The 72,089-nt window shown below is 44.4% G+C and overlaps 2 protein-coding genes and 1 long non-coding RNA gene across 10 annotated transcripts; all 3 read right to left on the bottom strand.

Moving 5' to 3' along the window:
* Positions 1 to 48,046: 48,046 nt before the first annotated feature.
* LOC123120777 (ribulose bisphosphate carboxylase small subunit, chloroplastic 3) lies at positions 48,047 to 49,018 on the bottom strand. Its single transcript, NM_001426787.1, has 2 exons — positions 48,823 to 49,018; positions 48,047 to 48,697 (listed from the first exon to the last, which is right to left on the bottom strand). Exons 1-2 carry the CDS (start codon positions 48,967 to 48,969, stop codon positions 48,317 to 48,319), a joined length of 528 nt encoding a protein of 175 aa, NP_001413716.1. The 5' UTR covers positions 48,970 to 49,018; the 3' UTR covers positions 48,047 to 48,316.
* A 2,500-nt stretch (positions 49,019 to 51,518) lies between these two features.
* LOC123120776 (uncharacterized) lies at positions 51,519 to 58,370 on the bottom strand. 8 transcript variants are annotated; one of them, XR_006459560.1, is made up of 6 exons: positions 57,851 to 58,370; positions 53,585 to 56,161; positions 53,057 to 53,278; positions 52,780 to 52,923; positions 51,962 to 52,016; positions 51,519 to 51,820 (listed from the first exon to the last, which is right to left on the bottom strand). It is a non-coding gene; the product is annotated as an uncharacterized lncRNA (long non-coding RNA). The 8 variants fall into 8 exon arrangements; XR_006459563.1 differs by lacking the exon at positions 57,851 to 58,370 and having other exon boundaries at positions 53,585 to 54,006; positions 54,990 to 56,203; XR_006459567.1 differs by lacking the exon at positions 57,851 to 58,370 and having other exon boundaries at positions 53,585 to 54,006; positions 55,546 to 56,203.
* Positions 58,371 to 58,804: 434 nt separating this feature from the next.
* Positions 58,805 to 68,771, bottom strand: LOC123120775 (uncharacterized protein At1g32220, chloroplastic). The gene is made up of 10 exons (XM_044540763.1): positions 68,603 to 68,771; positions 68,214 to 68,352; positions 67,325 to 67,413; positions 65,945 to 66,000; positions 65,808 to 65,863; positions 64,811 to 64,904; positions 63,676 to 63,755; positions 62,729 to 62,771; positions 62,251 to 62,342; positions 58,805 to 59,216 (listed from the first exon to the last, which is right to left on the bottom strand). Exons 1-10 carry the CDS (start codon positions 68,662 to 68,664, stop codon positions 59,043 to 59,045), a joined length of 885 nt encoding a protein of 294 aa, XP_044396698.1. The 5' UTR covers positions 68,665 to 68,771; the 3' UTR covers positions 58,805 to 59,042.
* Between the last annotated feature and the right edge of the window lie 3,318 nt (positions 68,772 to 72,089).

Raw genomic sequence — 72,089 nt, 5'->3', positions numbered from 1 at the left:
TCTAATTGATCATCTGGACAAAATTGCACAAGTTGAAGAACAAGATAACTTGATCAAAGTGCCCCAAAACCCTCTCTGTCCAAATCCAAGTTTGAACAACTTTACATTGCCAACTGTCTCCTTTTGATCCGAAATATTGTGGACATGCTCTAATCCCCAAACGATGACACTACACCAAGTGGTGCATCAAGGAGAAAAGATTTGCATAACTAAATCTTGGAAAAACCATTTCTATGGATTTCTTGGGTTTGCCAAAGTTACATGGGCAACTTTCTTCATTTGACCTCAAAATTGGTGGGCACTACTAATTTGTGATGCCACTCAATCCTGTTAAATATCATGGCAAGGGGAATCATTTTACTAGCTCAAACCACCATCAAACACCTTCTGACACAATTTTGTGATCAACATTTGGGGCACCAAACGGATTCTCCTTGAGCCACAATTTTTACCACAGCATGTCCTAGTACCCCTCTAGCACTGGCAAAAGTTGCATGACTTCAACTCAATTATTTGGGGTTGAGAACCTCATTTTTCCTCTCTGTCCAGCAACTTTCTCTCTTTCTGCTCCCCTCGCTCTTTATTTGACCTTTCTGGCTCTCGAACGTCACCCCAGGCTTTAGTCCATCACCCAGCACACTCCAGATGCAAGTGGACATGGCAGAGCACGCAAAACGCGCTCATGCCGGCCAAAAGCCTGCTCTGGGACGCGCTATAGTGGTGGCCGAGCCTTGCCACCGCGCTCCCGTCCACCTAGGGTCGCACGAGCGCGCTAGTCGATGCGCCTCAGCGTCCGCATCACGCCAGCAGGCCGCCCACTTGCCCCCGCACCCTCCTCTCGCCCCTGCGGCGCGTGCCCGAGCGCCGCCCGCGCCCGCCAGTCGCTGCCCGCGTCCCTAGCCCGCCTCACGCTCGCTCCCCTCTCCCTCTCTCTTTCCCTGGTCATGGACCACCCCTAGGAAGGCCCCCGACTCCAAGCCGAGCCTTCCCGTGGCATCCAGCGACAGCTACGACCTCGCCAGTGCACGAGCCCATGGTGCACCTCGCCCCTTTCATAAAGCCACCCATGAGCCCCCTCTCTACTCCTTTCGCTCTCTATCCCTCCCGTGCACCCCCTGGACTGACCCACTCCCCTCCTCGTGCCCTCCATAACTCTCCATGGTCGGAGAACCACCGTCGGCACTGGGCTAAATTCAGGCTATCCCGAGCCTCTCGTCTGTAACACCCTGGGAATCATGCTACAGTAACCCCCTGTGATTAAGCTAATCATGTGCTAAACAGGGCTAGATCACATTTGAACCACACCCTTGTCAAGCTCCTAGTTCAAACTTCAAATATAATTAAAGTGGAAAATAAAAGTTTTCAAAAATTCAAACAGAAATGTTCAGTGGGTTCTAAATAATACACTGGTAATTATGGTGGAGAAAACACATTTTTATAAAATGTCTAAATACTTTTAAATGAAATAAAACAGAAAAGGAAATAAACAAAAAAGAGAAAACAGAAAACAAAACAGAAAAAGAAAGCAAAAGGAAAAAGGCCCGCTCCCCCCCCACTGGAACCGCGGCCCAAACCCCCCCGGCCCAAGCTGGGCCGCCACCCGCAGCCGCGCCCCGGCCCAGCCCACCCCCCCGCCCCGCGTCCCCTTCCTGTTCCCCCGACCGGGTCGGAACAGGGGAGCGTCGCCGCCGAACCCCCTCGCCGGCGGTGAACCCCGCGAGAGGATAAGGGCGCCAGCGGCCCCGCTCCCTCGGGCCTCTCTCCCACTCACCCCGCTCGCTCCCTCGGCCTCTGCGCCTCTCCCCCGGGTCCGCGCCGCTCCCCTCTTCCCCACGCCCGACGCGCTCGCCGCCGTTCACCTTGTTCACGTGGCCACCGTGCCCCACTCGCCTCCTCGCCGTGTCGTACGACGTCGCCGCCCTCGACTACACCCCCTCCGCCTCTCCGTCGAAGCTCAGAGCCACTGCAACCGCCTCCCCGAGCTCGCCTTCAACCTCGGACGCCGGCGACCCCCTTCTTCCCCGGCGACGACCTGCTGCTACTAAGCCACCCACGGGCCTTTCTTGCGCCGCGCGGTGAGCTCCTCTACCTCCTCCCCCTCTCCGCTAGCTCGCTCGCGCTCCGTAGCGGCTCCCCCACGAGCGCCCGAACGCGCTGCCGCCTGCGCTCGTCGCCGGCGTGCCTCCGGTGACCAAATGGCCACGGGCCAGCGCCCGTTGCCTTCGCCTCCTAACGCACGACCCACCTAGCCTCTCCGTTCGCTCGCTAGCATGCTGCGTCGCCCTTTCCTCTGGCGTCCGACTCCGGTCGTCCGCCGACGAGCTCGCCGCGCTCGATTCCGGTCACCCCTGCCGCCACAACCACCACCGTTGGACGCGGCGCAGCCGTAGCTTTCGAATGCGACCGAAAACTCCCTGAACGGTGCCCTGTACGTGGATTCCGGCGAGGTCCCGAGCGCCTCCGCCGTGTTTTCGGTCGCCGGCGTTGCTCCGGCGCCGGCCACCGACGTGGCACACCTGGGGGCCACCCCCTGGGTCACTGCCAGTGGGCCCCCTGGTCACCTGTTGACCAGTTGACCTGGTCAACTGGGCTGACTGGGCGGCCCCAGCCACTGACGTGCGGGCCCCGCCCCTTAAAATAAATAATTAAAATGATTTTATAATTAAAAGTAATTAGTTTAACTAATTAGTCACTGACATGTGGGGCCCATCCCTCTAATTATACTGTTAGTTTAGTTTAACTAAATGTTAGACTAACAGAGGCTGACATGTGGGTCCCACTGGACCCACCTGTCTGGTTTGACTGGTCAGCCGACCAGTTGACCTGCTGACGTCAGCATTACCTCATGCTGACGTCATAATTCATTTTTCTGAATATAAATAATTCCAGAAATTCAAATAAACTTTGAAAATTCATATCTTTTAAACCGTAACTCGGATGAAAATGTTTTCTATATGAAAGTTGCTCAGAACGACGAGACGAATCTGAATACGCAGTCCGTTCGTCCACCACACCTCCCTAACCTATCGAACTAGCAACTTTCCCCCTCCGGTCCGTCTGTCCGAAAACGCGAAACATCGGGAATACCTCCCGGATGTTCCCCCCCTTCACCGGTACCACCTACTGTCGCGTTAGGACACCCCTAGCACCGCTCATTGACATGTCACGCATCGTCATGCTTATGTTTGCTTTGTATTTACTGTTTCTTCCCCCTCTTCTCTCCGGTAGACTACGAGACCGACACTGCTGCTGCCCAGTTCGACTACGGAGTCGACGACCCCTCCTACTTGCCAGAGCAACCAGGCAAGCCCCCCCCCTTGATCACCAGATATCGCCTACTCTACTCTCTACTACTTGCATTAGAGTAGTGTAGCATGTTACTACTTTCGATATCCTATTCTGATGCATAGCCTATCCTTGCTACTACTGTTGTTACCTTTACCTGCAATCCTACATGCTTAGTCTAGGATGCTAGATTTCCATCAGTGGCCCTACATTCTTGTCCGTCTGCTGTGCTATACTATCGGGCCGTGATCACCTGGGCGGTGAACACGGGCATATACTTATATACTATATACATGACACATGTGATGATTAAAGTCGGGTCGGCTCGTAGGAGTACCCGCAAGTGGATCTTTGTGGCGGAGCGACAGGGCAGGTTGAGACCGCCTAGGTGAGAGGTGGGCCTGGCCCTGGTCGGCGTTTGCGGATACTTAACACGCTTAACGAGATCTTGGTATTTGATCTGAGTCTGGCCATTTGGTCTATACGCACTAACCATCTACGTGGGAGTAGTTATGGGTATCCCGACGTCGTGGTATCAGCCGAAGCTCTTTTGACGTCAGCGACTGAGTGGCGCGCGCCGGATTGGACTGGAACGCCACTAGGCTAGGTCTGCTTCCGGCCGCGTACGCAACGTGCAGGTGTGCATAGGGCGATGGGCCCAGACCCCTGCGCGCATAGGGTTTAGACCGGCGTGCTGACCTCTCTGTTGAGCTTAGGTGGGGCTGCGACGTGTTGATCTTACGAGGCCGGGCATGACCCAGAAAGTGTGTCCGGCCAATTGGGATCGAGCGTGTTGGGTTATGTGGTGCACCCCTGCAGGGAAGTTTATCTATTCGAATAGCCGTGTCCCTCGGTAAAAGGACGACCCGGAGTTGTACCTTGAGCTTATGACAACTAGAACTGGATACTGAGTAAAATACACCCTTCCAAGTGCCAGATACAACCCGGTGATCGCTCTCTAACAGGGCGACGAGGAGGGGATTGCCGGGTAGGATTATGCTATGCGATGCTACTTGGAGGACTTCAATCTACTCTCTTCTACATGCTGCAAGATGGAGATGTCCAGAAGCTTAGTCTTCGACAGGACTAGCTATCCCCCTCTTATTCCGGCATTCTGCAGTTCAGTCCACTGATATGCCTCTTTACTCATGTACCCATGCATATGTAGGGTAGTTCCTTGCTTGCGAGTACTTTGGATGAGTACTCACGGTTGCTTCTCTCCCTCTTTTTCCCCCTTTCCTTTCTATCTGGTTGTCGCAATCAGACGTTGGAGCCCAGGAGCCAGACGCCACCGTCGACGACGACTCCCACGGCACTGGAGGTGCCTACTACTACGTGCAGGCCGCTGACGACGACCAGGAGTAGTTAGGAGGTCCCAGGCAGGAGGCCTTGCCTTTTCGATCGTTGCTACTTTTGTGCTAGCCTTCTTAAGGCAAACTTGTTTAACTTATGTCTGTACTCAGATATTGTTGCTTCCGCTGACTCGTCTATGATCGAGCACTTGTATTCGAGCCCTCGAGGCCCCTGGCTTGTATTATGATGCTTGTATGACTTATTTATGTTTTAGAGTTGTGTTGTGATATCTTCCCGTGAGTCCCTGATCTTGGTCGTACACATTTGCGTGCATGATTAGTGTACGGTCAAATCGGGGGCGTCACAAGTTGGTATCAGAGCCGACTGCCTGTAGGAACCCCCCTTCCACACTCCTTGGCCGAAGTCGAGTCTAGTCATTGCAAAACTTTTACTAACATGACTGTGCGGCTTACGGGCCCACGTCGCCATTGGGTGGTACTAGGATCTTTTACTCCTCGACCTTTACTCTGGGACTCTGAACTCTCTTCTACTCGGGTTAAACGAATTTACTAACTCTAACACTAGGATCCCGTGACCGCGTTCACCCCTAAGATGGATAAGCCATAGTTGTTTCTTAGAATAGTATTTTGAACAATTCACACACTGTCATTTGACTCCTTTGAAACGTCTTTGCTTTCAGATGGAAACCACGAGGCAGGTTGTTCGCCACACGATGGCCATTGGTGCCTCGGGATCACCTGCGGTGCTAGCTGAGATGATGACCTATCTGGGTTATCGCTGGCACCCTGAGTACACCGTCTACGAGGAGTACCAGGACTTTAACCAGGAGCAGTACCGTGCCATCGTCCACCTCTACTCTCGGGAGTATGACTCCACTACTGTGCTGCACACCGCACATGGTGTTGGTGTGACCATCGATATGGCTGTCCACGATGCAGCCTATGCTGCTCTGACACGTCTTCGTGGAGAGTATCGGGAGTTGGACACCTCCCCTTTCAGGCACATTGCTACCGCCTCTGATGTTGGTGCAGAGGGATACTATACTGCTGCCTACTCCACTGTCACCCGAGAGCCCTTCTACCATCAGCACCTGGTTCTGCATGCTGATGGGCTGGATCGAGCTAACCGAGCTCTTCGCCACGAGATGTACACCACCCGTCAGCACCTTTACCGTGCTCTGACGCTGCTGCACCCCTTTGTCCGGTCTGGACAGGTACCGCGTTCTGCGATCTACCCAGCCAGGACCGTGATGCCCCACGGTGTCGGTTGGCCAGAGGTGGGAGGCTACTCTCCCGCACTTGGTCCTCTTATACCACCTGAGCGTCGGACTCTACACCTGAGAATCCGCGGGCCCCAGTCTGCTGACGTGGAGGACTATCCGTTACCTCACTACCAGCTGCCGGGCTACGATTACCTCCACAGTACCTCTTGGGACTGATGTAGGCTTGTTTGTAGTGTTAAAGGCATTCGCCGCGAGCCTGTGTGCCGCCTATGATGTTTTAGTCTATGTACTGAACCCTGTGTACTGAACTCTATGCATGACCCCTTTTGTAAGCTATGCCGACTACTGAGTAGTAGCTATCGTGCTCCTTTCATTATGCATGTTCCATCATGAATGATTCTTGTCATTGCAAATTTTCTAAATGCTGAACTACCCCTGTTATATATTAGCAGGATGGTTAGACCAGGTGGTCGTGGTCGTGGTGGCGATGCCCCACCACCACCTGAGTACATGGCTGGTATGATCCAACAGTTTGAACTGAACCGCCAATTCATGGAAAATATGATGGCTCAGTTTCCTCGCCCCAATATGAACCAGCAGCCAGCCCAAGTGACTCTTCAAGATTTCATACGCCTCAACCCAACCATCTACCGCAGCTCAACTCAGCCTTTGGATGCTGATGACTGGCTCCGTGACATCACCTATGAGATGGAGTCTGCTGATGTAGCCCCTGCCAGCTATGTCAATTTTGCTTCCTTCTTCTTGAAGGGACCCGCAGCTCAATGGTGGGACAGCCACAGGCGTACTCTGCCAGCTGGAACAATCATCACCTGGCCAGACTTCCAAGCTGCTTTTCGTGCCCGCTTCATTCCTCAGGGAGTCATGGACCGGAAGAAGCGTGAGTTCCGCAACCTCACCCAAGGCAACAAAACTGTCGAAGCTTATCAGCGGGAGTTTCTGGACTTGTCCCGCTATGCTGAAGAAGACATTGCAACTGATGCACGCAGACAGGAGAAGTTCCGTGATGGCCTTCAAGCTGACATCAAGCTTGCACTTCTAGTGCATGACTTTGCTGATTTCGCCACCTTGGTGAACAAGGCCATCAATGTCGAAACTGGTCTGCAGGAATACCAGAGCTCTAACAGGCGCAACCGTGACACGGGCTCATCTTCGGGCCCGCCCTCACAGAAGCGTAAGATATGGATCCCGAACAGCAGGTATCGTCCAAATGCTTCTGCCCCAAAGCAGACCTATGCTGCACCTCGCCTGCCTACACCACCGTCCAGGCAGTCAAGGCTTCCAGCTCCACCATCCCAAGCTCCTGTTCCCACTCCGAATAATGGCTTGTGCTTCAGGTGTGGTCAGCCAGGGCACCGTGCTAAAGAATGCAACCAGAACCAGAATCAACTGGCCCTTCCAGCAACTGGCCGTGGTAACAATCAGCCCCGCAACAACAATGCTAAGTCTTATGGTCGTGCTCATGCCAACCACGTTGATCTCAACGAAGCTCAAGACCAGCCTGCTACTGTGATGGGTACACTCCTCGTAAATTCAGTACCAGCATCCGTTTTATTTGATACAGGTGCATCGCATTCATTCATGTCAGAAGATTTTGCATACAAGCACGACGTTAAATGTGAGGAGATGAACACCTCTGTATTGGTCAAAACCCCCGTGGGACAGTGTCAAACCTCCTTGGTTGGCATCGATGTCCCCGTGGAAATCGAAGGGCTGGAATTCTATGCCTCTCCCATTATCCTGAAGACGTCTAACATCGACCTCATCTTGGGTATGGATTGGTTGAAAACGCATACTGCTTCTATAGTTTGCGCCACTAAGACCGTCCATCTGCTACACCCTTCAGATGAAATAGTTGCTTACCAAGCTCATCTGGTGCAAAATGCCGAGGCAAGGCTCTATGCATTGAATGCATTGAACGCTGCACCACTCGAGGGCATTGAAAACATTCCCGTCGTGCGTGAATTCCTCGACGTCTTCCCTGAAGAACTTCCGGGGATTCCCCCTGCTAGAGCTGTCGAATTCATCATCGACTTGAAACCAGGCACCACTCCTATAGCCAAGCGACCCTACAAAATGCCGCCGCATGAACTCCTTGAGCTTAAGGAGGAAATCGACAAGTCTCTTCGCAAAGGATTCATTCGCCCAAGTTGCTCTCCTTGGGGAGCACCTTCTCTCTTTGTCAAGAAGAAGGATGGGGCAAACCGGTTAGTTCAAGACTACCGTCCTATAAACCAAGCTACCATTCAGAATAAATACCCTCTTCCTCGGATCAATGATCTGTATGATCAACTGGCGGGTTCGTCAGTGTTCTCTAAGCTCGACTTGAGGTTGGGCTACCACCAGATCCGTGTTCGCGAAGAGGATATCCCAAAGACCGCCTTCGTGACTCGCTATGGTTCATACGAGTACACCGTCATGTCTTCCGGTTTAACCAATGCTCCAGCCACCTTCTCTCGTCTGATGAACTACATATTCATGGATTACCTCGACAAGTTCGTCGTGGTTTATCTGGATGATATCCTGATATTCTCCAAGAACGAAGAAGAACATGCTGAACATCTTCGACTTGTGCTGGAAAAGCTACGAGAACATCAACTATATGCCAAGTTCTCCAAATGTGAATTCTGGCTACCCGAAGTAACCTATCTGGGGCATGTCATCTCTAAGGATGGTATTGCCGTCAACCCCGAGCGAGTTCAGGCTATTCTTGATTGGACTCCTCCCAAGAACGTTAAGCAAGTCAGAAGTTTTCTCGGTCTCGCCAGCTATTGCCGTCGATTTGTCGAGAACTTCTCTAAGATCGCCAGGCCTCTGACTAACCTGTTGCATAAGGGCGTCAAGTTCCAATGGACAGACAAATGTCAGGAAAGTTTCCAAGCACTCAAGGACAAGTTAACTTCTGCTCCAGTTCTAGCTCCACCTGATACTAAGAAGGACTTTGTCATTTACTGCGACGCTTCCCGTCAAGGATTAGGCTGTGTCCTAATGCAAGACCGCAAAGTGATTGCTTATGCCTCTCGACAATTGCGCCCTCACGAAGAGAACTACCCAGTTCACGACCTCGAACTTGCTGCTGTCATTCATGCGCTGAAGCAGTGGCGACATTACCTTCTCGGTAATCGTTGCGAGATCTTCACTGACCACCAAAGTCTGAAGTATCTGTTTACTCAGCCAGATCTGAACCTCCGTCAACAGAGATGGATGGAGCTCGTTGCAGACTTTGACTTGGGTATTTCCTATACTCCAGGCAAGGCTAATGTAATGGCTGATGCCTTGAGCCGCAAGTCTTACTGCAACCACCTCCAAGTTCATAAAGTTCAGCCCTCACTTGTTGAAGAATTCAGGAAGCTGAACCTCCATATTGTTCCTCCGGGTGCACTCGCTCCCCCTCCTAAGGAGTTCCGCAAGATGAACCTCCGTGTTGTTCCCCAGGGTTCCCTCAATACCCTGGTCGTCGAACCAGATCTCCTGGACTCCATCAAGAGAATACAGGGGTATGACTCTGAAGCCCACAAGATTAAGCGCTACCTCGCAGAAGGAAAGCCCTCATTCTTCACCATTTCTGAAGATGGCACCCTATACTTCAAGGGCCGCCTAGTGGTGCCATGTGCAGAGAAAAACCTGGATATGACACAGGAAGTTATGAAAGAAGCTCATGATACGCCTCTAAGTATCCATCCGGGTAGTACAAAGATGTACCAAGATATCCGCCAGAGATTCTGGTGGACTAATATGAAGCAAGACATTGCTCGTTATGTTGCTGAGTGTGACGTTTGCCGTCGCATCAAAGCAGAACATCAAAGGCCTGCTGGAACTCTGCAACCTATCTCTATTCCTGAATGGAAATGGGACCATGTTGAGATGGACTCCGTCACTGGATTTCCCAAATCGCAGAAAGGTAATGATGCTATTCTTGTCGTCATTGACCGGCTGTCCAAAGTTGCACATTTCCTGGCAGTCAAAGAAACGATCACTGCTAGCCAGTTGGCAACGCTCTATATGTCCAGGATTGTTTCACTCCACGGTATTCCATTGGTTATCAGCTCAGACCGTGGTAGCTTATTCACTTCAAGATTCTGGGCAAGTTTCCAAGAAGCAATGGGAACTCTACTGTCATTCAGTACTGCGTTTCATCCTCAATCGCAAGGACAAGTTGAACGCGTCAATCAAGTTCTCGAAGACATGCTTAGAGCTTGCGTTATTTCCTTCGGCAAGAAATGGGAGGAATCTCTCCCGTATGCTGAGTTCTCCTATAATAATAGCTATCAAGCTAGTCTGAAGATGGCCCCCTTCGAGGTGTTATATGGACGAAAGTGCCGAACCCCTCTGAACTGGTCAGAAACTGGGGAACGTCCACTCTTCGGTCCGGATATTATCCAAGATGCCGAAGAACAAGTCCGCATTATTCGCGAGAATCTCAAGGCTGCTCAGTCACGTCAGAAGAGTCAGTATGACCGTCATCATAAAGACATGGTCTATCAACCTGGCGAAAAGGCTTATCTTCGAGTCACACCTATGAAGGGTGCTCACCGCTTCGGGATCAAGGGCAAACTAGCTCCTCGCTATATTGGCCCATTCACTATTCTCGAAAAGCGTGGAAAAGTGGCATACCAACTGGAACTACCGCCGAACCTTTCTCAGGTTCACGATGTGTTCCATGTGTCACAGCTCCGCCGATGCTTCAAGGATCCAATCCGAGCTGTGGATCCTGAAGTGCTCGAATTGCAGCAAGACCTCTCCTATAAAGAGCAACCGGTCCGCATTCTCGACCAAGCTGAACGCCGCACACGTCAGAAGGCGATCAAGTTTCTCAAAGTCCAGTGGTCGCACCATTCTGAAGATGAGGCCACTTGGGAACGAGAGGATCGTCTGCGCGAAGAATACCCCGCACTGTTTCCTTCTACCTCCTAAATCTCGGGACGAGATTTCTTGTAGTGGAGGAGATTTGTAACACCCTGGGAATCATGCTACAGTAACCCCCTGTGATTAAGCTAATCATGTGCTAAACAGGGCTAGATCACATTTGAACCACACCCTTGTCAAGCTCCTAGTTCAAACTTCAAATATAATTAAAGTGGAAAATAAAAGTTTTCAAAAATTCAAACAGAAATGTTCAGTGGGTTCTAAATAATACACTGGTAATTATGGTGGAGAAAACACATTTTTATAAAATGTCTAAATACTTTTAAATGAAATAAAACAGAAAAGGAAATAAACAAAAAAGAGAAAACAGAAAACAAAACAGAAAAAGAAAGCAAAAGGAAAAAGGCCCGCTCCCCCCCCACTGGAACCGCGGCCCAAACCCCCCCCCCGGCCCAAGCTGGGCCGCCACCCGCAGCCGCGCCCCGGCCCAGCCCACCCCCCCGCCCCGCGTCCCCTTCCTGTTCCCCCGACCGGGTCGGAACAGGGGAGCGTCGCCGCCGAACCCCCTCGCCGGCGGTGAACCCCGCGAGAGGATAAGGGCGCCAGCGGCCCCGCTCCCTCGGGCCTCTCTCCCACTCACCCCGCTCGCTCCCTCGGCCTCTGCGCCTCTCCCCGGGTCCGCGCCGCTCCCCTCTTCCCCACGCCCGACGCGCTCGCCGCCGTTCACCTTGTTCACGTGGCCACCGTGCCCCACTCGCCTCCTCGCCGTGTCGTACGACGTCGCCGCCCTCGACTACACCCCCTCCGCCTCTCCGTCGAAGCTCAGAGCCACTGCAACCGCCTCCCCGAGCTCGCCTTCAACCTCGGACGCCGGCGACCCCCTTCTTCCCCGGCGACGACCTGCTGCTACTAAGCCACCCACGGGCCTTTCTTGCGCCGCGCGGTGAGCTCCTCTACCTCCTCCCCCTCTCCGCTAGCTCGCTCGCGCTCCGTAGCGGCTCCCCCACGAGCGCCCGAACGCGCTGCCGCCTGCGCTCGTCGCCGGCGTGCCTCCGGTGACCAAATGGCCACGGGCCAGCGCCCGTTGCCTTCGCCTCCTAACGCACGACCCACCTAGCCTCTCCGTTCGCTCGCTAGCATGCTGCGTCGCCCTTTCCTCTGGCGTCCGACTCCGGTCGTCCGCCGACGAGCTCGCCGCGCTCGATTCCGGTCACCCCTGCCGCCACAACCACCACCGTTGGACGCGGCGCAGCCGTAGCTTTCGAATGCGACCGAAAACTCCCTGAACGGTGCCCTGTACGTGGATTCCGGCGAGGTCCCGAGCGCCTCCGCCGTGTTTTCGGTCGCCGGCGTTGCTCCGGCGCCGGCCACCGACGTGGCACACCTGGGGGCCACCCCCTGGGTCACTGCCAGTGGGCCCCCTGGTCACCTGTTGACCAGTTGACCTGGTCAACTGGGCTGACTGGGCGGCCCCAGCCACTGACGTGCGGGCCCCGCCCCTTAAAATAAATAATTAAAATGATTTTATAATTAAAAGTAATTAGTTTAACTAATTAGTCACTGACATGTGGGGCCCATCCCTCTAATTATACTGTTAGTTTAGTTTAACTAAATGTTAGACTAACAGAGGCTGACATGTGGGTCCCACTGGACCCACCTGTCTGGTTTGACTGGTCAGCCGACCAGTTGACCTGCTGACGTCAGCATTACCTCATGCTGACGTCATAATTCATTTTTCTGAATATAAATAATTCCAGAAATTCAAATAAACTTTGAAAATTCATATCTTTTAAACCGTAACTCGGATGAAAATGTTTTCTATATGAAAGTTGCTCAGAACGACGAGACGAATCTGAATACGCAGTCCGTTCGTCCACCACACCTCCCTAACCTATCGAACTAGCAACTTTCCCCCTCCGGTCCGTCTGTCCGAAAACGCGAAACATCGGGAATACCTCCCGGATGTTCCCCCCTTCACCGGTACCACCTACTGTCGCGTTAGGACACCCCTAGCACCGCTCATTAACATGTCACGCATCGTCATGCTTATGTTTGCTTTGTATTTACTGTTTCTTCCCCCTCTTCTCTCTGGTAGACTACGAGGCCGACACTGCTGCTGCCCAGTTCGACTACGGAGTCGACGACCCCTCCTACTTGCCAGAGCAACCAGGCAAGCCCCCCCCTTGATCACCAGATATCGCCTACTCTACTCTCTACTACTTGCATTAGAGTAGTGTAGCATGTTACTACTTTCGATATCCTATTCTGATGCATAGCCTATCCTTGCTACTACTGTTGTTACCTTTACCTGCAATCCTACATGCTTAGTCTAGGATGCTAGATTTCCATCAGTGGCCCTACATTCTTGTCCGTCTGCTGTGCTATACTATCGGGCCGTGATCACCTGGGCGGTGAACACGGGTATATACTTATATACTACATACATGACACATGTGATGACTAAAGTCGGGTCGGCTCGTAGGAGTACCCGCAAGTGGATCTTTGTGGCGGAGCGACAGGGCAGGTTGAGACCGCCTAGGTGAGAGGTGGGCCTGGCCCTGGTCGGCGTTTGCGGATACTTAACACGCTTAACGAGATCTTGGTATTTGATCTGAGTCTGGCCATTTGGTCTATACGCACTAACCATCTACGTGGGAGTAGTTATGGGTATCCCGACGTCGTGGTATCAGCCGAAGCTCTTTTGACGTCAGCGACTGAGTGGCGCGCGCCGGATTGGACTGGAACGCCACTAGGCTAGGTCTGCTTCCGGCCGCGTACGCAACATGCAGGTGTGCATAGGGCGATGGGCCCAGACCCCTGCGCGCATAGGGTTAGACCGGCGTGCTGACCTCTCTGTTGTGCTTAGGTGGGGCTGCGACGTGTTGATCTTACGAGGCCGGGCATGACCCAGGAAAGTGTGTCCGGCCAATTGGGATCGAGCGTGTTGGGTTATGTGGTGCACCCCTGCAGGGAAGTTTATCTATTCGAATAGCCGTGTCCCTCGGTAAAAGGACGACCCGGAGTTGTACCTTGAGCTTATGACAACTAGAACTGGATACTGAGTAAAATACACCCTTCCAAGTGCCAGATACAACCCGGTGATCGCTCTCTAACAGGGCGACGAGGAGGGGATTGCCGGGTAGGATTATGCTATGCGATGCTACTTGGAGGACTTCAATCTACTCTCTTCTACATGCTGCAAGATGGAGATGTCCAGAAGCTTAGTCTTCGACAGGACTAGCTATCCCCCTCTTATTCCGGCATTCTGCAGTTCAGTCCACTGATATGCCTCTTTACTCATGTACCCATGCATATGTAGGGTAGTTCCTTGCTTGCGAGTACTTTGGATGAGTACTCACGGTTGCTTCTCTCCCTCTTTTTCCCCCTTTCCTTTCTATCTGGTTGTCGCAATCAGACGTTGGAGCCCAGGAGCCAGACGCCACCGTCGACGACGACTCCCACGGCACTGGAGGTGCCTACTACTACGTGCAGGCCGCTGACGACGACCAGGAGTAGTTAGGAGGTCCCAGGCAGGAGGCCTTGCCTTTTCGATCGTTGCTACTTTTGTGCTAGCCTTCTTAAGGCAAACTTGTTTAACTTATGTCTGTACTCAGATATTGTTGCTTCCGCTGACTCGTCTATGATCGAGCACTTGTATTCGAGCCCTCGAGGCCCCTGGCTTGTATTATGATGCTTGTATGACTTATTTATGTTTTAGAGTTGTGTTGTGATATCTTCCCGTGAGTCCCTGATCTTGGTCGTACACATTTGCGTGCATGATTAGTGTACGGTCAAATCGGGGGCGTCACATCGTCTCTCCCTAGCACTCCAGTGCCCTCATACCACCACCACAAGGCCCTCCATCTCCGTCGTTCGTCCCCGGGAAGGCTATGCGCTCACGACCAAAGATGGGCGACGACCTCCCCCGCGGCCATCCAAGCCATCACCACTACGGCCCTCCCTGGCGTGCGTGAAGCACATGGATGGATGCGATGCAGCCTCCTGAGCACGCCGGTGGGCGGAGCATCGTGGGAGACGCCCTATAGCGCCGGCAGTCGGCGTCGAATGCCTCCTATGCTCCCGTCGCGCCCGCGCGGGAGGTTGAGGACGAATCTGCCAGCAGGCCCCACCTATCGGCCAGCCCGCAGGGCTGAGCCACTGACGGGAGGGCCCTGCCTTGTTTAAGTGGATACAAGCTCTGCCCGCTGTCGCCTTTGCTCAGGAAAGGCATATTCCCCGGAGTACGCCTCCTGCAACGACAGCCCGCGCGCGGCTGAGCCATTGGGTCGGCCCACTCCTATCTTCGGCACCGTGCGCAGGATAAGGGTAAAGCCCTTTCCCTTTCCTTTTTTTCTTTTACAGATAGTTTGTACAATCTCTAGAGAGTTCAAATCAAGACCAAATTTGATGATTCAAATTTACAGTGACTCCATAAATCAAGATCTATTTAATGAAGGACAATGAACATTTTTACTGTGCTTGGTTTTCACTGGATCCATTAAATAGGTCATTTATCCACATAAATCCACTTCAAAATCCATACGATATTCATTTGGACTCCAAATCCAGTGAAAGCAATTTCTAAATGTTTCTAAAATCATGCCTGATTTAATGGGTGCTTTTACTCATTTTTATAAAAAGGAATTCTGTAGACAACTTGCAGATCCATTAAATCCATTGATTCCATCATATTGAAATGTTATTTTTCACTGATCTGTAGAAATATCCACTGATCCAATTCCAATGAAACCACTCTGGTTATTTTTCATATAACAAGAGAAATCCTAGAAAAGTCAACTTCATATTTTTAGAGCACTTTTATTTTCTGCCTTGTTGTGTTGCTTATTATGATTGCTTTCGATGATAGTTGACGAAGTAGACGAAATTCTCGGAGATGGACCAGAAGATTTGAAGACTTTGCTGAGCCAGGCAAGCAGCCCTTTGACCATGTCTATGAAACCCTTTTTATGCATTTCATATAGCACCTTATTATTGTTGCATAGGAATCATGATGAGATGGTAACCACCTTAGTGGGTTGCCTCCATTACTACCTCGTTGATACTTGCATTGTGCATGACCCTACCTTCCTATGAGGGTTGTGTGGGTGGGAGTAGATAAGATGCTAAAGTAGTTGCTACGCAAGTGGGGCAGGGTATATGCATGGTGATGAAGATAAAAGTATTCTCAAAGACTTTTTGAAAACCCCGTCGGGTGCCACTAGTGCCCGAGGGAGATGTTGAGCTAGGTAACCACTTGATAAAGAAGTGGTGTATCGAGGCAAGTGAGTGTGTTGTTTTCGAAAGCGAACTGGTTTAAGTTGCGACCGTTACTCCAACCTTACATGCGCAACCACTCTACCCTTATGTGGGAAAGGGCATTATTGATTACCTAGTTCGTGCTAACATGGATGCTCGCATTACTAGTGACTGGAGTGGCGTGGTCACTCTCGGGACGGGGTCGTGCCAGGTAGGGCGGCCATGACTATTTTCACAGGGCACCGGACACACCGTTGGTCCCTTCGTGTAGTTGTGAAATGGAAAGGGCAGAGTCCCAAGATCTTTATGAAAATACACGAGGGGTGTGTAGCAACGAGTGGACTCTATGTTAGTCACGGCTAGGGAAAGGTAGTGATCGGGTGCTTCCCCCAAGTACTTGAGGTACTGCGGAATCGTGGACGACTTGAAAGCTTCTCGGATCTTGTGGGTAAAGTGTGCAACCACTGCAGAATCTCAAACTATTCGGATAGCCGTGTCCACAGTCAAAGACAGTTGGGTAACCGCTCTTGGGCTACATCCAAATGTTTGCGAAACCTGGTGTGTGTGTGTGTGTGTGTGTGTGTGTGTGTGTGTGTGTGGATGAGTGGAAAGGACTACTTGGGTCAAGTCAAAAGACATGTTGATTAAGCTGGAATTGATCCAAACTCTGTTGATGTTGATATATGTAACTTGTCCTCATGGTTACTTAAATTCTTATGATGCATGCTTTACGAATTGTTGAACATGTCATAGCACTCAAAACTAGCTTTCTGCAAAAAAATTACCTATATGATGCATTGTGTACCTTGATCCAAAACATGGGTTGCGTGCGAGTACATTCAAAGTACTCATTGGCTTGCCACTGATTATTTAATTAGCCAGGCATGGAAGAGCAGGAGTTCAAAGAAGAGTTCTTTGGTGACGAACATGCGAACTAGGATGCTTTCCCAGTCAGAATGCCTATAGGGTTAAGGCAGATGTCATGGGTTCTACTTATCGGTGAAGATTTTCACTGCTTGTATTTCATCCGATGTTTAGCCCATAAGGCTTTATCTATGTAAGACTTGACCATAATGATCATAATTTGTGTAAGACAGCATGTATGGATGTAAGACTCTTGTTATTCAGCTTCTGTGTGTTCAGTGAGCATTGGTCTCTGGGATCACTGTACACGTGCATTCGGTGATCACGACTTATGAGTCGAGGTCCCCACAGATGTAATGTTTAATTCTTTGCCAATTAACCACTCTCGGATTAGTGCCTTCGGCATTGGAGATGTTGATAGCTCCGGAGCGATAAATTTCTTCGATGATATATGGTCCTTCTTATTTAGAGAGAAGTTTTCCTGCAAAGATACTGAAACGAGAATTGTACAATAGAACTTGTTTCACCAATTTTAAATTCCATTTTTGAATTCTTTTGTCATGCCACCTTGTAACCTTTTCTTTAAATAACTTGACATTTTCATAAGCTTGGGTTCTCCATTCATCTAGAGAATAGTTTGAAATCATAATTAAGTTCTTTTATTGCCCAATAGGCTTTATGTTCTAGTTAAGAGGCAAATGACATATTTTTCCATAGACCATTTTATATGGGGACATACCCATAGGATTCTTAACAGTTCTATAAGCCTATAATGCATCATCAAGTTTCTTAGACCAATTCTTTCTAGATCTATTAACGGTCTTTTGCAAAACTAATTTTATTTCTCTATTGCTCAATTCAACTTGACCACTAGGCTGAGGGTGATAAGGTGATGCAATTCTATGGTTAACATCATATTTAGCTAGAAGTTTGCGAAATACACCATGAATGAAATGTGAACCACCATCAGTCATTAAATATCTAGGGAATCCAAACTTCGGGAAGATAACTTATTTAATCATTTTAATATAGGTGTTGTGATCAGCACTACTAGTTGGAATAGCTTCTACACACTTAGTGACGTAATCAATAGCAACTAAAATATGAGTATACCCATTAGAGGAAGGAAAAGGTCCCATATAATCAAAGCCCCAAACATAAAATGGTTCTATAACAAGTGAATAATTCATAGGCATTTCCTAACGTCTACCAATATTACCAATTCTTTGACATTCATCACACGAAAGGAAAAACTTATGTGCATCTTTGAAGAGAGTTGACCAATAAAAACCAAACTGTAGTACCTTATGTGTAGTTTTTTGTATCCTGCATGGTGTCCTCCATATGCTTCGGAGTGACACTTTCATAGGATTTGTTCCTGTTCATGCCCAGGTACACAACGTCTAATAACACCATCTACTCCTTTATATAAATGTGGGGTCATCCCAAAAGTAATGTCTTAAATCAAAGAAAAACTTTTCTTTTGTTGGTAGGTGCAAGTGCAACTGGGTGGTATATATTTAGCAACAATGTAATTAGCATAGTCTGCATACAAGGATTATTACGAGAAGTAGAAGCATTTATAACAGCTAATTTCTCATCACGAAAACAATCATCAATAGGCAGTGGGTCATCAAGAACATTTTCCATCCTAGACAAATTATCTGCTACATGATTCTCAGCTCCTTTTTATCAACAATATGCAAATCAAACTCTTGTAATAGTAGAACCCACCTAGTCAGTTTACGTTTAGCATCTTTCTTTCCATAAGATATTTAATAGTAGCATGCTCGGTGCGAATAGTAACTTTAGAATCAACAATGTAAGGTCTAAATTTATCACATGCAAATACAACTGCTAAAGATTCTTTTCAGTAGTAGCGTAATTCTTTTAAGCACTATCCAGAGTCTTACTAGCATAATGAGTAACATTCAGTTTCTTCTCAACTCTTTGTCCCAGAACAACACCAATAGCATAATCACTAGCATCACACATAATTTTGAAAAGCAGATTCCAATCGGGTGGTTGAATAATGGGTGCAGAAATGAAGGCTTTCTTAAGTATTTCAAAGGCTTCTATGCAATCATCATCAAGAACAAATGGAACATCTTTTTGCAAAAGATTAGTAAGAGGCCTAGAAATTTTAGAGAAGTCTTTAATGAATCTCCTATCGAAACCAGCATGACCAAGGAAACTTCTTATACCTTTAATATCTTTAGGACATGGAATTTTCTCAATTGCATCAACTTTAGCTTTATCTATTTCAATACCTCGTTCAGAAATTTTATGCCCAAGTACTATACCTTCGTTCACCAGGAAGTGGCACTTCTCCCAGTTCAAGACAAGATTGGTTTCTTCACATCTCTGTAAAACTTGGTTAAGATTGCTTAAGCAATCACCAAAATAAGTTCCGTAAACGGAGAAATCATCCATGAATACCTCAACAATCTTTTCACAAAAATCAGATAATATAGCAGTCATACATCTTTGAAAAGTAGCGGTTGCATTACATAAACCAAAAGACATACGTCTATAAGCATAAGTTCCAAAGGGACAAGTAAAGGTAGTTTTCTCTTGATCTTCTTTTGATACAGGTATTTGAGAAAAACCGGAATATCCATCAAGGAAACAAAAGTGTGTATGCTTAGACAATCTTTCTAACATTTGATCAATAAAAGGCAAGGGGCAATGATCTGTTCTAGTAGCTTTATTTAATTTCCTGAAATCAATCACAATTCTATAACCAGTTACAATTATTTGTGGGATAAGTTCATTTTTATCATTAGGAAAAACAATAATGCCTCCTTTCTTAGGGACACAACGAACATGACTTACCCATCTACTATCAGCTATAGGATAAATTATACCTGCTTTTAGAAGCTTTAATATTTCAGCTCTTACCACATCCTTCATTTTGGGATTCAGACGACGTTGATGATCAACAACTGGTTTAGTGTTTGGTTCCATATTAATTTTGTGTTGACATAAAGTGGGGCTAATGCCCTTAAGATCATCAAGAGTATATCCAATAGCAGCACGGTGCTTCCTAAGGGTTTTAAGTAACCTCTTTTCTTCATGCTCTGAAAGGTTAGCATTGATAATAACATGATATATCTTCTTTTCATCAAGATAGGCATATCTCAATGCATCAGGTAGTTTCTTTAATTCAAACATAGTGTCACTCTTAGGTGGGAGAGGATCTCCTAAAGTTTCAGCAGGTAAATTGTGTTTAAGGATAGGTGCTTGTTTAAAGGATATCTCATCTATTTTTTTCCATTCATATGCATATCATTTTCATGATCTAGCAAATATTGTTCTAGTGGATCAGTAGGAGGTACAGCGATAGAAGCAAGACAAATAATTTCATATTTACTAGGTAATTCCTTATCATGTGGTTGTCTACTAAACTTGAAATTAAATTTATGAGATACATCACCGAAATTAACACTGACAATTTCCCTAGTGCAACCAATTTTAGCATTAGCAGTATTCAAGAAAGGTCTACCAAAAATAATGGGACAAAAATCATCTCTAAGAACTAGAAAATCAGTAGGGTATTTGATCTTACCACAGAAGACTTCAACATCTCTAACAAACCCAAGCGGTGAAATAGTATCTGTATTTGCAAGCTTAATAGTAACATTAATGTCTTCTATGTCAACAGGTGCAATATTATTCATAACTTCTTGATAATGAAAAAATGGAATGGCACTCACACTAGCACCCATATCATGTAAACCATGATAACAATTATCTCCAATCTTAACAGAAACAACTGGCATGCCAACAACAGGTTTATTTTTATTGAGGGTATCCTCCTTATCAATTCTAGTTGCTTCCTCGCAGAAGTATATGACATGGACATAAATATTATCAACTAATAGATCTTTAACCATTGCAACATTAGGTTCCACCTTAATATGTTTAGAGGGTTTATGTGTTTTAATATTACTCTTATGAACCACAGTTGTAGCTTTAGCATGTTCCTTAATCCTAACAGGAAAAGGGGGTTTCTCAATATAAGCAGTAGGCACAACTAGATCAACATTATAGATGATTGTCTCATCTTTAGCTATAATAGGTTCCTCATAATTTTCTTTAATAGGTGGATGAAATTTAAACCACTTCTCCTTAGGGAGATCAACATGAGTAGCAAATGATTCACAAAAGGTGGCTACTATCTCAGTATTAAGTCCATATTTAGTACTAAACTTATGAAAAACATCGGTTTAAAAGATTTAACACAATCGAACTCAAGATTTATACCTGACTTTTTACCTTTGTCGATTTCCCAATCTTCAGTGTTGCATTCTTTCCAGAAGATACCATTTGAATTCAATAGTCTTCCTAATAAAGAAACTAATACAAGAAGTATCGAGTATGGATTGATCATTATGAGAAATCTGAGCATAAAAGTTTTGTATAATAATTTCTCTTGAGGGCTAATGATTGGGGCATGCTGTGGTACACGGGGACGACTGCAAACAGAAATGGCGTAGGCATCTTGATCAACAAGAGCCTCAAGTATGGAGTGATAGACGTCAAGAGACATGGGGACCGGATTATCCTGGTCAAGATGGTAGTTGGGGACTTAGTTCTCAATGTTATCAGCGCGTATGCCCCACAAGTAGGCCACAATGAGAACACCAAGAGGGGGTTCTGGGAAGGCCTGGAAGACATGGTTAGGAGTGTACCAATTGGCGAGAAGCTCTTCATAGGAGGAGACCTCAATGGCCACGTGGGTACATCTAACACAGGTTTTGAAGGGGCGCATGGGGCCTTTGGCTATGGCATCAGGAATCAAGAAGAAGATGTCTTAAGCTTTGCTCTAGCCTACTGTTGGGAAACGTTGCATGGAAAACAAAAAAGATTCTACGCACATGTAAGATCTATCCATGGAGATGCATAGCAACGAGAGGGGAGAGTGTGTCTACGTACCCACGTAGACCGTAAGCGGAAGCGTTTAACAAAGCGGTTGATGTAGTCGAACTTCTTCATGCTCCAACCGATCAAGTACCAAACGTACGACACCTCCGCCTTCTGCACACGTTCAGCTCGGTGACGTCCTCCGCCTTCTTGATCCAGCAAGACGGCGAGGTAGTAGATGATTTAAGGCAACACGACGGCATGGTGACGATGATGGTGAAGCTATCTCTGGAGGGCTTCGCCTAAGCACTACAAAAATATGACCAGGGCTGTAAACGGTGGAGGGGGCACCGCACACAGCTAAGGGATTGATGTCCTTGTGCTAGGCGCCCCCTCCCACATATATATAGGTGGGGGGAGGAGGGAGCAGCCAGGAGGGCGCCCCAAGTAGGCCGAATCCTACTTGGGGTCCTCCCCAAGTGGCGCCCCCTTTCCTTATTTGCCGGAGAAGAAAGGAAAAGGGGAAGAGAGAAGGAAGGGAAGGTTGAATCCTCCCCCTTTCCTTTCCCCACTTGGGCGGCTGCCATGGGGGGTGCGCTAGCCCCTTGTGGGCTGGTGTGCTCCCGTCTTATGGCCCAATAGGCCTAATACTCTCCCGGGAGTGACTGGTACCCCCTCCGATACTCCGATGACTATCCGGTTTTCTCCGAAACACTTCTGATGTCTGAATACCATCGTCCTATATATAATATTTACCTCTCGACCATTTTGAGACTCCTCATCATGTCCGTGATCTCATCCCGGACTCCGAACAACATTCGGTCACCAAATCATATAGCTCATATAACACTATATCGTCCACGAACGTTAAGCGTGCGGACCCTACGAGTTCGAGAACTATGTAGACATGACCAAGAGACCTCTCCGGAAAATAACCAATAGCAGAACCTGGATGCCCATATTGGCTCCTACATATTCTACGAAGATCTTTATCGGTCGAACTGTTACGACAACATACGTAATTCCCTTTGTCCATGGGTATGTTACTTGCCCGAGATTCGATCGTCAGTATCTTCATAACTAGTTCAATCTCGTTACCGGCAAATCTCTTTACTCATTCTATAATACATCACCTCGTGACCAACTCCTTAGTGATTTGCTTGCAAGCTTATGATGTGTATTACCGAGAGGGCCCAAAGATACCTCTCCGATACTCGGAGTGACAAATCCTAATCTCGATCTATGCCAACTCAACAAACACCTTCGGAGATACCTGTAGAGCATCTTTATGATCACCCAGTTACGTTGTGACGTTTGATAGCACACAAGGTATTCCTCCGGTATCCGGGAGTTGCATAATCTCATAGTCGAAGCAATATGTATTTGACATGAAGAAAGCAATAGCAATAAACTGAATGATCATTATGCTAAGCTAACGGATGGGTCTTGTCCATCACATCATTCTCCTAATGATGTGATCCCGTTATCAAATGACAACACATGTCTATGGTTAGGAAACCTTAACCATCTTTGATCAACGAGCTAGTCTAGTAGAGGCTCACTACGAACACGGTATTTGTTTATGTATTCACACATGTATTTAAGTTTCCGATCAATACAATTCTAGCATGAATAATAAACCTTTATCATGAATAATAAATATAAAATAACAACTTTATTATTGCCTCTAGGGCATATTTCCTTAGTCTCCCACTTGCACTAGAGTCAATAATCTAGTTCACATCGCCATGTGATTGACACCCATAGTTCACATCGCCATGTGACCAACACCCAAAGAGTTTACTAGAGTCAATAATCTAGTTCATATCGCCATGTGATTAACACTCAAAGAGTACTAAGATGTGATCATGTTTTGCTTGTGAGAGAAGTTTAGTCAACGGATCTGCCACATCCGTATGTATTTTTGCAAATTTCTATGTCTACAATGCTCTACATGGACCTACTCTAGCTAATTGCTCCCACTTTAAATACGTATCCAGAATGATACTCAGAGTCATCTAAATCGGTGTCAAAGCTTGCATCGACGTAACCCTTTACGACGAACTCTTTATCACCTCCATAACCGAGAAACATTTCCTTAGTCCTCTTAGGTCACTAAGGATAATTTTGACCGCTGTCAAGTGATCCACTCCTGGATCACTATCGTACCCCCTTGCCAAACTCATGGCAAGGCACACAACAGGTCTGGTACACAGCAAGGCATACTTTATAGAACCTATGGCTGAGGCATAGGGAATGACTTTCATTCTCTCTCTATCTTCTGTCGTGGTCGGGCTTTGAGTCTGGCTCAATTTCACACCTTGTAACACAGGCAAGAACCCTTTCTTTGACTAATCCATTTTGAAATTCTTCAAAACTTTATCAAGGTATGTGCTTTGTGATAGTCCTATTAAGCTTCTCGATCTATCCCTATAGAACTTGATGCCCAATATATAAGCAGCTTCAACGAGGTCTTTCATTGAAAAATTCTTATTCAAGTATCCTTTTATGCTATCCATAAATTCTATATCATTTCCAATCAATAATATGTCATCCACATATAATATCAGAAATGCTACAGTGCTCCCACTCACTTTCTTATAAATACAGCCTTCACCATAAGTCTGTATAAAACCATATGCTTTGATCACCTCATCAAAGCGTACATTCCAACTTCGAGATGCTTGGACCAGTCCATAGATGGATCGCTGGAGCATGCACACTTTGTTAGCACCTTTAGGATCGACAAAACCTTCTGGTTGCATCATATACAACTCTTCTTTAAGAAATCCATTAAGGAATGCAATTTTGACGTCCATTTGCCAGATTATTATAAAATGCAGCAATTGCTAACATGATTCGGACTGACTTAAGCATCGCTATGAGTGAGAATGTCTCATCGTAGTCAACTCCTTGAACTTGTCAAAAACCTTTTGCGACAAGTCGAGCTTTGTAGATGGTGACATTACCATCAGCGTCTGTCTTCTTCTTGAAGATCCATTTATTCTCAATGGCTTGCCGATCATCGGGCAAGTTCACCAAAGTCCACACTTTGTTCTCATACATGGATCCTATCTCAGATTTCATGGCCTCAAGCCATTTATCGGAATCTGGGTTCATCATAGCTTCTTCATAGTTCGTAGGTTCGCCATGGTCTAGTAACATGACTTCCAGGACAGGATTACCATACCACTCTAGTGCGGATCGTGCTCTGTTCGACCTACGAGGTCCAGTAGTAACTTGGTCTGAAATTTCATGATCATCATCATTAGCTTCCTCTCTAGTTGGTGCAGGCATCATGGGAACGGATTTCTCTGATGTGCTACTTTCCAATTCAAGAGAGGGTACGATTACCACATCAAGTTCTACTTTCCACCCACTCACTTCTTTCGAGATAAACTCCTTCTCTAGAAAGGATCCATTCTCAGCAACAAAGCTTGCCTTCGGATCTGTGGTAGAAGGTGTACCCAATTGTTTCCTTAGGGATCCTATGAAGACGCACTTCTCCGATTTGGGTTCGAGCTTATTAGACTAAAGCCTTTTGACATAAGCATCGACCCCAAACTTTAAGAAACGACAACTTGGTTTTCTTGCCAAACCACAGTTCATACGGTGTCGTCTCAATGGATTTAGACGGTGCCCAATTTAACGTGAATGCGGTTGTCTCTAATGCATAACCCCAAAACGATAGTGGTAAATCGGTAAGAGATATCATATATCACACCATATCCAATAAAATATGTTTACGATGTTCAGACACACCATTACGCTGTTGTCTTCCAGGTGGAGTGAGTTGTGAAACAATTTCACATTGTTTTAAATGAAGGCCAAACTCATAACTCAAATATTTGCCTCCGCGATCAGATCGTAGAAACTTTATTTTCTTGTGACGATGATTCTCCACTTCACTATGAAATTCTTTGAACTTTCAAATGTTTGAGACTTTGTTTTTCATCAAGTAGATATACCCATACCTACTCAAATCATCTGTGAAGGTGAGAAAATAACGATGCCCGCCGCGTGCTTCAACTTTATCGGACCGCATACATCGGTATGTATTATTTCCAATAAGTCATTAGCTCGCTCCATTGTTCCGGAGAACGGAATTTTAGTCATCTTACGCATGAGGCATGGTACGTAAGCATCAAATGGTTCATAATCAAGTGATTGCAAAAGTCCATCCGTATGGAGTTTCTTCATGCGCTTTACACCAATATGACCTAAACGGCAGTGCCACAAGTATGTTACACTATCATTATCAACTTTCCATCTTTTGGCATCAATATTATGAATATGTGTATCACTACGATCGAGATTCAATAAACCATTCACATTGGGTGTATGACCATAGAAGGTTTTATTCATGTAAGTAGAACAACAATTATTCTCAGACTTAAATGAATAACCGTTGCAATAAACATGATCTAATCATATTCATGCTTAACGCAAACACCAAATAACATTTATTTTGGTTCAATACTAATCCCAAAGGTAGAGGGAGTATGCGATGGTGATCGTATCAACCTTGGAATCACTTCCAACACACATCGTCACCTCGCCCTTAACTAGTCTATGTTTATTCTGCAACTCCTGTTTTGAGTTACAAATCTTAGCAACTGAACCGGTATCAAATACCGAGGGGTTGCTATAAACACTAGTAAAGTAGACATCAATAACATGTATATCAAATGTACCTTTGTTCACTTTGCCATCCTTCTTATCCGCCAAGTATCTGGGGCAGTTCCGCTTCCAGTAACCATTCCCTTTGCAGTAGAATCACTCAGTTTCAGGCTTGGGTCCAGCTTTGGGCTCTTCCCGGGAGTGGCAACTTGCTTGCCATTCTTCTAGAAGTTCCCTTTCCTCCCTTGCCCTTTTTCTTGAAACTAGTGGTCTTGTTAACCATCAACACTTGATGCTCCTTCTTGATTTCTACCTCCGCGTCCTTAAGCATTGCGAAGAGCTCGGGAATTGTTTTGTTCATCCCTTGCATATTATAGTTCATCATGAAGCCTTTGTAGCTTCGTGGCAGTGATTGAAGAACTCTGTTAATAACACATTCAACTAGAAGATCAACTCCCAGTTGAGTCAAGTGATTATAATACCTAGACATTTTGAGTATGTCTTCACTGACAGAACTGTTCTCCTCCATCTTGCAGCTATAGAACTTGTTGGAGACTTCATATCTCTCAACCCAGGCATTTTCTTGAAATATTAACTTCAACTCTTGGAACATATCATATGCTCCATGATGTTTGAAACGTCTTTGAAGTCCCGGTTCTAAGTCGTAAATCATGGCACACTGAACTATCGAGTAGTCATCAGATCGAGCTTGCCAGACATTCAAAACATTAGCTTCTGCTCCTACAGCAGGCCTTTCACCTAGCGGTGCATCAAGGACATAATTCTTCTGCGCATCAATGAGGATAATCGTCAGATCACGGACCCAGTCCGCATTATTGCTACCATCATCTTTCAACTTAGTTTTCTCTAGGAACATATCAAAATTAGGGGAGCTATATCGTGAGCTATTGATCTACAACATAGATATGCAAAACTATTAAGACTAAGTTCATGATAAATTAAGTTCGATTAATCAAATAACTAATGAACTCCCACTTAAATAAACATCCCTCAAGTTATCTAAGTGATACATGATCCAAATCAACTAACCCATGTCCGATCATCACGTGAGATGGGGTAGTCATCAATGGTGAACATCTCTATGTTGATCATATCTACTATATGACTCATGTTCGACCTTTCGGTCTCCAGTGTTCTGATACGTCTCCAACGTATCTATAATTTTTTATTGTTCCATGCTATTATATATTCTGTTTGGACGTTTAATGGGCTTTATTATACACTTTTATATTATTTTTGGGACTAACCTATTAACCGGAGGCCCAGCCCAAATTGCTGTTTTTTGCCTATTTCAGTGTTTCAAAGGAAAGGAATATCAAACGGAGTCCAAACGGAATGAAACCTTCGGGAGAGTTATTTTTGGAACAAACGTGATCCAGAGGACTTGGAGTGGACGTCAAGAAATCACCGAGGAGGCCACAAGGTAGGGGGCGTGCCTACCCCCGGGGCACGCCCTCCACCCTCGTGGGCCCCTCGTAGCTCCACCGACCTACTTCTTCCTCCTATATATACCTACGTACCCCCAAACCATCAGACATGGAGCCAAAACCCTATTTCCACCGCCGCAACCTTCTGTACCCGTGAGATCCCATCTTGGGGCCTTTTCCGGTGCTCCGCCGGAGGGGGCATCGATCATGGAGGGCTTCTACATCAACACCATAGCCTCTCTGATGATGTGTGAGTAGTTTACCTCAGACCTTCGGGTCCATAGTTATTAGCTAGATGGCTTCTTCTCTCTCTTTGGATCTCAATACAAAGTTCTCCTCGATTCTCTTGGAGATCTATTTGATGTAACTCTTCTTTTGCGGTGTGTTTGTCGAGATCCGATGAATTGTGAGTTTATGATCAAGATTACCTATGAACAATATTTGAATCTCCTCTGAATTATTTTATGTATGGTTGGTTATCTTTGCAAGTCTCTTCGAATTATCAGTTTGGTTTGGCCTACTAGATTGCTCTTTCTTGCAATGGGAGAAGTGCTTAGCTTTGGGTTCAATCTTGCGGTGCTCGATCCCAGTGACAGAAGGGGAAACGACACGTATTGTATTGTTGCCATCGAGGATAAAAAGATGGGGTTTATATCATATTGCATGAGTTTATCCCTCTACATCATGTATCTTGCTTAAAGTGTTACTCCGTTCTTATGAACTTAATACTCTAGATGCATGCTGGATAGCGGTCGATGTGTGGAGTAATAGTAGTAGATGCAGGCAGGAGTCGGTCTACTTGTCACGGAAGTGATGCCTATATACATGATCATACCTAGATATTCTCATAACTATGCTCAATTCTATCAATTGCTCGACAGTAATTCGTTTACCCACCGTAATACTTATGCTATCTTTAGAGAAGCCACTAGTGAAACCTATGGCCCCCCCCCCCTCTATTTTCCATCATATTAATCTCCCGTCAACTATCTATTTCTGGCGCCGTTTATTTTGCTTTCTTTACTTTTACTCTTTACGATAAAAATACCAAAAATATTATCTTATCATCTCTATCAGATCTCACTCTCGTAAGTGACCGTGAAGGGATTGACAACCCCTTTATCGCGTTGGTTGCGAGGTTCTTATTTGTTTGTGTAGGTGCGTGGGACTCGAGCGTGGTCTCCTACTGGATTGATACCTTGGTTCTCAAAAGCTGAGGGAAATACTTACGCTACTTTACTACATCACCCTTTCCTCTTCAAGGGAAAACCAACGCAGTTCTCAAGAGGTAGCAAGAAGGATTTATGGCGCCGTTGCCGGGGAGGCTTACGTGAAGTCAAGTCAAGATTTGATTGCCTGACAACGAGCCATTTCTGGCGCCGTTGCCGGGGAGTCTACGCACAAGTCAAGACATACCAAGTACCCATCACAAACTCTTATCCCTCGCATTACATTATTTGCCATTTGCCTCTCGTTTTCCTCTCCCCTACTTCACCCTTGCCGTTTTATTCGCCCTCTTTTCCGTTCGCTTCTTTTTCGCTTGCTTCTTATTTGCTCGTGTGTTCGATTGCTTGCTTATCACGATGGCTCAAGACAATACTAAATTGTGTGACTTTACCAATACCAACAACAATGATTTTCCTAGCACTCCGATTGCTCCTCTTACCGATGCTGAATCTTGTGAAATTAATGCTGCTTTGCTGAATCTTGTCATGAAAGATCAATTCGCCGGCCTTCCTAGTGAAGATGCCGCTACCCATCTAAATAGCTTTGTTGATTTGTGTGATGTGCAAAAGAAGAAAGATGTGGACAATGATATTGTTAAGTTGAAGCTATTTCCTTTTTCGCTTAGAGATCGTGCTAAAACTTGGTTTTCGTCTTTGCCCAAAAATATATTGATTCATGGAATAAGTGCAAAGATGCTTTTATCTCTAAGTATTTTCCTCCCGCTAAAATCATCTCCCTTAGAAACGATATTATGAATTTTAAGCAACTTGATCATGAACACGTTGCTCAAGCTTGGGAGAGAATGAAATTAATGATACGTAATTGCCCTACACATGGTTTGAATTTATGGATGATTATACAAAAAAATTATGTCGGATTGAATTTTGCTTCTAGAAATCTTTTAGATTCGGCCGCGGGAGGCACTTTTATGGAAATCACTTTAGGAGAAGCTACTAAACTCCTAGATAATATTATGGTTAATTATTCTCAATGGCACACTGAAAGATCTACTAGTAAAAAAGTGCATGCGATAGAAGAAATTAATGTTTTGAGTGGAAAGATGGATGAACTTATGAAATTATTTGCTAATAAGAGTGTTTCTTCTGATCCTAATGATATGCCTTTGTCTACTTTGATTGAGAATAATAATGAATCTATGGATGTGAATTTTGTTGGTAGGAATAATTTTGGTAACAACGCGTATAGAGGAAACTTTAATCCTAGGCCGTTCCCTAGTAATTCCTCTAATAATTATGGTAATTCCTACAACAATTCCTATGGAACTTTTAATAATATTCCCCCTGAATTTGAGACTAGTGTTAAAGAGTTTATGAATTCACAAAAGAATTTCAATGCTTTGCTTGAAGAAAAATTGCTTAAAGTTGACGAATTGGCTAGGAACATGGATAGAATTTCTCTTGATGTTGATTCTTTGAAACTTAGATCTATTCCACCTAAGCATGATATCAATGAGTCTCTCAAAGCCATGAGAATTTCCATTGATGAGTGCAAAGAAAGAACCGCTAGGATGCGTGCTAAGAAAGAATGCTTTGTAAAAGCGTGTTCTTCAAATTTTTTATGAGAATAAAGATGAAGATCTAAAAGTTATTGATGTGTCCCCTATTAAATCTTTGTTTTGCAATATGAATCTTGATAATGATGGGACTGGAGATGAGTCAACTTTAGTTAGAAGGCGTCCCAAAAATTCGGAGTTTTCATATCTTGATGCAAAATTTGGTAAAAGTGGGATTGAAGAGGTCAAAACTTTGGATATCAATGAACCCACTATCTTGGATTTCAAGGAATTTGATTATGATAATTGCTCTTTGATAGATTGTATTTCCTTGTTGCAATATATGAAAATTCTCCTCATGCTTATAGTCAAAATAAAGCTTTTACTAAACATATTGTTGATGCTTTAATGCAATCTTATGAAGAAAAACTTGAGTTGGAAGTTTCTATCCCTAGAAAACTTTATGATGAGTGGGAACCTACAATTAAAATTGAAATTAAAGATCATGAATGCTATGCTTTGCGTGATTTGGGTGCTAGTGTTTCCACGATTCCAAAAACTTTGTGTGATTTGTTAGGTTTCCGTGAATTTGATGATTGTTCTTTAAACTTGCACCTTGCGGATTCCACTATTAAGAAACCTATGGGAAGAATTAATGATTTTCTTATTGTTGCAAATAGTAACTATGTGCCCGTAGATTTCATTGTTCTTGATATAGATTGCAATCCTTCATGTCCTATTATTCTTGGTAGACCTTTCCTTAGAATGATTGGTGCAATCATTGATATGAAGGAAGGGAATATTAGATTCCAATTTACGCTAAGGAAAGGCATGGAACACTTCCCTAGAAAGAAAATTAAATTACCATATGAATCTATTATGAGAGCCATTTATGGATTGCCTACCAAAGATGGCAATACCTAGATCTATCCTCGCTTTTATGCCTAGCTAGGGGCGTTAAACGATAGCGCTTGTTGGGAGGCAACCCAATTTTATTTTTAGTTTTTTGATTTTTGGTTCTGTTTAGGAATAAATCTTTGATCTAGCCTCTGGTTAGATGTGTTTTTATGTTTTAATTAGTGTTTGTGCCAAGTGAAACCTATAGGATCTTCTTGGATGATAGTTATTTGATCTTGCTGAAAATTCCAGAAACTTTATGTTCACGAAAACAATTGTTTAAAATCACCAGAACGTGATAAAATACTGATTCCAATTGCAGAAGATCAATAAACAAATTATCTAGGTCTTCCTATTTTGGTAGATTTTTCTGAGTTCCAGAAGTTTGCGTTAGTTACAGATTACTACAGACTGTTCTGTTTTTGACAGATTCTGTTTTTCGTGTGTTGTTTGCTTATTTTGATGAGTCTATGGCTAGTAAAATAGTGTATAAACCATAAATAAGTTGGAATATAGTAGGTTTAACACCAATATAAATAAAGAATGAGTTCAATACAGTACCTTTAAGTGGTTTTTTGTTTTCTTTCGCTAACGGAGCTCACGAGATTTTCTGTTAAGTTTTGTGTTGTGAAGTTTTCAAGTTTTGGGTAAGGATTTGATGGGTTGTGGAACAAGGAGTGGCAAGAGCCTAAGCTTGGGGATGCCCAAGGCACCCCAAGGTAAATCCAAGGACACCAAAAAGCCAAAGCTTGGGGATGCCCCGGAAGGCATCCCCTCTTTCGTCTCCGTCCATCGGTAACTTTACTTGGAGCTATATTTTTATTCACCACATGATATGTGTTTTGCTTGGAGCGTCTTGTATGATTTGAGTCTTTGATTTTTAGTGTACCACAATCATCCTTGCTGTACACACCTTTTGAGAGAGACACACATGATTCGGAATTTGTTAGAATACTCTATGTGCTTCACTTATATCTTTTGAGCTATATAGTTTTTGCTCTAGTGCTTCACTTATATTATTTTGAGAGTCCTACAAAACAGCATGGTAATTTGCTTAAATTGAGAAATTAGTCCTAATATGATAGGCATCTGAGATTAGTAAAAACTTTCTTATAAGTGCGTTGAATACTAAGAGAAGTTTGATACTTGATAATTGTTTTGAGATATGAGGATGGTGATATTAGAGTCATGCTAGTTGAGTAGTTGTGAATTTGAGAAATACTTGTGTTAAAGTTTGTGATTCCCGTAGCATGCACGTATGGTGAACCGTTATGTGATGAAGTCGGAGCATGATTTATTTATTGATTGTCTTCCTTATGAGTGGCGGTCGGGGACGAGCAATGGTCTTTTCCTACCAATCTATCCCCCTAGGAGCATGCGCGTAGTACTTTGTTTTGATAACTAATAGATTTTTGCAACAAGTATATGAGTTCTTTATGACTAATGTTGAGTCCATGGATTATACGCACTCTCACCCTTCCACCATTGCTAGCCTCTCTAATACTGCACACTTTTTGCCGGTATCATACACCCACCATATACCTTCCTCAAAACAGCCACCATACCTACCTATCATGGCACTTCCATAGCCATTCCGAGATATATTGCCATGCAACTTACCACCGTTCCGTTTGCTATGACACATTCCATCATTGTCATATTGCTTTGCATGATCATGTAGTTGACATCGTATTTGTGGCAAAGCCACCGTTCATAATTTTCATACATGTCACTCTTGATTCATTGCATATCCCGGTACACCGCCGGAGGCATTCACATAGAGTCATATTTTTGTCCTAAGTATTGAGTTGTAATTCTTGAGTTGTAAGTAAATAAAAGTGTGATGATCATCATTATTAGAGCATTGTCCCATTGAGGAAAGGATGATGGAGACAATGATTCCCCCACAAGTCGGGATGAGACTCCAGACGAAAAAAGAGGCCATAAAAAAAGAGAAAATGCCCAAATAAAAAAATAAAAAAATAAAAATAATGAGAGAAAAAGAGAGAAGGGACAATGTTACTATCCTTTTACCACACTTGTGCTTCAAAAGTAGCACCATGATCTTCATGATAGAGAGTCTCCTATGTTGTCACTTTCATATACTAGTGGGAATTTTACATTATAGAACTTGGCTTGTATATTCCAATGATGGGCTTCCTCAAAATGCCCTAGGTCTTCATGAGCAAGCAAGTTGGATGCACACCCACTTAGTTTCTTTTGTTGAGCTTTCATACACCTATAGCTCTAGTGCATCCGTTTCATGGCAATCCCTACTCACTCACATTGATATCTATTGATGGGCATCTCCGTAGCCCATTGATACGCCTAGTTGATGTGAGACTATCTTCTTCTTTTTTGTCTTCTCCACAACCACCATTCTATTCCACATATAGTGCTATATCCATAGCTCACGCTCATGTATTGCGTGGAGATTGAAAAAGTTTGAGAACATCAAAAGTATGAAACAATTGCTTGGCTTGTCATCGGGGTTGTGCATGATTAAATACTTTGTGTGATGAAGATAGAGCATAGCCAGACTATATGATTTTGTAGGGATAACTTTCTTTGGCCATGTTATTTTGAGAAGACATGATTGCTTTATTAGTATGCTTGAAGTATTATTATTTTTTATGTCAATATTAAACTTTTATCTTGAATCTTTCGGATCTGAATATTCATACCACAAATAAGAGAATTGCATTGAAAATTATGCTAAGTAGCATTCCACATCAAAAATTCTGTTTTTTATCATTTACCTACTCAAGGACGAGCAGGAATTAAGCTTGGGGATGCTTGATACGTCTCCAACGTATCTATAGTTTTTGATTGTTTCATGCTATTATATATTCTGTTTTGGACGTTTAATGGGCTTTATTATACACTTTTATATTATTTTTGGGACTAACCTATTAACCGGAGGCCCAGCCCAAATTGATGTTTTTTGCCTATTTCAGTGTTTCAAAGGAAAGGAATATCAAACAGAGTCCAAACGGAATGAAAGCTTCGGGAGAGTTATTTTTGGAACAAACGTGATCCAGAGGACTTGGAGTGGACGTCAAGAAATCACCGAGGAGGCCACGAGACAAGGGGGCGCGCCTACCCCCCTGGGCGCGCCCTCCACCCTCGTGGGCCCCTCGTAGCTCCACCGACCTACTTCTTCCTCCTATATATACCAACATACCCCCAAACCATCAGACACGGAGCCAAAACCCTATTTCCACCGCCGCAACCTTCTGTACCCATGAGATCCCATCTTGGGGCCTTTTCCGACGCTCCGCCGGAGGGGGCATCGATCACGGGGGGCTTCTACATCAACACCATAGCCTCTCTGATGATGTGTGAGTAGTTTACCTCAGACCTTCGGGTCCATAATTGTTAGCTAGATGGCTTCTTCTCTCTCTTTGGATCTCAATACAAAGTTCTCTTCGATTCTCTTGGAGATCTATTTGATGTAACTCTTTTTTTGCGGTGGGTTTGTCGAGATCCAATGAATTGTGGGTTTATGATCAAGATTATCTATGAACAATATTTGAATCTCCTCTAAATTCTTTTATGTATGATTGGTTATCTTTGCAAGTCTCTTCGAATTATCAGTTTGGTTTGGCCTACTAGATTGATCTTTCTTGCAATGGGAGAAGTGCTTAGCTTTGGGTTCAATCTTGCGGTGCTCGATCCCAGTGACAGAAGGGGAAACGACACGTATTGTATTGTTGCCATCGAGGATAAAAAGATGGGGTTTATATCATATTGCATGAGTTTGTCCCTCTACATCATGTCATCTTGCTTAAAGCGTTACTCCGTTCTTATGAACTTAATACTCTAGATGCATGCTGGATAGCGGTCGATGTGTGGAGTAATAGTAGTAGATGCAGGCAGGAGTCGGTCTACTTCTCACGGACGTGATGCCTATATACATGATCATACCTAGATATTCTCATAATTATGCTCAATTCTATCAATTGCTCGGCAGTAATTCGTTTACCCACCGTAATACTTATGCTATCTTTAGAGTAGCCACTAGTGAAACCTATGGCCCCCGGCTCTATTTTCCATCATATTAATCTCCCGTCAACTATCTATTTCCGGCGCCGTTTATTTTGCTTTCTTTACTTTTACTCTTTACCATAAAAATACCAAAAATATTATCTTATCATCTCTATCAATCTCACTCTCGTAAGTGACCGTGAAGGGATTGACAACCCCTTTATCGTGTTGGTTGCGAGGTTCTTATTTGTTTGTGTAGGTGCGTGGGACTCGAGCGTGGTCTCCTACTGGATTGATACCTTGGTTCTCAAAAACTGAGGGAAATACTTACGCTACTTTACTGCATCACCCTTTCCTCTTCAAGGGAAAACCAACGCAGTGCTCCAGAGGTAGCATGATCTGAGACCATGTTTGTACATTGTAGGCTCATCAAGTTTAACCCAAGTATTCTACATGTGCAAAACTGTCTTACACCCGTTGTATGTGAACGTAGAGTCTATCACACCCGATCACCATGTGGTGTCTCGAAACGACGAACTGTAGCAAAGGTGCATACTCAGGGACAACACTTCTATCTTGAAATTAAGTGAAGGGATCATCTTATAATGCTACCATCGTTCTAAGCAAAATAATATGTATAAAGGATAAACACCACATGCAATCAAAATACGTGACATGATATGGCCATCATCATCTTGTGCTTTTGATCTTCATCTCCAAAGCATCGTCATGATCTCCATCGTCATCGGCTTGACACCTGGATCTCCATCGTAGCGTCGTTGCGTCGAGGTCGTCACACCAACTATTGCTTCTACAACTATCGCTAACGCATAGTGATAAAGTAAAGCAACTACATGGTGCTTGCACTTCATACAATAAAAAGACAACCCTAAGGCTCCTTCCGGTTGTCGATATTACAAAACATGATCATCTCATACATCAACATTATATCACATCATATCTTGACCATATCACATCACAACATGCCCTGCAAAAACAAGTTAAATGTCCTCTACTTTGCCGTTGCAAGTTTTACGTCGCTGCTACGGGCTTCTAGCAAGAACCGTTCTTACCTACGCATAAAACTACAACGGTGATTCATCAAGTTTGCTGTTTTAACCTTCTTCAAGGACTGGCCGCAGTCAAATTTGATTCAACTAAAGTAGGAGAAACAGACACCCTCCAGCCACCTTTATGCAAAACTAGTTGCATGTCATTCGGTGGAACTAGTCTCATGTGCATGGACATGTAAGGTTGGCCTGGGCCACTTCATCCCACAATACCGCCGAATCAAAATGAGACGTTGGTGGTAAGCAGTATGACTATCACCGCCCACAACTCTTTGTGTTCTACTCGTGCATATACGCATAGACCTGGCTCGGATGCCACTGTTGGGAAACGTTGCATGGAAAACAAAAAAGATTCAACGCACACGTAAGATATATCCATGGAGATGCATAGCAATGAGAGGGGAGAGTGTGTCTATGTACCCTCGTAGATCGTAAGTGGAAGCGTTTAACAACGCGGTTGATGCAGCGAACTTCTTCGCACTCCAACCGATCAAGTACCGAACGTATGGCACCTCCGCGTTCTGCACACGTTCAGCTCGGTGACATACTCCGACTTCTTGATCCAGCAAGATGAGAAGGTAGTAGATGAGTTCCGGCAGCACGGCGGCGCGGTGACGGTGATGGTGAAGCTATCTCCGCAGGGCTTCGCCTAAGCACTATGAAAATATGACCGGGGTGTAAACGATGGAGGGGGCGCCGCACACGGCTAAGGGATTGATGTCCTTGTGCTAGGCACACCCCCTCCCAATATATATAGGTGGGGGAGGAGGGAGCAGCCAGGAGGGTGCCCCAAGTAGGCCGAATCCTACTTGGGGTCATCCCCAAGTGCCCCCTCCCCTTTCCTTATTTGCCAGAGAAGAAAGGAAAGGGGGAAGAGAGAAGGAAGGGGAGGCCGAATCCTCCCCCCTTTCCTTTCCCCACTTGGGCGGCTGCCATGGGGGGGCGCCAGCCCCTTGTGGGCTGGTGTGCTCCCCTCTTATGGCCCAATAGGCCCAATACTCTCCCGGGGGTGACCGGTACCCCTCCGATACTCCGATGACTATCCGGTTTTCTCTGAAACACTTCCGGTGTCTGAATACCATCGTCCTATATATCAATCTTTACCTCTCAACAATTTCAAAACTCCTCGTCATGTTTGTGATCTCATATGGGACTCCGAACAACATTCGGTCACCAAATCATATAACACTATATCGTTAACGAACGTTAAGCGTGCGGACACTACGGGTTCGAGAACTATGTAGACATGACCGAGACACCTCTCCGGTCAATAACCAATAGCGGAACCTGGACGCCCATATTGGCTCCTACATATTCTATGAAGATCTTTATCGGTCGAACCGTTATGACAACGTACGTAATTCCCTTTGTCCATCGGTATGTTACTTGCCCGAGATTCGATCGTCGATATCTTCATACCTAGTTCAATCTCGTTACCGGCAAGTCTGTTTACTCGTCTCCTAAAACATCACCGTGTGACCAATTCCTTAGTCATTTGCTTGCAAGCTTATGATGTGTATTACCGAGAGGGCCCAGAGATACCTCTCCGATACTCGGAGTGACAAATCCTAATCTCGATCTATGCCAACTCAACAAACACCTTCGGAGATACCTGTAGAGCATCTTTATGATCACCCAGTTATGTTGTGATGTTTGATAGCACACAAGGTATTCCTCCGGTATCCGGGAGTTGCATAATCTCATAGTCAAAGGAATATGTATTTGACATGAAAAGCAATAGCAATAAACTCAATGGTCATTATGCTAGGCTAACAGATGGGTCTTGTCCATCACATCATTCTCCTAATGATGTGATCCCTTTATCAAATGACAACACATGTCTATGGTTAGGAAACCTTAACCATCTTTGATCAACGAGCTAGTCTAGTAGAGGCTCACTACGGACACGGTATTTGTTTATGTATTCACACATGTATTTAAGTTTCCGATCAATACAATTCTAGCATGAATAATAAACCTTTATCATGAATAATAAATATAAAATAACAACTTTATTATTGCCTCTAGGGCATATTTCCTTAGTCTCCCACTTGCACTAGAGTCAATAATCTAGTTCACATCGCCATGTGATTGACACCCATAGTTCACATCGCCATGTGACCAACACCCAAAGAGTTTACTAGAGTCAATAATCTAGTTCATATCGCCATGTGATTAACACTCAAAGAGTACTAAGATGTGATCATGTTTTGCTTGTGAGAGAAGTTTAGTCAACGGATCTGCCACATCCGTATGTATTTTTGCAAATTTCTATGTCTACAATGCTCTACATGGACCTACTCTAGCTAATTGCTCCCACTTTAAATACGTATCCAGAATGATACTCAGAGTCATCTAAATCGGTGTCAAAGCTTGCATCGACGTAACCCTTTACGACGAACTCTTTATCACCTCCATAACCGAGAAACATTTCCTTAGTCCTCTTAGGTCACTAAGGATAATTTTGACCGCTGTCAAGTGATCCACTCCTGGATCACTATCGTACCCCCTTGCCAAACTCATGGCAAGGCACACAACAGGTCTGGTACACAGCAAGGCATACTTTATAGAACCTATGGCTGAGGCATAGGGAATGACTTTCATTCTCTCTCTATCTTCTGTCGTGGTCGGGCTTTGAGTCTGGCTCAATTTCACACCTTGTAACACAGGCAAGAACCCTTTCTTTGACTAATCCATTTTGAAATTCTTCAAAACTTTATCAAGGTATGTGCTTTGTGATAGTCCTATTAAGCTTCTCGATCTATCCCTATAGAACTTGATGCCCAATATATAAGCAGCTTCAACGAGGTCTTTCATTGAAAAATTCTTATTCAAGTATCCTTTTATGCTATCCATAAATTCTATATCATTTCCAATCAATAATATGTCATCCACATATAATATCAGAAATGCTACAGTGCTCCCACTCACTTTCTTATAAATACAGCCTTCACCATAAGTCTGTATAAAACCATATGCTTTGATCACCTCATCAAAGCGTACATTCCAACTTCGAGATGCTTGGACCAGTCCATAGATGGATCGCTGGAGCATGCACACTTTGTTAGCACCTTTAGGATCGACAAAACCTTCTGGTTGCATCATATACAACTCTTCTTTAAGAAATCCATTAAGGAATGCAATTTTGACGTCCATTTGCCAGATTTCATAATTATAAGATGCGGCAATTGCTAACATGATTCGGACTGACTTAAGCATCGCTACGAGTGAGAAGGTCTCATCATAGTCAACTCCTTGAACTTGTCAAAAACCTTTTGCGACAAGTCAAGCTTTGTAGATGGTGACATTACCATCAGCGTCTGTCTTCTTCTTGAAGATCCATTTATTCTCAATGGCTTGCCGATCATTGGGCAAGTCCACCAAAGTCCACACTTTGTTCTCATACATGGATCCTATCTCAGATTTCATGGCCTCAAGCCATTTATCGGAATCTGGGCTCATCATAGCTTCTTCATAGTTCGTAGGTTCGCCATGGTCTAGTAACATGACTTCGAGGACAGGATTATTGTACAACTCTGGTGCGGATCGTGCTCTGTTCGACCTATGAGGTCCATTAGTAACTTGATCTAAAATTTCACGATCATCATCATTAGCTTCCTCTCTAGTTGGTGTAGGCATCATGGGAATGGATTTCTCTGATGTGCTACTTTCCAATTCAAGAGAAGGTATGGTTACCTCATCAAGTTCTACTTTCCTCCCACTCACTTCTTTCGAGAGAAACTCCTTCTATAGAAAGGATCCATTCTCGGCAACAAAGATTTTGCCTTCGGATCTATGGTAGAAGGTGTACCCAATTGTTTCCTTAGGGTATCCTATGAAGACGCACTTCTCTGATTTAGGTTCGAGCTTATCACGCTAAATCCTTTTGACATAAGCGTTGCAACCCCAAACTTTAAGAAACGGCAACTTAGGTTTCTTGCCAAACCACAGTTCATATGGTGTCGTCTCAACGGATTTAGATGGTGCCCTATTTAACGTGAATGCGTTTGTCTCTAATGCATAACCCCAAAACGATAGTGGTAAATCGGTAAGAGATATCATAAATCGCACCATATCCAATAAAGTATGTTTACGACGTTCGGACACACCATTACCAACAGGTCAGTGAAGCAAGGGGTCGGGAATATGAGGACCTCTACCAACGGTTAGGCACGAAGGAAGGCGAAAGGACATCTATAAGATGGCCAAGATCTGAGAGAGGAAGACAAGGGATATTAGCCAGGTCAAATGCATCAAGGACGGAGCAGACCAACTCTTGGTGAAGGACGAGGAGATTAAGCATAGATGGCGGGAGTATTTCGACAAGCTGTTCAATGGGGAGAATGAGAGTTCTATCATTGAACTGGACGACTCCTTTGATGAGACCAGCATGCGTTTTGTGCGGCGAATCCAGGAGTTTGAGGTCAAGGAGGCTTTAAAAAGGATGAAAGGAGGCAAGGCGATGGGCCCTGATTGTATCCCCATTGAGGTGTGGAAAGGCCTCGGAGACATAGTATAGTATGGCTAACCAAGCTTTTCAGCCTCATTTTTTGGGCAAACAAGATGCCAGAAGAATGGAGACGGAATATATTAGTACCAATCTTCAAGAACAAGGGGGGTGTTCAGAGTTGTACTAATTACCATGGAATTAAGCTGATGAGCCATACAATGAAGCTATGGGAGAGATTCATTGAGCACCGCTTAAGAAGAATGACAAGTGTGACCAAAAATCAGTTTGGTTTTATGCCTGGGAGGTCGACCATGGAAGCCATTTTCTTGGTACGACAACTTATGGAGAGATGCAGGGAGCAAAAGAAGGACTTGCATATGGTGTTCATTGACATGGAGAAGGCCTATGATAAGATACCACAGAATGTCATGTGGTGGGCGTTGGAGAAACACAAAGTCCCGGCAAAGTACATTACCCTCATCAAGGACATGTACGATAATGTTGTGACAAGTGTTCAAACAAGTGATGTCGACATTGATGACTTCCCGATTAAGATAGGACTGCATCAGGGGTCAGCTTTGAGCCCTTATCTTTTTGCCTTGGTGATGGATGAGGTCACAAGGGATATACAAGGAGATATCCCATGGTGTATGCTCTTTGCGGATGATGTGGTGCTAGTTGACGATAGTCGGACGGGGATAAATAGGAAGTTAGCATTATGGAGACAAACCTTGGAATCGAAAGGGTTTAGGCTTAGTGGAACTAAAACCGAGTACATGATGTGCGATTTCAGTACTACTAGGTGTGAGGAGGAGGAGGTTAGCCTTGATGGGTAAGTGGTGCCTCAGAAGACACCTTTCGATATTTGGGGTCAATGCTGTAGGAGGATGGGGGTATTGATGAAGATGTGAACCATCGAATCAAAGCCGGATGGATGAAGTGGCGCCAAGCTTCTGGCATTCTCTATGACAAGAGAGTTCCACAAAAGCTAAAAGGCAAGTTTACAGGACGGTTGTTCGACCCGCAATGTTGTATGGCGCAGAGTGTTGGCCGACTAAAAGAAGACATGTTCAATAGTTAGGTGTGGCGGAGATGTGTATGTTGAGATGGATGTGTGGCCACACGAGGAAGGATCGAGTCAGGAATGATGATATACGAGATAGAGTTGGGGTAGCACCAATTGAAGAGAAGCTTGTCCAACATCGTCTGAGATGGTTTGGGCATATTAAGCGCAGGCCTCCAGAAACTCCAGTGCATAGTGGGTGGCTAAAGCATGCGGAGAATGTCAAGAGAGGTCGGGGTAGAATTTGACATGGGAGGAGTCCGTTAAGAGAGACCTGAAGGATTGGTGTATTACCAAAGAACTAGCTATGGACAATGGTGCGTGGAAGCTTGTTATCCATCTGCCAAAGCCATGAGTTGGCCGCGATATCTTATGGGTTTCACCTCTAGCCTACCCCAACTTGTTTGGGACTAAAGGCTTTGTTGTTGTTGTTGTTGTTGCTCATGATTGGGGCATATCAGGATGTACTGCTCCATCTCATGCATAAGGATTGGATAATAGTTTCTCTAACATACCTGAAGGAATCTCATAATAAATAATTTTAGTAGGTTCTATAGGTTGAGGGGCAACTCTTATTGCTTCCGGTCGAGGTGAAAATACCCTGAACAAGCCCCTCACGGGATTGTTTTCCATAGTGATAAGTGACAATAAATTTCAACACGTAATAAAAATGTTTCCTTACCAAATTCCACTACCAAAGGCGCTTCACTCCCCGGCAACGATGCTAGAAAAGAGTCTTGATGACCCACAAGTATAGGGGATCAATAGTATTCCTTTCGATAAGTAAGAGTGTCGAACACAATGAGGAGCAGAATAAAATGATAAGCGGTTTTCAGCAAGGTATTCTCTGCAAGTACTGAAAGTAGCAGTAACAGATAGTTTTGTAGCAAGGTAATTCGTAACAAGTAACAAGTAGCAATAGTAACAAAGGTGCGGCAAGGTGGCCCAATCCTTTTCATATAAAAGGACAAGTCGAAACGTTCTCTTATGTAAAGCAAAGTGTTCTCGAGGACACATGAGAATTCTCGCCTAGTCGCGTTCATCATGTTTAGTTGGTTCGCCTTCGCTACTTTGATAATTTGATATGTGGGTGGACCGATGCTAGGGTGCTACTCTTACTTCAACAAGCAACCCTCTTATGGTTACCCCCTCTCGCAAGCATCCACAACTACGTAAGAAGAATGAAGATAAATCTAACCATAGCGTGAAATATATGGATTCAAATCAGCCCCTTATGGAATAACGCATGAACTAGGGTTTAAGCTTCTATCACTCTCGCAACTCATCATCTACTTATTACTCCCCAATTCCTCCCCTTAGGCCCAAATATGGTGAAGTGTCATGTAGTCGATGTTCACATGACACCACTAAAGGAAGAACAACATACATATCATCAAAACATCGAATGAATACCAACTTCACATGATTACTTATAATAAGACTTCTTCCATGTCCTCAAGAACAAAAGTAACTACTCACAAATAATATTCATGTTCAAGATCAGAGGTGTATTGAATATGCTTAAGGATCTGAATATATAATCTTCCACAAAATAAACCAACTAGCATCAACTATAAGATGTAATCAACAGTACTAGCAACTCACAGGTGCCAATCTGAGGTTTTGGGACAAAGATTGAATACAAGAGATGAACTGGGGTTTGAGATGAGATGGTGCTGGTGAAGATGCTGATGAATATTGGTCCTCCCATGATGAGAGGATCGTTGGTGATGTCGTTGGATTCAATTTCCCCCTCCCGGGGGCAAGTATCCCCGGCGAAATCGCTCCACCAAGGAGCAAAAGTGCTCCTGCCCAGGTTCCGCCTCGAGACGGTGGCGCTTCGTTACGAAAGCCTTACTCCCATTTTTTCTAGGGAAAAACCCTTTATATAGCAGAAGAAGGGGGCCAGAGGCCAGCTGTGGGACCCAGAAGGCATCACGGTGCGCCCTGTTGCCTTGTGAGCAGCAGGTGCCCCCCTCTGGTATTTCTTTATTCTAGTATTTTTTATATATTCAATAAAAATCCTCGTGAAGTTTCACTTCATTTGAAGCTCCGTAGAATAGCTATCTCTGTTGTAGCTCTTTTAGGTCCAGAATTCCAGTTGTCGGTAATTTCCTTCTCCATGTAAACCTTGCAAATTAAGAGAAAAAAGGCATTAGAATTGCAACATAAAGTGGAATAATGACCAAAAACATTATAAATAATAGTAGGAAAACATAATGTAAAATGGACTTATCAGACTCCCATACAACCATAGTTGTCGGGTCAAGTTGAAGGCTGGCAAACCTGCACGCGTAGGCTGATGCACGACATTAGGCTCCCAAGCCCATCTCACAATGTCCATCATGCCCGGCTCCAGGGTGACCACGCTGACTTGCTCCCATAGGTGCAGGTACTCCTCAATTTCTGCCGCATTTAAGTCTGGACCCACGTCACTTGGCCATGCGCCGTTTACCGCCTCCTCCACCGTTTTGGCAGCCCTAATTCATGGTTGGACTCAATCATACAGTTTTGGGGCAATCTCCTGAGTCCTTATTCCACTAATCCATCAGTCCTCCTAGAAGAAAGTACCTCCCATCTTCGAGATCCACGAACACCGCGGCCTGACATATAGCACGAGACTCTGGCGGCACATTGGGATGGAACTCCGCCCACGGTCAGGATCCATCGACACGGTTAGCCATAGCCATCTCGCACGAAGTGCAAAGTTGAGCCAGCGCGGATTAGGTATGGCTAATCCACCCGACCACTTCAGAGTACACAGCCACTGCACACTGTCCGCCTCTCACGTCTGCACTCCCAGCCCACGGGAACCCGTGCAAATTTTGATCATGCTGGTTATAACCTTTGATGGCACATCAAGGGCGATCATGGCATGGATGTGCATCGCACATAGCACCGATAGGGCAAGAACCAGACGCCTAGCCTTGTCCATGGAAGTGGCTCTCCATGATGGTAATTTTTTGACGAACCCATCCTCAATCTCTTGGAATTGCACCGCTGTTGGCTTCCTTAAGCAAAGTGGAAGGCCCAAATATCTGCATGGAAAATTGTGCATCCAAGTCCATCCCAGAGTAGATCCACCTAATTCGGACAACATCTAATCGGCACAAGCACACACTTTGATGGTTTGATCCTTAAACCAGAATCTTAAAGTCCTCACGAATTGCCGCACACATCCTAATGTCCCAATCCAAGGGCTTCAGGAAGAGCATGGCATCATTGGCAAATATCGACAGACGGTGGGAGAGTCCACGATTACTCAAGGCAGAAAGCATGCCATGCTCAGTCACAGACCGGAACAAATAATGAAGGGCCTCAATCACAATATGTTATTCCTTTTTTTAGGGAAAGCCTTCATGGCATACTTTATTGAAATTTAAACAAAGTTACATTGTTTATTACATCTGAAACAATAAAGCTAGGAGGATTATCAATCCAAAAAACACTAGAATTTGTACTAACTGCATGTCTAGCTAAATTTTGCGCCACCAAATTTGTTTCCCGGTTGCAATGATGCAATGAAGTAGGTCCAATGCTTTGAGCTAATTGAAAACACTCTGCAAGTATCGCTGAGTAAGGACTCAAAACTGGAGCAATTCGATTGAAAGCCTGAACTAGCTTGAGGGAGTCGATTCCATAATAACTGGCATACATCCAACTCTTTCTACGAGCTTGACCCCTTCCTGGAGGGCCGTTGCTTCATACGTAGCCACATCTAGCAAGTGATTTAGGGGTATACACGAGCCAGCAATTACTTCTCCCTGATCATTACGAATAAAAGCTCCTGCACCTCGTGTTCCATCACTGAAGAAAGAGGCGTCCACATCCAGTTTGTACGTGTTCTTTGGTGGCTTGCTCCATAGTATTTCATTTGTGACAGCTTTAGGACCTACAGCACCAAAATCACTTGCAAGTGCTTGTATTCTGAACGCTGATTGTGCCGGCGGTGCAACGTACGCATCCTTGACAAACTCCCTCCGTTGCCACCAAATATACCAGGATCCAACAACAATTAATTCTTTCAGCCCAACATGACCAAGTACATGAGACTTGTTGTTTGGTTGCCGCAAGATCTCTTCCAACACAATCGATCCAGACCTATCAATGACTGTAGCTTCCTCAATTATGTCTAGAACGCCCAAGGCTCGCCATACCTGCTTTGCTCGATAGCAAGTAAACATTAGATGCTTGATGTCCTTCGCACCCTTTGTACAAACCGGGCATTGGCCTATAGTCGGGATATGCCTGTTTCCCAGTACAGCCAACCCTAGGAGAATCCCATGCAAGGCCTTCCACGCGAATATTTTCAATTTGTGTGGAACCCTCAAATTCCACAGAATCTCCCATACCGGATTCCGACTTGATGTCCCTTGTCCATCCACTCGCGTCAACATGTGACGATGAGAATGGTCCCACTCAATATAATAGGCAAATCAAACGGAGAACGAATAAGATTTTTATAATTCCAAGCCATAAAATCTTCCTCTTAATGTTCGCTTAATGGAATCCGCAAGATTCTATCCACATCTACAGGTTAAAAAATATCCCGAATTAACCACTCATCCCATTTGCCAGTCGTTGGATCAATAAGCTCATTAAATGTTTTCAATATTATTTGTCCCTTGGGAGTCTATATCATGCGATTTATACTTCCTGGAATCTAGTGATCCTCCCAGATGTTGATCATCTCCCCTGAACCCACTCTCCAAATGTGTCCTCTACAAAAAGTACATAGACCTACCACTATGCTTTGCCAGGTAAAAGATGACCCCTTCTTCGGACCCGCCTTCAACAAGTGACAATTTGGGTAATATTTAGCTTTAAGAACTCTGGTGCATAGAGAATCTGGATTTGAAATCAGTCTCCATGCTTGTTTCACCAACATAGCTAGACTAAAGGAGTGCAGATCACGAAAGCCCATACCTCCATCCTTCTTTGGGATGCACATTGTCCACCATGCCATCCAATGCATACGTTTTTGGTCCTCTGTATCTCCCCACCAGAATTCAGACATTGCATTAGTCATTTCTTTGCATAATTTCTTCGGTGTGTTAAAGACAGACATAGCAAAAATTGGAATGGATTGTATAACTGCCTTCATTAAAATTTCCTTTCCTCCCATAGACAGAAATTTCCTTTCCAGCTCTTCAGCCGCACTATATTCTCTCCAAGAGTTGAATAAAACTATCACTCCTGCCCGCACCCACCATAGCCGGCAGCCCTAAATATTTATCTGATAGAGCTTTAGACATAACATTCAATTTTGTGCATATGTCGGCCTTAGTCTCCACTCACATTAGGACTAAAGTAAATGCTGCATTTTGCTTCACTAACCAGTTGGCCAGAACTTGCACAATATTGATCTAGAACCTGTCTCAATGAGGTTGCATTATTCATATCAGCTTTCATAAGGATAAGGGAGTCATCAACAAAAAGTAAATGTGAAATTGATGGTGCATTTTTGCAAACCCTGACACCTTCAATGCCATGAACCTCCTCTCTATGAGCCAGAAGACTAGAAAGCCCTTCTGCACAAATCAAAAACAAATATGGAGATAGGGGGCTCCCTGTCGGAGTCCCCTTCCAGGAATAAAATATTATGTTTCTTGATTATTGAATCTGGCCTTATATTTAACTGACTGGACACATGCCATCAATTTACAAACTCTACATGAAAGCCTAAGCGTGTCATCATTCTGCTAAAAAAGTCCATTCAACCCTATCATATAGGCTTGTGCATATCCAGTTTAACTGCGCAATAGCCCCACTTGCCTTTCTTCTTATTTTTTTTATTATATGAATACTCTCATAAGCCAACAAAATGTTATATGTAATGAGTCGACCCGGTACAAAGGCACTCTGTATCGGAGAGATGATATCATCTAGAATAGATTTTAGCCGGAGAGCTATCATTTTGAAGATTACCTTATATAAAACATTACACAAGCTAATGGGCCTGTACTGTGTAATGAGCTCGGCAGATTCCACCTTTGGTATAAGAACAATTACCGTGTTATTCTTGATTGCTCATCGTTCCAACATAAACTATGTCTGGCGACGGAAATAAAAGGTGCGTGTGCGGTGGCAAAGATGTTTCTCATTATTAATTACCCGAATACATAGTCGACAGATTGTATAATATATTATGTGCATGTGCATATACATAGCCACCGATTGCATTCACATACGAGCACGCTTTCTCGAGCCATGTTGTTACATGAACATGGACATACACATATTCTTAGGAACAAGTAAGAAAGACAAATGGAGAAGGAAAACCCAAAGCAATGTCAGAGTTGACAAAACTGCAATGGCACTTTATATGTGGCCCGTGGTGAGTGAGCTGTTTAGGCCTTGCCGGACTCCTCGCAGCCCGGTGGCTTGAAGGCAATGAAGCTGACGCACTGCACCTGGCGCATGTTGTCGAATCCGATGATGCGGACGTACGCGTCAGGGTACTCCTTCTTGACCTCCTCCACCTCGTTGATCACCTGTGTGGCGTCGGTGCACCCGAACATAGGCAGCTTCCACATTGTCCAGTAGCGGCCGTCGTAGTACCCGGGAGACGCATTGTGCTCACGGAAGATGAACCCGACCTTGCTGAACTCAAGGCAAGGCACCCACTTGGAGCGGATCAGGTAGTCCACCTGCTTGAGGAGGGCCTCCGTGCTGAGCGGTGGCAGGTAAGACAGGGTCTCGAACTTCTTGATGCCCTCGATGGGCCACACCTGCAGATCAGATTGACATTTTTGATACATTAACAGACTATAATTCTAGTTCTACACATTTGATGTTATTGACTTCCGTCCGTCAGCTAGAAAATGAGTAGAAAGACAGAGACGATGTTGTTTACCTGCATGCACCTGATCCTTCCACCGTTGCTGACGCTGCCGAGGCTAGCGCCGTTGGAGCGGCGGCTGACGGGGAGGCCGGCGGTGGACTTGAGCCCCTGGAAAGGAGCGACGGAGGTGGCCGACGAGGCCATCACGGTGGGGGCCATGGCTGTACTATGTAGGTATATAGCTTGCTAGGAGGAGGCACTCTGGCTTGAGGACTGCTGCGTTGGGTCAGCAAGGCTTATATAACCCTTGGGCCCTTGCTGAGCAACAACAAGATGTGGAAGGGGTGGCTGATGTTCCGCGGCGGCGATTAGCCCCTGCGCATCATCGGCATCCTGATAAGGTCGAGATAAACAACCACATGTCTGCGCGCCTTATCCTCTGTGCCATCCAATCAACGGCCCTGTGCCCTGCTATGCTGGTCCTACTCCTTCCTGGCTACTTGCACTCGTGCCCATTGGCCCTGTGCCCTGCTATGCTGGTCCTACTCCTTCCTGGCTACTTGCACTCGTGCCCATTTGCATTATTCTCTAGGTTTGCTGTACCGTATGTATGGTGAGATAGTGAGATGTATCAACATTGCTACTCCTACTAACTAGAGGTAATTTTTCTTCGAGGGAAACTAGAGGCAGTTATATTGTGAAAGGGCATCCGCATTAGGTACACTACCAACCAGAGTATACCTGGCAAACATAGCTTCCTTTACCTGACACGGTTAGTATGCTAATTATGAAGTGTTATAGGAGTATGTAATATGGTGGTCTCAAGTCTCAATGCACAGGACAACCTTTCCGAGTTCTAACTTCCAAACCTATAATTTGGTTTGCTTGTTTGCTTCCTGTCTGACCTATCAATCAAATAAACGTCTAGTTCCGTGATACAAGCTTGACTTTCGCTTCAAGACGGTAGATTTCTTGGTTGGGTCCCTTTTCATTTTCTTGGTTGGGTCCCTTTGATACAGGCTCCCTTCCCTACCAATGATCATACAACAAATGAACAGTAGATTTCTTGGTTGGGTCCCTTTACTTTTCTTGGTTGGGTCCCTTTGATAAAGGCTCCCTTCCGTACCGATGATCATACAACAAATAAACGTGCATTCCTTTTTGTTTTTTATGCATGGCCACTTCATATTTTTATGTCTAATTTTGGTCATTAATTTTATCAATAAACTAAGTTATAGTATGCCATAAAAAGTATTGCCATTAGATGTACATTTCAAAAAAATTAGATGATATATTTTTTATGACATATAATCTATATTTTATTGACCAGAATTATAAGTGAAATTTTGACCCCAAAAAATGATGTGACCATGTATAAAAAAAAGAGGGGGTATTTTAATTTAATAAGTTGGTATTTATTCAAACTAGTAGACTGCCCGTGCGTTGCCACGGGCTTTTTAAATTTTATGTCGCTTGCATCTTAGAGAAATAATGACAGGGAGATGTTAAGTTCATCATAGTGTTCATTTGGTTATACTGAAGAGATAAGATAACATCCCCTAGACAAATTTATTTTTATTGATAAATGAATTCCCTCCTGCCTATGTGGTTGACCTGGAAGGCAAAGGCGAATTTCATAACATGTATATGGTACCTTGCTAGAACAAAAAAAATAACTGATATATTTGCCTCAAAATCAGAATGGATGACAGAAATTCCCACAGAAAATATAGCGTGTGATTACGAGGATTGTAATAGCACACTAAATCGTATCTCTAAATGTGTAGGACTGCAGAAGTGTTATTTCTTTGGAAAAAATGGACAGAGCAAATGAGGACGGTCCAATGCAGGTTCTGCCGCTTATTGTACACGTGTTTTTATACATAATCTGTTGGAAACAAAAAGGAACAAAATATGTTTGAGTAGGCAACGGTATGTTTTAAAAGATGATGACTTCCTCATATTGAAGTACATAACTGAACTCTACTGAACAGTGGTAGATGAATCATAGGTATAGGAAAAGAGTGAACAAATAGGTATTATTTCGGTTACTCACAGCCTACATGTACAACATTGAGAAGCTCCTCTTGGATCAAGCTTACAACAGTGAGCATTGAACAATCATTCTCTCTTGTTGCTAGCCGGTGTTGAGAACACCTGTGCAACAATTAGTATTGCAATGTTCTCCTTGATAGGTTCATGAAGATTGCCAACAATGAGAATCACATCAAGTATTTACGCCTGAAAATCTCACCATTGGTACTCATGGGAATTAATTAGTAGTACTCAAAAGAATGATATAGCTCTTGCAAGGAACTTCATATAACTTCAGTGCTGGTTTTTCGAAGTCAAAATTTCAGCATATAACTTCAGTGATGGTCCTTCGAAGTCAAAATTTCAGCATATATGTGAATATTAAATTGACATCGCATACCTAAAGAAATTAGGAAAAACTGCAAGGCTATAGTGCGGTTGGTGCGCCTACCGTGTCCTCAAATGTACAAATTTATTTGAATAAACAACTAAAGTACAAATGTACTTAAAATAACAAAGTTTTGATCAAATTCACTAAAAATACCATGCACCACATAACTATGTATATTATACAAGGTCAAGGCTGATTCGAGTAAGGCTGTTACCCAGTAGTATGACAGTTATCACCAGTTGCAAACTCTACAAGCGAGCGATAGTGTTACTTGCAGGAGTCCAAGTGTGAGACTTTTTCAGGCAACTCCATGTATATGTGTGTAGTAATTTGCACAAGAACGTAACATCACTCTATATGCAATATGATTTTAGAGTGAAACATATGATTATTTACTATTGGACCAACCAAATGTGGTTTCAACTCCACATGAGAAATACCATGTAGGAACTGAAACATACATCCGAGCATACAAAACCAAAAAGTCAAGCAAGAATTTGATAGGGCATCTAAGCCACGATAACATTCAGTCACGTTGGTATGCAGTGTTGGTAGGGCGAAATGTGTCAATGCCACGATAACATCCACATGTCCACCGTCATGCCTCCCCGGCTCCTCCTGTCAACCACGCGCCTCTGCCAGCAGCTGCGCCAGCAAGAATACCATGTGGGGACATTAGAAATCTGTGGGGTCAATCTTCTCAAGTTACAAGGACTAATGCGTACAATTTAGAAAAACAAAGGGGTGCTATAAAAAAGCTATGGGTTACCCTACGCCACGGCTTACACGTAGATTCGGCACTGGCCTCTGCCATGGCGTGTCCCCACCTTCCTCTTCGCGCCTTCTCAAGTACTCCCAAGAAGATAACAACAATAACAGACTGTTTCAGTATTATAAACTTAATATTAATATTATTCGACAGACGTTCAAACTTGCACACAAATCATGTAAAATGCAAAACTACTAATGCCAGCTTAATAAAATGACTCCGCTGCATCATACATGGCCAATCAAAGATCATGCTTGGTCACTTCAGATGGCACAATGGAACAGGAAGATTTTACAAAATGAAAAGGCAATCTCTTCAATTCTTAAATTAGCAGCATTTCAGTATTTTGCGCTGTTGAAAACTGGGTTGTTATTGCCCTACAGTCAATATACAACTTCAGATTAAAGATTACTTACTTGGTGAGCGATTAGCTAGATTACCTACTGGTGAGCGGTTAGCTAAATTAGTGACGGCGGTTTTTAACACTCCCAAGTTCAATTTAGTGTGAACGATGATAGATTGGTGAAATTTTATCATCCTGATATAAAATGCAGGTTCAGACACTTTGTAGCATAGTTACCAAGGTGAGTTGTGTCACAGGACATTCTATTTGAAGTGTCTAATTATATATGAACTTAATCATGGTTGAAGAACATTGCCATGCCTCCCAAAAGTTTAACAGTTATTAGGAATGTAGTGCAATTACTAATTAGCCATGTCGTGTTCTAGCATATAAGGAAATTGTTTTTGTCCAATATGTAGTACTGGAACAAGTAGTGTTTGGAATCATATACATCAAATAAAAATAGTTGAAGGCCCAACGATAATTTCATACCTGTAGGAGAGGCATCGCCTCAACAAACAGTACTACGAATGAACATTGCAATATTTGTTCATAGTAAATAATCCTTGTACGTCAGAAACCAGAAATTTTGTGTCAGTGTGTTTCGTGAGAAGAGGACGCCAATCCGTCCTATTCCTGGCACAACAGCAAATCAAAGGGAAGCACACTTTACATGGCAGAAGTTCCAGGTAAGAGAAGAAAATCTAATATGATACTTATCTAACTGTATGAATACATTAGAAAATATCATTTCCAATTCTGAATTTACCATCCAGAAATCACAACCCTCCATTACTACTGCCAGCATCATGCCATTAACTGGTTCTGTAAATCCAGTAGATCATAATCCTTCGTGGCAACAAGGAGGGCCAAACGTTTATGTTCTGGCAGTAGATATCACTACCATGACCACTGCCTCAACGACTAACTTCCAGGTTCAGTATTGCAGGTCCTCATATATGCCATCAAGACGATCAGAAGACATATAGCCCTGCAAACAAAAGCAATTTTGTATTGTTGCATAGCACCTTCCAGGGATAAAGAGAACTATAATCAATTAAGTCGTCCCTTAGACAATATAACTTTCGTCACGCAAGGGTGACATAAAGCAGAAAAAAATCAGTTGGCTCATTTCAACAAGCATTTATCATAATCAAACGAGCAACATAGGGTCACCAAATTTGAGATTCTTTTTTCAACCCCATAAAACAAACATCAATAACTGAATTCCATTTAAGTATTGCACATTGCAGGATAAAAAGAAAAAGAAAACGGGTATTACACATTATAAACTCACCTTCTTTGTATTTGTTGGCGGGTTGCTTGACCAAATTTAGTAATATGCATGCCAACATGTCAAAAACGTTGAGCACCAATAAAGCACAGAAAACCATAGGTAGAAGATAAATCAATATACTTCATTCATATGCACTAAACGCATTGTAAAAAGGTACAAGTACTGAAATAGAATAAAAAAATCAGAAATAAAATTTGCATAATGGAGTGAGATATGATTACGTTAGTGATGTTTAAGACAGCGACCAGAGCTTGTAGAGTTAGTCGTTGGGTTTTGCTTCTCTACCACAGCAGCTCCGTCATGCGCGAGGTTCTTGCACTGGTACTGCTGCCCATGCACTCTGCAACTTTGCCTTCGACAATCTACATCGTCCTTGAAGTCCCGGTGCTCTTACTTCCTGATCCAACAAAACTGAAGGATCCCTGACCCGACAAATCCGAAGGATTAAAATAAAATAAAGAGTTCAGTTGTGAACAGCGGTAAGGGCTCCATCGCACACGATGCTGGGCGTTACTAATTTAACAACCGATGACGGAAGGAGAATACTCTTCGGATCTCTATACCCTGTCCTTGACATGTCATTTCTGAAATCTTAAGAGCAAGTAGTACGTTCTACTATACTAATGTGGTATCTTTTGATTTCCCCCCGAAATAGTCAGTTCCACCTCACTTTCACACAATCACACAAAAGTACATGAAAAATTAGAGGTTCAGTTCATCTCTGAATAAGGAAGGACGGAATGGAACTACAGTATGCAACTGTAGATGCAAACTCCCATATACTAACCATTCCACTATGTAGAACTCTAAACTCAGAATGCAGAAACCAAGACATGTTGAGCTGAAATTGCCGGAGATGACATTTGGCAAACCTAAAGATTACGCACCATGTTTGAAAGCAAACACATGCATCTATGATCTATCTTCTGGTGGCAGCGTCAGTGCACGATCTAATTAGCAGTAAATTTCATCAGATAAGCCCACAAAGAAAAGAAAAATCACCAAATCATCTGCAGACACCAAGACATGTTGAGCTGAAATTGCCGGAGGTGACGTTTGGCAAACCTAAAGATTACGCACCATGTTCGAAAGCAAACACATGCATCTATGATCTATCTTCTGGTGGCAACGTCAGTGCACGATCTAATTAGCAGTAAATTTCATCAGATAAGCCCACAAAGAAAAAAAATCACCAAATCATTCAGCAACAGAGTGACAAACACAGACAAAAGAAAGAAGAAATCCATAAGAAGAGAAGCATGAACCAATCTCTACAAAAATCGAAATAAAAAATGTGCACACGCACGCACATATCAGACAGTTCTAGCATGCATTGATCCATCAAAGCATCAGGCCATCAGCCACCCATTAGAGAAGTGAAAAATGAAAGGATTCAAACTCTTACGCATCAATCCATCTAAGCATCAGTCCAAAGGCAGCGGGAGCGAAGTGCTCTGATGAATCCGCTTGGCGCAGCTCCGATCCCCTCGCGCATCTCAGCAGCGACGCAACCCCGCCCCCTCGCTCACCTTACTGTGGCGCCAACCTGACCCCCTTTCTCTACCTTGCCCTCCTCACATCGCCCCCGATCGACATCCAGACGGGGCGCCATCCGAGCTAGCGGCATTGTCCAATCCACTTTCATTCCCGTAGCAAAATCTCAGTGTGGCAATATCTCTTAACAGTTAAGAAATATTACAAAACAACACAATTGTACAAGAAGTAGCAGTAGCAAGCAACATGCAATCCTGACAAAAAAATTGTACTGTACACTACAAAAAATCTATTCATAAGGAGGGTAACTAAAATAAACATACTGTGCACTACAAAAATATCTATTCTCATGAAGAATTACGCCAGTTGCGTTAATTAGCAAATGAGGAAAATAGTCCATTCATACATCAGAAGCAATGCAATAGAAATTGGACCAGCACCACCAAACATTCATAGGAGGTGATTACCTTGTGAAGAACTGCTAGTGCTCCCAGTTTTTCAGTTAAAAGAGCATAAGGTCCTACTAAAAAAAGAATTGGTTCAGAAGTTCATAGGCTGTTTGTTGTTTGGGCTACATAAAACAACTCCCCAATGGAAGAAACATCATAGTTTAATATTCAGTGAACTACTAAATGGAACATTTAAGATAATTTTGTAGACTCAGCAAGTACCAACTATTTGGCTTATCTAATCTCACAGATTCCTTATTATTTTGATATACCAAGACAAAGTAGGTACTCTGCTCTCAGCTTTATGTTGGACCCAACAAAATACAGCGCAACTATCATGGATTTTGTAGTTGAGATTCATCAATGAAGATTGGGGTAAAGCATGTCTCTACTTATCTGATGAGGAACAAAATTAAAATTAATTCCACGCTGGTTACTGAATCTGACGAGATATAATACCGCACCCAATCTGAAAGTCTGATCTCTCGCCCATAAACTGTATTCCAGAGTAGCCCCATCAGAAACAAATAATATGACACAGAAATTATTGTGTTCCCTTGTCTTCTCCTTCTTCATCCATAGAATGGATCACAGGAACAACTATTGACCATCTTATTTGAGCAGGTAGCTAAATCTATCAAATATAAGCATGGAAAAACTGGATCAAAAAATAAAGCACAAAAGAAACTAAGATAAAAGGGAAGGATGAGAGAGAGGAATACGTACCCCGAATGGAGATCCTCAGCAGTCAATCATTGGCGACGGCGAGCACTTTCCCGCTGACTGTATGGCCTTCTGTAATTCTGCTAGCAGCATGCCTCGAGTCATTAGCCTATCGAGGACAACAACACCAAGGAGATAGCTTGACGCCGATGTGGGTTGGGGGTGGCTGGCGGCGGGGCTCTTCGAGCCTGGAGACGAAGGGCGCACGCGGCAGCGGCGATAGCCGAGCCCGTCGCGGCTCGGGCCCGAGCTGCGCGTGGCAGTGGATCCGCGGCGGCGTCGGCATCCTGGGGATCCTGATCCATGACGGGCGACGTATCCGAGGCGCCGGTGGTGACGGTGTCCTCGTGATCCACGACGGCCGCATCTGCCCGGATCGGCGTCGGCGGATGCGGCTGCGTATCCTCGGGAGACGAGGAGGAGCAGATCGGAGGGCGGCGGCAGCGAGATCGCACGAGAGGACGGCGGCTCTGTGTCCTCGAGGGATCGACAGGAGAGGTTTTTTGCGGGGTGTTTTCTGGCTGCGTGTGTGGGGTGGGATGGGGGAGACGAAAAAAAAACCAGCGAAAAAAAACCGGTTGAAAAAAACCAGACGAAAGTGGGAAGACTGTTCAACCAACTCGTCCATTAGGAGTAGAGATCCTTCTTCATCCATAGAATGGATCACAGGAACAACTATTGACCATCTTATTTGAGCAGGTAGCTAAATCTATCAAATATAAGCATGGAAAAACTGGATCAAAAAATAAAGCACAAAAGAAACTAAGATAAAAGGGAAGGATGAGAGAGAGGAATACGTACCCCGAATGGAGATCCTCAGCAGTCAATCATTGGCGACGGCGAGCACTTTCCCGCTGACTGTATGGCCTTCTGTAATTCTGCTAGCAGCATGCCTCGAGTCATTAGCCTATCGAGGACAACAACACCAAGGAGATAGCTTGACGCCGATGTGGGTTGGGGGTGGCTGGCGGCGGGGCTCTTCGAGCCTGGAGACGAAGGGCGCACGCGGCAGCGGCGATAGCCGAGCCCGTCGCGGCTCGGGCCCGAGCTGCGCGTGGCAGTGGATCCGCGGCGGCGTCGGCATCCTGGGGATCCTGATCCATGACGGGCGACGTATCCGAGGCGCCGGTGGTGACGGTGTCCTCGTGATCCACGACGGCCGCATCTGCCCGGATCGGCGTCGGCGGATGCGGCTGCGTATCCTCGGGAGACGAGGAGGAGCAGATCGGAGGGCGGCGGCAGCGAGATCGCACGAGAGGACGGCGGCTCTGTGTCCTCGAGGGATCGACAGGAGAGGTTTTTTGCGGGGTGTTTTCTGGCTGCGTGTGTGGGGTGGGATGGGGGAGACGAAAAAAAAACCAGCGAAAAAAAACCGGTTGAAAAAAAACCAGACGAAAGTGGGAAGACTGTTCAACCAACTCGTCCATTAGGAGTAGAGATCCTTCTTCATCCATAGAATGGATCACAGGAACAACTATTGACCATCTTATTTGAGCAGGTAGCTAAATCTATCAAATATAAGCATGGAAAAACTGGATCAAAAAATAAAGCACAAAAGAAACTAAGATAAAAGGGAAGGATGAGAGAGAGGAATACGTACCCCCGAATGGAGATCCTCAGCAGTCAATCATTGGCGACGGCGAGCACTTTCCCGCTGACTGTATGGCCTTCTGTAATTCTGCTAGCAGCATGCCTCGAGTCATTAGCCTATCGAGGACAACAACACCAAGGAGATAGCTTGACGCCGATGTGGGTTGGGGGTGGCTGGCGGCGGGGCTCTTCGAGCCTGGAGACGAAGGGCGCACGCGGCAGCGGCGATAGCCGAGCCCGTCGCGGCTCGGGCCCGAGCTGCGCGTGGCAGTGGATCCGCGGCGGCGTCGGCATCCTGGGGATCCTGATCCATGACGGGCGACGTATCCGAGGCGCCGGTGGTGACGGTGTCCTCGTGATCCACGACGGCCGCATCTGCCCGGATCGGCGTCGGCGGATGCGGCTGCGTATCCTCGGGAGACGAGGAGGAGCAGATCGGAGGGCGGCGGCAGCGAGATCGCACGAGAGGACGGCGGCTCTGTGTCCTCGAGGGATCGACAGGAGAGGTTTTTTGCGGGGTGTTTTCTGGCTGCGTGTGTGGGGTGGGATGGGGGAGACGAAAAAAAAACCAGCGAAAAAAAACCGGTTGAAAAAAAACCAGACGAAAGTGGGAAGACTGTTCAACCAACTCGTCCATTAGGAGTAGAGATTAAATCCTTCAAGTATGTTAAAAGCCAATTTAGTCTTCTGTTAAGGCCACATCCAGACAGAGCCGACTACTGCTGGCTAGGGTCTAACGATGGATCGGGAGATTATACAGGCGAGGTAAACATGTTCTATGCTACTAGTTCTACCAAAAGCACCAATCGGTACAGATAAACTACAAAAATTGTCCACAATCAGTACACGACCAGGAATAGAGTTTTCCTTATCCTTCTCATAAACTCAAAGGATACAACTATCAGAGAATCTTAACCTGCTCTCTACAGTAACTAAAAAAGAACACTTTCAAGCAGCAAACATGTAAAAAACAGTTTCCAACAGGAAACTCGAGGTTAACTGTTTCTTTATTGAGCATCCTTGGCTAGTGAGTAGATCAGGCAAACAGGGCCACGCCAGGATACAACTATCAGAGAATCTGCGACCGTAGCTGAGGCCTCATGGCCTTGTGATGTCTTGCTTACACATTTAGAGCAAATAGGAAAAACCAGGTAACAAAAGATGGGTGGTGACACGCCTTATCATCCTGTACAAGCATACGCTTACTTCTGCTCGCTGTAACGCATGATGCCATACACATCGACGATACCAGGAGGGAACACCGGATCCGTCGCTGCTCTTACAGCGACCTTCGCTACCGAGGTAGCACTCACTGGAGGAGTTAGCATCGGGCCGACAAGTGGCAATCTGGTTAATGGTTTTGCATTTTGGAGCACCTGCAGATGTAGAGGGATCTCAGATTTGGGCTATACCACCTCGGGAAGAAATAATAATGCAGTACAAAAACAGAAATGAATCATTCAAGGGGTATACCTTGCATCACAAACAATACCAACATTAACAGTAATTGCAAGCTGAATATGGACATTTGCACAAGAGATGAATTACGATCTTTGGATACTGGATTACTACAGGCAAGTTTTATCTTTGGGCATTGCACCTGATTGGCATCTATTGAAACAGAAAAGATTGCTCCCGGCCATTGTAACCGTTAACAATATAGCTGTGAAGTAATGCAACCAATGCCCGGTTTGGGTACTAAATCTATATGAAACATTTACCAAAAAGACACCCTGGGAAAATCAGACTTGGTTTGAAAGAAAAAAAACTGATGATACATGCATCATCATTATCCATCAACCTCATGCCTATGGAACTCGGTGCAGCCGTTAAGGGGAGGCAGCACCAGTACTAGCAGGTGAGTTAGATGTGTGATACACTTTTCAAGGAATTGTTTTGTTGTTAATATCTTTACTGGAAGCATACATTTGATCTAACCCAACTAGTTCAATCCGAAGCCTTCACATTCAGTCTAATCTGGGTAAATAAAATCATATTACATTGACATCCTGAAGCTCACCATATCCCTAGCACTGTCCGTTCTATTCACAATCCCTACCAGGCCAGGGCATCTACAGATAATTAGGATAACTTATAGCAATTCTAACGCATAGCACTACTAATTCCTGTGAGACAAGATTTGATGCTAGACACTGTTATGGGGCTGCTAGAAGGAGGGCGCGAGAGGGCCGGCCGGGGGCCTTTTTGCCCACGGCCGGGCAAGAGGGAAGGGATTTCCTTCTTAATTCTTGCTTGATTAGATTGATACATCTCCTCTCTTTATATTGAGAGGTTTACTTGACTCCCAAGCAAGGCTTACTTGATCCAGCAAGCGACCCTTATCTCTAATTAACCCTAAGACTAACGGGCTATACCGCCAGCCCAGGCCATTAGGCCCATTACGTACTCTAACACTACACCCCACCTGGACATGCAGCTTGTCCTCGAGCTGCAGCCTAACTAACTTATAACCATGACTCGACGCAACACAAACCTAACACCTAAAAACAAGCCTTTTACATCTCGGCTTGTTTTATTACTCTCAACCTAAAATGGACCGGGACGCTTTATTTTGGACCCCTTAACAAAAAGTGGACACCTCCGGACGTGCACGTGTACAGCCTCCTGAATCCCATGCCTCCTGGATCCCATGGACACCATCTGGACAAAAAGATTGAATGTGTATGGCCACCTGTAAGTGGTCGCAAGAGCGACCAGCAGAGGCGCCCTCGCGGCAGCCGGCGGCGGAATGCAGTGGTGCTATGCGGTGCGCTCCTGTCGGTGACACCATGCCTACTCCCCGCCGGACGGCTATTGGTCTGCACCGCACAGAGAAGAGTAGAGGGCTTTCGATGGAGAATGGCGAGGAGGGGTGCGCCCCCCCAACCGCCGATGTCGCGGACTTTGAGGTCGCTGTCCGTGGGGAAAACAGCAATGCCCAAGATCCCCGACGCAGCGGACGAGATCGAGGTCCTTTGCGCAGTGAAGCGCAACTGGAAGGAGCGGCAGCTGCAGACCACGCATCTCCTGCACACGCCGACGCGCTAGGAGGCCGCGCGCAGCAACCTGCAGCCTCACCGCCGCCGACACGTGGCGGGTAGTGATCCAAGCCAGAAGCGGTGACGGCGACGGCGGGAACGTGATCTGCTGGATGGGGACGCCCTGGGGAAGCGGTGATGGCGACGGCGGGAACTTGATCTGGTGGATCGGGACTCCCGCCGGCGCGGTCGATGCGGGGCCAGAGCTAACCTGCGGTGGCTGCTGCAGCGGGGCGCCGGGCGCGACGGAGGCCGCCAGGAGCGGCGGCTGCGGCGGGGCGCCGGGCGCGACGGAGGCCGCCAGGAGCGGCGGCTGCGGCGGAGCGCCGGGCATAGCGGAGGCCGCCAGGAGCGGCGGCTACCACTGCAGCCAGGGCGGGGCGGTGGTGGCGGTGGATGGCAGCTGCAGCGGCTGCTGTAGCGGCCCGGCGAGCGCGGCGTAGGCCGCTTGGTGCGGTGGCTGCCACGGCGGCGTGGTGGCAGCGATGGGCGGCGCAGCCGAGTGCGTCCCGTAGGACGCGGCCAAGAAAAGGCGGATCTCATGGACCGCCTGGGTTAGGGCCCGCAGCGCCCCAGACACCTCCGGGGTGAGGACGGCAGGGGCAGGCGCGACGGAGGAGCCTGGCGCAGGCAGGAGCGGGTCGACGGTCGTGGTGGTCACCGGAGGCGACGAGGTGACCGGCAGCGGAAGAGACGGGTTGGGCGGCGGTGAAGACATGATCGAACCGAAGCTAGCTGATACCAAACTGTTATGGCGCTGCTAGAAGGAGGGCGCGAGAGGGCCGGCCGGGGACCTTTTTGCCCACGACCGGGCAAGAGGGAAGGGGTTTCCTTCTTAATTCTTGTTTGATTAGATTGATACATCTCCTCTCTTTATATACAGAGGTTTACTTGACTCCCAAGCAAGGCTTACTTGATCCCTAAGCAAGCGACCGTTATCTCTAATTAACCCTAAGACTAACAGGCTATACCGCCAGCCCAGGCCATTAGGCCCATTACGTACTCGAACGGACACACACAAAATGATGCTCACATTTAGTCTAAACTCCATTAGATGCCCTTGCTTATTACTCCCTCCGTTCGGAATTACTTGTCTCGGAAATGGATGTATCTAGAACTAAAATTACATCTAGATACATCCATTTATGCGACAAGTAATTCCAAACGGAGGGAGTAGTTCAATTCAAATAACCTTCAAAATCCACTGTCAACCACAGTTGATCTTCATATATGGTACATAATAATTGCTTGGGATCAGAAAGGTCGAACTACAATGTATTCGGTTATGAGGAGCCGGGCACTAGCACACCATGGGAAGTTTCCTTTTGTGCGTGTTCGAGAAAGTATGCCCATGAGAAGAGAGAAACTTTACCATTTGCATAGGTGAGCCCACAAGTCCAAGGGGTATGTTCACATTACCCACTCGACGAGTTCCATGAATAAAACCAGGCCGCAATATCACTCCTACAAATAAGAAAATAATTGTTTGCACCATCAAGAAAGATTCCAGTAGAGAAGGAGCATCAGAAATACAAATCAATAAAATAATACTTCGAAGGGATCTCAAAAACCATTTTAAACCATGAGGGATTCATGAGTTAATTTACACCAATTTAGTGACTTCAATATATAGGATTTACTTCGGTTTGGTACTTTGGTAACACTCAAGGTTGTCCTCTCTGCGCATAGTTTTACAATTAATAATTCATGGAGTAGATATGACCTTTACTGGTCAAGGCCTGCTTTTACAATTAATAATTCATGGAGCACATCTGACTTTTACTGTCTTGCTTTTTAAAGCAATTAGTCTGGCTTCTGAATATAACTATTTGCACCAGGTTGGAACTTACCTCCATAGGTAAACTTCGACAGCAGTTCAGCTTCAGCAGCTCTCTTTGGTAAACAAAATAAAGGAGGTTAATATGTTGCACAACTATATGTGCTTAAAGAGGGTGGATACGAAAAATGTCAATGCAACAAAACAAACGTCAACGTTTGGAAAGAATCGAGTACAAAGAGAGCAATTGGAGGGTCAATTAGGATTACAGTATCATGCTAATCATGTAATTATCTGAATATTTCACACCAGATTGTGATATCACTACTCATCAGTCCGTAATCAACATTTACCTATTCTAACAATCCCTCCATCAAGAATATAATAAGGCATATAATTTTGCCTATTACAACACAGGGTTTGGCATGTGAAGTTCATGACAGTTTCTCTTGTTTGCCCTTGTTTATCTTCCGTCACTCTTCAACATTTATGACTAAACTATAACTTATCTGCCTCCTATTACCAAGACATTAATGCCATGAATAGCATGGTCATTTCCTGCTAGTAATCTCTTGTTTTTATGACTTTCCACAACATGATAAACTAGAAAATACCTTATATCTTTAATGGGGTAGCAGTATATGGCTTTTTATTTGGCTTGAAATACCAAATTCATATTATCATCTAACCTGTCCTTATTGGTTTGAAACAATTTAACTATTAAAGGGAAGAATTCATGGATCTTTGCAGAAAATTCAATAGTAGTAACGTTTAAAGAGGCACTATATCTGACATGAACAGCGGAACAAAACGTACTACTACTAATTTATGATAAACCCAAATATAAGTACTCCTGGAGGGAACACAAATAAAAATATACAATACATGATTTCTACAGTTCAACTGGCACTGATAATAGTCAACATATTGCACACCATACAAATCAAATATATATATAGCTATTTTAGAAGGGAAAAAATGAATGGGTCCTTAATCATGTCAATAATCCAGACATCTTACCTTGCCCTCATAATAACCTTGCAATAAGTAATTCACTAAACCGAAGTCTGCAGCTGACACATACACAAATCTTTTTATGCCTGCAGGTAGAAACAGAGGTAAATTGGAGAAATCCTGGCAGAAAATCTATCTTTCCAGTTTAAATTCATAAAGCATGAAATTTTCAGAGCTGGTTGGAATACTATATCTTGAGTGCTTTTACAGTACAGATTTATACAATACAAATAGATAAATTGCATCGTATCTAGAAGAGTGGACTTTATGCAGCATTTATCTCCCCAAAATCAGAAAGAACACTTGGAAGTTTTAAAATTCTGAACTAAATTGGTGGACATCCATTTGTTGATGAAGCATAAACCTGGCAATTTGGGCCAAAAATTATATCCAGTTGCGTTGCTCAGAATAGGGAGGTGGGTCTAAGACACATTGTAAGTGTGCACAGTTCCTTTATTAGGGATGCAGCATGTGGCGAGCATACATTTTGTTAGAGGTCCAGCATCCCACAAACATACTTCTTGCCCAAAATATGCAGGTTCACACTTCACCAGAAAATGTACAACCAGAATTGGTACCAACAATTATTCTCAAACTTCAAGGTGCACAAAATCAATGGGGTGCATCCACACATTTTCCTCGTATCAACACTACGAGTGATAGGTCGCAATATGATGCATTGGAACTTAGCAACTTACAGAGATGATAGGAAGAGTTGGAAATTGTACAAATCTCTTTTGTGCAACTACAACAGGGAACTTTATCTTTATTATTCAGGGAAAGCAAACCAACAATAGAATAATTGTGTTCCGAAAATTCATGCCAATTGTGAAATTCATTACCCGAATATTTCTCTATGGGTAGGTTTTATATATCATACTATATGTACACCAAAGACTGGGCAAGAATCCACACTGAAGGCAAGGAAATGCCCAATAGTGGTCCATTATGAAATCCATTACCCAAATATTTCTCAATGGGTAGGTTTTATATATCCACATCATAAGGCCACTCTGATTTTAACAGTAGAAAGGAACAGAAGTTCTCACTTAACAGGGAAGGCCGAATAAACCAAGTAAATTTAAAAAAGTTGCATGGCATGCCAGAGTCAATATAGGACCTAGCTTATGTTGCAAAATACCTTTCTCAGCTGCAACCCTGATGGCATTGATGTTTGCAGTCCCATTTATTTTGAACATTTGAGAATTTGACCCAAAGCCTCCAACACAGGATACCTACGACAGTTTTGCCTCCTATTAGTAATATTTCTTATGAATCCACTTCAGCATAAAATGTCTGAAACATGTCTGTCTTAATTAGGTGTAAGTACATAATGATATCTGCGCTTATCTCAGATATGAAGCCATGCAACAAGTAGACATTAATTTAACTACAAATGGGTTGCTGAAAGCAGCTCGTGTCAACAAAAAGTGTTTTCGGTTTAGGATTTCTAGCTCATCAAATAAAGTGTGTTACATTGAGTTTTGAAGTTGCATTAAACCCAACAATTGTTGTACTTACAAATAGTGCATAAGGTACACAAACCAAACTTAAGCATGGTTCATATTTGTATAATATCCTAAATCCCTATGGTTGGCTTCTCATTGCCACATTGGTGTAGTTCTTATCATGTCTTTTGTGGCTCGGTTTCAACCATTCACGAATAAAAACTGGATCAGCTGCTAAATGTATCACAAAAATGATGAAGTACCAGCTGTTATTGAAAACCAAACACCCCTATAATATTGCAAATTTGAAGAATGGAACTATGCCTTCAACTGTACATGGTTAGAGTGCACATTTAAGCTTGCACTGCTTTAAGCGTGGAAAAATATTGGAATCTCACTTGCTTCGAGAACTAGCGTCAACAGAGTATCCCTGCCTACCGATGTTGCATTCTTTTGGATGAGTATGGCATTCAATAACAAACTGATAATTATGCAATAATAACTGTACACGTTATCAAAACCATAATATGTGAAATTAAGAAACTAGAAAACTAAAACATAAACATACCAGACATATAAAGTGCACTTAACTATACAATATCAACTGACCAGGTCTCAAAAATATGCACAATATGAAATGTTCAATAATGAAATTAACATGTTAGAAGGGAGAAAAGAAGTTAAGCATACAACAGCAGAGACACCATCCATACTATCCTCCAGTGAAGCGGGTTCAAGAAGATTGCCTGTTCAAGAGAATAAAATAGATAGTGAACAACATAACCATTTATAATTACGCAAGCAAAATTAACTTCATAATGAGCAACCTTGGTTCCATATAACTTTGTCAGCCCAAGATTCACTTATCGATGGCTTCCCAGATCTGTTCATAGAAGGTCAAAACACACTTGGTGAGAACAGGGCAACATTACGGTTGGGCTAAGATATACAACTATTCTAGCTGTATATAACGCAATTACATTTTCAATCGTAGGCATTAAAGTTCTACAGAAAATACAATTGTATTTTCAAAACCAGTTGCGGAATTATGTCTAGTTCAGTCAGCTATTTGAAGGAAATCCCAAAATGCGCATATTGCAAAGAAGAAAGAATCGCGCTGGGGTAAAGGATTGTTTGCAAATTGTCATGAAGTGTTAACTAGGGCTGTTTGATAGTAGAAATCTTTGTTTCTCGGAGAAACTATAGCATGGAAAACCTAATGCAAATTTTAACAAGCAGAATTAACCCAATTTTTTTCTACGAAGATTTCTGTGAGTCCATTCTACTAAACATATACCAGATGCTTATGTTGTGACATTAAAGAACGATTATAATATCCAAACAGCTCGGTGACCATCATTGAAAGAGCTGCTAGAAGGCATGGCTTGAACGGTGTTAAGAGTCTCTTGGGGGAAGCATAGACAAAAGATTGAGATGAAAAATTTGTTGTGAGAGAGATAAATATTCCCACGATTCTAAAGAAGTGAAGGCCATCTATTAGGAAGATGTTTTTGTGTCTAGTTTGGAAAGTGAAGAGTCCGGATAGGTTCTCCTAGTAAATTAACATGCTTGTTCCAGATCACTTGCCCACTCGCGCGGATCTGTTTGGCCTCGACTCAACTGTCAGCTTCCTATCAAGCATGTGTAACCTATGCTAAATAGGACAATTTGTGTAGCTTAAGTGAACAAAACCAACGATTTCATCTTCAAAGCAGAATTCCAAGTGTATCTTATGGTTCCTAAGATGTACAGACGAACCACGGTTGACAACTTGATATCGTGAATTCATGAGGTAAGTGGAATTTTCACAAACAGCTTTATGAGAGTTTTTTCAACATATATCCAACAAACTGAGAGCTACCACAGAAGTAGATACAGCAAACAAGCAAATCATCATCAGAACAACTATGATGACACAATGGAGAAATTTGAAGCTTTCATGTGTGCTGAAGCCAAGAGCATCAACAGAAAATTGGAGGACTTTGTCATCTTATCTACAGGTAGAATAAAGGATTATCGATAACTATATGTTTAATTTTCAGTTAACATCCAGGAGACCAGGATAGATAGTGAATTCTTATTTATTCTTTTACAATAGTTTTCAACAGCTTACGGACAAATAAAAAAGTGCAACCCACATGCATGCAAAGGCTAAAGAAGAAGTAAAGAATGAAATATCAGTTCACAAAAATAGCTTATGGAATTACCTATTTAGACTAGAGACAACAAATCCTCTCTCCAAAGCCTCCTTGCAAACATGTGAACCAACAAAACCACTTCCACCTAGCACAAGCAGCTATATCGACACAAACGTCAGAGGCAGCTCGGTAATCCTAACAGAAGATGGAACACAAGAACAAACACACTCACAAATAGTGTCAAACATGCCAAAAACATATAACGAGCTACACCAGTTATACCAAAAAGAAAACATCTCTACAAATAAAACAGTATACATGCACAGTTGTGCATGGATGAAACAGCATTCCATGTGGAAATGTCGTGCATACATGTATAACATGATTATCAATGTGAAGTATCAACACAAATGTTAATGAAGCAAAATAAGGGTGAAGGTAGAAAGTAAACAGGGATATCCAATTTTCTCCACTTGTCCCCTGATATTCTCAACTATATATGTGTGGTATTTCTGCTTTCTGATGTATAATTGGTTTATCTTATTAAGACAAGAAGCAGGTCTTATGTTCATTTATAAGAGTTTCACTCCCAATAAAAATTATCAACTAGTCAACTAGTAATATAAACTGATAAAGTAAGGTCAGAAGTACCAGCATTCTCACCCCCCAAAAGAGGAACACTAAACCTTACAGTTACAGCGACGATCAAAGCACTAACCGAGGAAACTGAGTGCTACCAACCAACATCGGACATGATTGCATACAATGTAATTCCAGTGGGCATGGGGGAAAGTGTTCCATCCACAAAAGGACGGATCTATTGGTGGCACGGTGCTCATCCACATGGAAAAACCAATGAGCCTCTCGGAGCATATGGGTATGATGAACAGTACCACCAGGTTGTAACAAAACGATCTCCAGCAAACTAGGAATATGCACTCATGGCACTATATATTACCTTATCAGGAGAAGGCGGCGGCGGCGCCGCCTTCACGGGTTCTGCCTCCTCGACTTTGAAAGGCTCGTCGACCCGCCCGGAATCCCTGGGCGTGGCATCGCTCGAGAACGCCTTGCCGTTCTTCAACAAAACTGGCGAGCTGCTCACATCATCATCCCACAAGGTAAGGAAAAACACAGAGTCGGCGATAATATCCCGGCAACAAGAAAAATACGAGGATTTCGCGCCACAATCCGGTCGCCAAATGCGGCTCGCGACTGCGGTAGAACCGCCGCAATGTCACAAATTGACAAATTGAGGATTATCCCCCCCCCCCCCCCCCCATTCCCCGAGCTCTGTCCTCGGGGACGTATGAAACGCGTGACACGAGAAGAGACGCCGGGAGTCACCTGAGACGGGAGGGCGAGACGGAGCAGGAGGAACGGATCAGGCGGCTAAGGGCCGACCTCATCGCCGCCGCCGCCGAACTCTCCTCGCGGCCGCGCCGAAAACGGAGGGGCGGGGGATCGAGCCGGGGGAGGACCGGGGGGGGGGGGGGGGGGGGGGGGGGGCACAGGTGTGTGTAACAGTGGAATGTTCGCGAGAGGGGGTTTGGGATCTCCTGCTATATGGTCCGCGCGGTGGGCGGAAGCGGCCCGGGCGGCGCAGCCGGGGCGTGCCAGGTCGCGGCTTGACGTGCGGTTCCTAGGCGGCGAACGTAGCGGCTCGAGGTGGTGTCTCGTGTGCCATGGCGCGGCCGTTCCGGGTGTTTTGGGTGTGTTTTAGGTTGGTCAAAACTCACGTTACCATCTCTTATTTTTTTGAAAAAGGTGTGTATTATATTTTCATTACGATCATCGTCGACCAGTCGCAGCACGCAGATCGGGGCTGTGTCGATCACAACACACTTACTCACACCGCTCCTACCGTACCTAGCGAGAACATGGACAACCCTATTGTCATTTTTGAAAATCTTAGCAATAGTAAAATCAGGAAGTTGGCCCAGCAAACTCAAAATTTCCCGAACCAAGCTCCCAATGGGGATCTATTAAATTCCTTAGAAGAAAGTTGTCTAACGACATTCGCGCAGTCGCTCTCAATAACTACTCACCGGTCTATGAGCAGCATGGTTTCTTGGATTCCTTAAAGACAAGCCTTAGCTTCGACTGCCTCAGCACTAGCAAAGTTACAGACTATGCTCCAAGCAGAACCACGCACCAATCCATTCGTATCACGGAGAACCCCCCCCCCCCCCAAGCTCCATGGTTTGTTTCTTGAATAGAGCTAGCGTCAACATTCAATTTAAGCCATCCCAAATTAGGTTTCACCCAATGATCATCCTCTTGTCTCTATTTAATCTCCGAAGTTGAAATATCTGGTATCACTTTTCCTTTTCCTTTATGGTCAGAAACATTAATAACGGCTTTGATTGCCTCAAAAGAGCTAGCATAACTTTGTAAGAATTCTACTGAAGCATTTATTGTAGCCTTCCCGTCAACAAAAATACTATATTCTGAGATGCCACGCTCGCCACTAGAGAAAGAGTAGGTGTGTATGCTCCTCCTCATTAGCCTTGGCCAGAGTTAGGAGAACCACTCACGCCCCGTACAGGTCAGATCAGTGTCTTTAGGGAGCGTCCAGACCTCTTGCATGATCTCACACAAAGCTTTAGCTTTAGTACATCTCATGACCGCGTGGTATCCATCTTCTGGTTCCATACCACAAATAGAGCAAGTAGGGAATATCTCCAGACCTCTCTTATGTCTAATTGTCTGAACTCCAAATGATTCTGTCGCCAGACGCCATCCAAAGTTTTTAATTTTGGGAGGAACATTTGCTTTCCAAAGTACGCTCCAAATCTTTCTTTCTCCAGATGGCTCGGTACTACTTTGTCCCAAATCACCATTCGCATCCTTATCGTTAACAGTCAGCCTGTACGCACTACGAACCGAAAAATACACTTGAGGGTTCAAAATGCCATGCAATAGAATCCTCAGAGGTAGATTGTGAGAGTCGAATTTTTAACACTTCATCCACATCATGAGGTAGGAATATTTTCCTAACCAATTCCTCATTCCATGTCCTTGACATTGGGTCGATAAGCTCGGAGACCCATTTTATTCTAGTTCGAGATTGTTTCCCGGAGATTTTTCAATTTCCCCTTAGAATCCAATTATCCCTCATACTTCAACTTTATCACCTTCACCAATTCTTCAGATAATGTCTTTCTTAAGAAGATCCAGACCATTACAGATTCCTTGCCAGCACGGCGACGCGTTCTGGATAAAGGCAGTATCAGCCAGGTTGCCATGTGGATAATATTTCGCCTTCAACAATCTAGCACATAAGCTATCCGGAAATTGAATAAGTCGCCAAGCATGCTTAGCAAGGAGGGCTTGGTTAAATAAGCGAAGGTCCCGGAAACCCATACCCCCCTTATCTTTTGGCTTTAGCAGCTTATCCTAGGCAAGCCAGTGTATCTTCCTTCTATCATTTTCATCCCCCCACCAAAAGTTTCTGATGATCTGTGAGAGCTCCTCGCACAGGCCAGCAGAGAATTTGAACACACTCATAGCATAGGTGGATGATGCTTGTATTACTGACTTTATAAGGCTTTTCTTAGCCGCACTGGATAGGTATTTCTCACACCAGCCAGTACATCTCTTCAAAGAACACTCCTTAATGGGCTGAAATTTACCATTCTTCATCCTTCCTTCAAGAACCGGAAGTCCAGGATAATTTTCTTCAAGATCAATTTTCTGCAAACCTAATATTTGTGCCACACTCTTTCCTTCCTCCTGATTGCAGGATTTACCAAGCATAATAGAGCATTTACTAGGACTTAACCGTTGGCCCGTAGCCATTTCATACCTTGTTAGAACATTCTTAATTCTCAAGGCTTGGTCCCGATTCTCAAGGCTCTACATATCTTAAAATCTTGAATATTACCTTTATTGATCTCCGAGTGTAACAAAGTATAGAGACCATCAGCGACGAGAAGGAATAGGTAACAAGAATACGGGTCACCTTGTCGCAGGCCCTGAGATGGCGTAAAGGACTAGAGGAGAGTCCCATTAAGTCTCACAACATACTTGACTAACGTCACACACCTCATCGTCCATCTGATCCATTGGTTTGCAAAGCCAAATTTCCTCCAAACATCCTCAAGGAAGTCCCGGTCCACACGGTCATAGGCTTTTGTCAATTCTAACTTTTAAGCGCAGAAAGACCCTTTAGCATCGCATGACTTTTGCATAGTATTTATACACTCAAAAGCTACCAAGGCATTATCAGTAATCATCCGCCTAGGAATGAAAGCACTTTGAGTGGGGGCTATAATATCCTCGAGCAAAGGCCGAAGACGATTTACCAGACACTTAGCTATGATTTTATAAACAACATTACATAAACTAATTGGTCTAAAATCATTTAAATTAACTGGATCTTTCTTCTTTGGTATAAGAACTATAACTGTATCATTCACCCCATCAGGCATAACTCCGTCAGCAAAGAATTTCTTGACAGCACGAATAATACCCTCTTTTAAGGTAGCCCAGTGTCTCTGGAAAAAATTGGCCGGGAAGCCCTCCGTCCCAGGTGCTTTTAGTGGGCCGATTTGAAATAATGCATTTGCAATCTCATCGTCAGAGAATTCCCTACATAACGTGTCATTCATTGCAGCATTAACCCGTCCTTGGACATGGTCCAGAATTATATTGGGTTCGACCTGGTCATCTTTTGTAAAGAGCTCTTGGAAAAACCTTGTGGCCATGTTCTTCAAATCCTCTTTTTTATTAATAAAACACACAACTCAAACCAATCACGATCATCAATTAACCATAGGACAAAATGGATCTACTCAAACATCATAGGATAGTCACATATCATTGGATAATA

This window comes from Triticum aestivum, chromosome 5D (genome assembly GCF_018294505.1).
Source record: "Triticum aestivum cultivar Chinese Spring chromosome 5D, IWGSC CS RefSeq v2.1, whole genome shotgun sequence".
Classification (NCBI taxonomy): domain Eukaryota; kingdom Viridiplantae; phylum Streptophyta; class Magnoliopsida; order Poales; family Poaceae; genus Triticum; species Triticum aestivum.
Note: the sequence above shows the minus strand (reverse complement) of the source record. Positions and strands in the feature narration are given on the sequence as shown.

What these genes read in the sequence shown, in the direction of transcription:
- LOC123120777 (NM_001426787.1), bottom strand. Translation starts at nt 48,969, where the DNA reads ATGGCCCCCACCGTGATGGCCTCGTCGGCCACCTCCGTCGCTCCTTTC. An exon ending in GAAGGATCAGGTGCATGCAG is followed by an intron (nt 48,698 to 48,822) that starts GTAAACAACATC and finishes TCTGATCTGCAG; the next exon opens with GTGTGGCCCATCGAGGGCAT.
- LOC123120775 (XM_044540763.1), bottom strand. Translation starts at nt 68,664, where the DNA reads ATGAGGTCGGCCCTTAGCCGCCTGATCCGTTCCTCCTGCTCCGTCTCG. An exon ending in CAGGGTTGCAGCTGAGAAAG is followed by an intron (nt 63,756 to 64,810) that starts GTATTTTGCAAC and finishes TTCTACCTGCAG; the next exon opens with GCATAAAAAGATTTGTGTAT. An exon ending in AAGGTTATTATGAGGGCAAG is followed by an intron (nt 62,772 to 63,675) that starts GTAAGATGTCTG and finishes TGTTTACCAAAG; the next exon opens with AGAGCTGCTGAAGCTGAACT.